The sequence below is a fragment of the Mixophyes fleayi genome, chromosome 4 (assembly GCF_038048845.1).
Source record: "Mixophyes fleayi isolate aMixFle1 chromosome 4, aMixFle1.hap1, whole genome shotgun sequence".
Classification (NCBI taxonomy): domain Eukaryota; kingdom Metazoa; phylum Chordata; class Amphibia; order Anura; family Limnodynastidae; genus Mixophyes; species Mixophyes fleayi.
Window position 1 is genome coordinate 79,171,663 of NC_134405.1, and position 72,089 is coordinate 79,243,751.

The following is a 72,089-nucleotide window of genomic DNA, read 5'->3' on the forward strand; positions in this document are numbered from 1 at the left end:
ACGGTGTGTGGCCCCCTGCTATCACCGACTGCTTTTATTATCTATGCCGTGGCCTTGGCTGTGAGATCCGGAGCTCACCAACAACTCCGGTAAACCTGCTTCGTGACCTATCTTGTTGCTCCAAACGTCCAGTCCTGGGCACGCTCCTATCGTTGACACTGCCCTCCAGTGCTTGGCCCCAATCGTGGAGTTCTGTTCGGAGGCCTACTGTCGGCCCTGTCGCCTCGGCTCCCAATATCTGCTATGCCACCGACGCCTAACTGTCGATGAGTGTGACTACATGATTGCATCGAGAGGCACTCATTCGGCCGACTCGGCGCCCACACATGAAGAGCCTGGGGACAATACCAGCTACCCACACAGGACTGCCTCAGCTTACCACAGGGATGTGGAACGAATCAGCAGCAGTCAGCGATGCATGCAGAGCAGGTAACGGCATAGATAATAACAGGAAGAGGCAGCTGAACCAGGCCAGGTGTAGACTTGAAGAACCAGCAATAAATAGATGAAAGGAGGAGCCTTATAAAAGAGGACTGACCAATGGCAGAGCTGACTAAAAACACAGGTGAAGTAATCACAGGTGCAAACCGTGGCTGACAGCCTGTACCAAGAAGAGCTTTAAAGTGAGAATCAGTGTATTGATGCTCCGGTGAAGGTACCCGGGGAGTGGAGCGTGACAGTACCCCCCCACCCCCCGCCTACCCCTTTACAGGTGGTCACCGAACAGCTAGAACCAGGTTTCCTGGGGAATTTGGTATGAAACTTCTTCAATAGAAGAGGTGCATTGACATCAGATGCTCGTACCCAAGATCTCTGCTTGGGACCAAAACCTTTCCAGTCAACAAAGAACTTCAATACCCCTCTAGAATATTTGGAATCAATAACTGTTTGATCTCAAAATCTTCGGTCTGCTGGATCTCAGAATGAATGAGAGAGGTAATGGGAGAAGAAAATGACTAAAGGCTAAAAAAAAGAGATGTGGAAGGTGTTGTTAATCCGAAGAGCTGAAGGAAGCTGAGAAATAACTCGAGAGATCCTATAGGGACCAATATAATGAGGAGCAAACTTCATACAGGGTACCATGAGACGAATATTCTTGGTCGACAGCCAGACTTTGTTACCAACCTTCAAAGGAGGCACAGCTCTACGTTTCCTATCTGCAAATAATTTATACCGAGAGGAGGATTTCTTCAAAGCCCTTCGAACTTGTGCCCAAGTAGAAAGAAAGTCCTGTCTCAAGGAATTAAATGCTGGAACCTGTGTAGATAGTAAAGCCGAAAACTCTGGAATTTGAGGATGTATGCCGTAGACAATAGAAAATGGAGTCACTGAAGTAGATTCACGAAAGGCATTGTTATGCACAAATTCAGCCCATGGTAACATATCGACCCAATCTTCCTGGTTGGTAGATGAGAAATTCCTAAGGAATTTTTCCAAGTCTTGATTAACCCTCTCCGTTTGCCCATTGGTTTGAGGGTGATATGAAGAGGAAAATTTTAGCCGGATGCCCAGAAGGTGACACAGAGATCTCCAAAACTTGGATACAAATTGGTCCCCTCTATCCGAGACAATTCTGAAGGGCAACTATGAAGACGAAAAATATCTTTCACAAAATGTTGGGCCAAGACAGCAGAAGAAGGCAGACCAACGAAAGGGACGAAGTGTGCCATTTTGGAAAAACGGTCAACGATAACCCAGATGGTATTATAATTCTTGCTAGCAGGTACATCAGTGATGAAGTCCATTGAAATATGTGTCCATGGTTTGGAAGGCACATGAAGAGGCTGAAGAAGACCCAACGGAGGTTGGCGAAAGGACTTGTGTATGGCACAAACTGCATAAGTAGCTACAAATTCCTTAACTTCAGATTGATATTTGGGCCACCAGTATTGTCGGGAAATTAATTCAAAGGTCTTTCGAGCTCCCAGATGTCCATTCCTCGATGCATGCAGAGCAGGTAACGGCATAGATAATAATGGGAAGAGGCAGCTGAACCAGGCCAGGTGTAGACTTGAAGAACCAGCAATGAATAGGTGAAAGGAGGGGCATTATAAAGGAGGACTGACCAATGGCAGAACTGATTAAAAACACAGGTGAAGTAATCACAGGTGCAAACCGTGGCTGACAGCCTGTACCAAGAAGAGGTTTAAAGTGAGTCAGTGTATTGATGCTCGGGTGGAGATACCCGAGGAGCGGAGTGTGACAACCTTAGTATGTCTTCACGTTAATGGAGTATGCCTGGCTTGTAATACTGGACTTGCCACCCATGTAACATCTCCTGTCATCTCTTTATCAACGTTCATCTTGCCTGAATGGAGCTCTGCTCCCTTTGCTTTGTAACGGGGCTCTGTAGGTCACCATGCCTCCTAAGAAGCAAAAACCTAACGCTCTTGCTCCACCGATCAGTTTCCCACCAAACATCACCTCAAAAGTGGGATCTCCCCCTTCTAACAAGGATTGGTCTAAACCTGCAGTGGTTTAAGAGGCTGCAGTCATTCCCACTCCATTCACTGCCAGTACTCCTCTGCATCATATGTTGACTGCTCTGAGATCAGATATGGGTATCGGTGGGTGGTCTGAAAATTGACATTGTGGAGCTGGGAGACCGCACCAATCACCTAGAGTCTAAGATGGAAGAACTGGTTGCCTCCCCCAATGATCTGCTTACCTCTCATAACCAACTCTGTGGTCTCAATTTTGAAGGACAAGGTCGGAGGCCCGCTCACGTCGGAACAGCATTAAAATAAGGGCCATTCCGTAATATGTCTCTGGCTCGGATCATCAAGACTATGCCATGTCGTTTCAGAAGATGCTGCATACCGCAGATGACAAAGGCCTCCTTATTGATCGTATTCACCGCCTGCCACGTCCATGCACAATGTCGGGTAATTATCCGAGGGACACTCTCCTTCAAGTCCACTTCTTTACTATCAAGGAGGATATCCTTCACGCTCTACGGGACGCTGACAATATGGACATACTTGGAGACCTTCAACTCTTCCAGGATCTCTCTGGCGACTATCAATAAGAGGCGCAATTTGCAACCGATCAAAGTGGTTTTATGGGCAAATGTGTCCCTTATTGTTGGGGCTTACTGGTTAAAGTGTTGGTCCACCGTGCTGGCTCCACCTATGTCATATCATCGCTAGAAGCAGAATGGCAAATGTCTTGTTCACTGTGCCCAGATCTACAGAAATATCCGCTTCACACTGAATGGTACCAAGTGCAGAAGCTTTAGACCTGTTTGTAAATATTTATGGTACTATATCTGCCCCCGCCTAGATGAGTATATCCACCTTTGTTGTGTTCTGTTTAGGTTGTAGGACAGTCTGCCATACTCCTGTTGACAGCACTGTGGCTTAGTGGTTAGCACTTCTGCCTCACAGCACTGGCGTCATGAGTTCCGATTCCCGACCATGGCCTTAGCTTTGTGCAGTTTGTATGTTCTCCCCATGTTTGCGTGGGTTTCCTCCAAAAACATACTGGTAGGTTATTGGCTGCTATCAAATTGACCTTCGTTTCTCTCTCTCTCTCTCTACCTGTCTGTGTGTGTGTATATTACGGAATTTATACTGTAAGCTTCAATGTGGCAGGCACTGATGTGCAGGCGCTGGGGTGCTAACACACGGATGTAATTTGCGGTGGGGGCTGGACTTATTGCATACTACAGTCTATTTCATTATTCAGTGTTTTGCGTGAATGTATGCCTTGTTCATTCACAGGTTCCGTTCTATTGCTCTATTATTACATAATGTTTTGTAACTGTATTTAGTATATTAAACTTAGTTCCTAAACCTCAACCCCATCCAACAACTTCTGCTTGGGGGGCATCTTTTTTTCCAACCACCATCCCCCCCACACACGTTACCTACTTTGCCACTACCCCTCCAGAGAGAAAGGCAGTGGCAAAATTCCTTGGGCTAGTTCTGTTTCATCCCTCTGGGTTTTTTTTGCACCCACCCCCTCCCCCATTGGTTGCTTGTGTGATGCATCCTTCTAACTGCTTGCCTCTGAAGACCTCCTCCCTTGACCACCTAGATATTGGTAAAAAAAACCTCTGTGAATGTTAGTGGTCTAAACTCTCCCAATAAGTGCAGATTAGTACTCACCACCTTTCATAAATGCAGAGCATATGTTGTAGCACTACAAGAGACTTGTTTCTCTTCCTGGTCCCATCCCATGTTTCATGACTCGAGACTCCTGGTTGCTTACTCTGCTAACAGTCCATGTTCAGCATGTGGGTCCATTTTACCCTACAAACTAAAGTGGAAGATAAGTCTGGTCGTTATCTAATCCTAGTTGGGCTCCTAGAAGAGAAAAGGGTGACCATAGTTTCTTTATATGACCCAAACACCAGATCCCCTAAGTATCTAAAGTATGGCATAGTAATTTGGTCATGCTGGGAGACTTTAACTTAACCTTCGACCCTAAACTAGATAAATCCCAAACACCTTGTTCATCTTCTACGAGCACTGTCGTGGGCCCTTCCCTTATGTTTCGCAAACTATTAGCGGACTATGATCTGAGACGGGTCAATTCTCCAGATTCTAGGGAATACACTTATCACTCAGCAATCGACAATTCAAGGATCGATCTGATTCTGACTGCTAAATGAACCTTGCAACATAATGGCTCTGTGAAAATCTTGCCTATTATTATGCCCCTGTTGAATGGCCCTGGAACCTCAAACACACTAGGGTCCCCCCTAGGCCCTGGAGAATGCTTTCCTGTCTCCTCTTTCGAACCTAGAACCACCCTCTTAAAAGCTCTAGTGCTCTACTCCCAAACCAATAATCCGTACGATATGTCTATGTCTACGCATTGGTGCACATTGAAGACTGTCATTCGGAACAAGGCTACTCAAAAAGGCACCTGTCTGAAAAAGCAATACCTGCATCACCAAAAAGACCTTGAATCCTAACTAGCGAAACTAGAACTTCAAAATCAAACATGTCCTTCTAAGTCTCTCCAAAAGGAACTGAATGGCATTAGGAAACAACTCAACATCTTGAAATCAGCCTCAACTAAGTTACGCCAAAAATTCCATGCTTTAGACAACAGATCTTGCATTATGTGGATTATCACACATCAACAATACCTTGGTGGCATGGGGCAACACAGTGGCCTAGTGGTTAAAACTCCTGCCTCACAGCACTGGAGTCATGAGTTCGATTCCAGACCATGGCCTTATCTGTGTGGCGTCTGTATGTTCTCCCCGTGTTTGCGTGGGTTTCTTCCGGGTGCCCCGGTTTCCTCCCACACTCCAAAAAACATACTAGTAGGTTAATTGGCTGCGATCAAAATTGACCCTAATCTCTCCCTCTCCCTCTCCCCCGCTCTCCCGCTCTCCTGCTCCTTAGACTGTAAGCTCCAATAGGGCAGGGACTGATGTGAATGAGTTCTCTGTACAGCACAGTGGCATCAGTGGCGCTATATAAATAAATGGTGATGATGATGGTGCTAGTTAAATTTGGCTTCCAATTTTACAGCCTTTATTCTATTGTAGCCCTATACCAGGGACCAACAGCCAGGATTTTTAGTAACGGCCTCCTCTCTCCCCCTTTCTAGATCTCTAATGGTACTAGGCACGGCTGCCCCCTATCCCCTCATGTTTGCCCTGGCTATAGAACATTTTGCTGAAATGATTAGGTCTGAACCTGACTTCCCAGGGATCACTCTTCATTCATCCTCTCATTAACTTTGTTTGTTTGCAGATCATGTGTTCCTATTTGTCACCAGACCAGAGACCTCATTGGCGGCCTTAGAGCTCATTTTGGATCAATATAGTCCAGCATGTTTCTATAAATTGAATGTTTTTAAAATCGGAGGCAGTGCCTATTAATATCCCCTCAGCCTCCACACCCCCCACACCCCCTTGCTCTTCTGCAGCAGAAGTTTCCATTTGTGTGGGTACAGAAGTCTATTCCTTGCTGGGCATCCATATTCTACTACTGCTGACTTATTTGAAGCCAATTTTACCCCATTGCTTTTGCATTTTAATCCCCTGGCCAAGAGCTGGATCAACTATGAGGTCTCCTGGCTGGGCTCTATAGCTACCTTTTTAATATGATGCTTCTTCTGAAACATGTATGTATCTCTTTTGCACCATACCATGGTCCCCAAGAAGTACATGGATCTTCTTTATAAGCTATTGGTAACCTATGTCTGGAAACAGAAACGCTCCCTTAAGGGCTTATCACCATATGACCCTTCCTAAGCGACAGGCCTGCATTCTGACCCAACTTAGGAATTAATATCTCCCTTCTATCGGTAAACCATGAGTGGACCTGAAACGGGCCTTCTGTCCGGTCTATCCTCTAGTGGACATGCTGTGGATCCCTAGGAACGCTTACCCATCACCCACCTACCAGCTCCTCTCCACCTCAGATTCCTTGCTGATTTGGGACAGACTCATGGGCTTCCTACCCGTAACATCTCTCTTCAAGCCCTCTCCAAATTCATTCCGGAGCTTAATCTCGCTACCTGGCACAATAAAGGACTGACCTCTCTTAAAGACCTATATGCTCAGGACCTTCTCCTCCCTTTTGTCCTCCTCCAGGAGCATTTTGAGTTACGTCCTAAGGATATGCTTAAGTATGCCCAAATTTGCCACTGGGTGGGGTTGGCCTCTAAGCTCCCCCACCTTCCTGTCTTTACCTCTGGCTCAGGTGCTGGATAGGGTGATGAAGGATTCCAATAGGGACAGGATAACTGGTACCAGCATCTTCAATCTTTAACTCCGCCGCTTAATGTCCCTTCTCAAGTATGCTGGGAGTCGGGCCTTAACCTCTCCCTCTCCCCCCCAGCAATGGGAGATTATATACACTGCCTCTTATTGTCTGGCTAAACATGTCAATCATACCGAGATACATGTTAAATTAATTAACTGGATTTACCTTACCCCGGCCAGGCTCCACGCCATCTAGCCCTCCCCCAAAAAAACTGTGTGCTCAAATAGATGAAATATATCATGGCTTTTGGGTATGCCCGTTCTTACAACCACTTTGGCAAGAGGAGTCTGATCTTCTATGTGTAATATTGGGGGGGCTCTTGGACCCCAGACCTGGTTGTGGTGCTGCTCCACCTCTATCCCACTTGTGTTTCTAAACATGATCGGTACCTTCTGGGTCATATCCTGACAATGACTAGGGCTGTGATGGCTTCAAAATTAGAAGGCCACTACTCCTCATACCCTACCCAGAATCATCTCCAAAATCTAGCACAGCTTCGAGATGGAGACGATCGATATGCCTTACTCCACCTCTACTTCAGCCCCCGTCATGAAGTTGTTCAAATAACAACTGGAGGTTCTACTAGAGGGACCACTTATTCCTCTCCTTCTCCCTTAGCTTTGCTTGAATCTCCATGGGATGACTAGTGTTCCTCCTATTGGTCTCCCCATGACGGTTTGCTTTATTGTAATCTGCACTGCAATGTTTTTGTTGTGTTGTTTCATCCTACTGATTTCCTAGCTCTCGGATGCTAAAAAAAAAAAAAAAAAGTGAGACTCCGATTGTCAGTATTCCATTGTTCTGGGCCTTGTACTTCTACTGCCGCTGTCAATGGTAAATAAACATGGCGAAGCCTTCATCAGACAGCACCGGTGAAAATTATCACCAGCAATACCTGACTTTGTTAAATAGGGAGAAGTCCTAACTAAGTCCAGCCACAATGGGAGCTTTTTCCCTTTGTTAAATAGGCCCCCTAACTTTCTCAAATTGTAATCCCTTCATAATGATTCAATGACACTACTGGTGAATGTATAAAAAAATAAACAAAAACCCCATTAAACACATAGATCACATTATTTACTAATCAATATAAACACTCTATAAAAATGGTGTACACTTACTTGTTTCCCATGCCAGTCGTTACTTAAGCCTCCTAATGTGTTATGTTAAATGTTTGATTACCCTGGCATCTGTACTCTGCAAGTTTTGGACAGTGCACTAGACCACTGGGTCTTTCTTTTGTAATGTATTTCTGATACGGTTTGCAAATAGTGAAAAAGAAAAAAAAAAAAGGTGTACACATATTCAAACATTAAGAAACATGAACTCACTCAGTAAAGAAAAAAGCAGTCACAATATATAGCTAATGCATTGCAATTCTTATGCACGTAAGTCTGCCATTTAATATATAAATAAAAATTTTTTAGGGTTATCATCACCTTATACTTACTTCTTATAGGAAACATCGTAATATTTATTCTGTCCCTTAGGGAAAAAAAAGTACCTAATTTATCAATATAATAACACTCATGGGGGCATATGCAATTCTTTTTTTTCCGCGCTACGTTAAAACTACTACCGTTAATACGGTAATAGATAGCTGGATTTCAGCTCGCGGCTCAGGGAGCCAAGGGTCTTCGGGACCACCTCCAACGCAAGGGTCGGGAGGTGGTCCGGAGGTTTGCTGAAGCTTCCCCCATAATGAGGGAGCCTCAAACAACAAGGGGAGAGAGTAGCCCATAAGGGTCTATACCCAAACCCTAACATGTAAACAAAAACCAAAAAATCTGGAAATCGGGCAAAAAAAGTTCAAGTGTTAAGTACTTGTGTTTAATAAATAAAAAGGCGTCTGTAGGTCCCAGCCTAATGGCCGGTTGGTTTTAAAATTGTTATGGTCCAGCCAAAAGGCCAGGACCATGAAATAAAAATGTGATTTAGGGTTGCACTGTGTTAGTGAATTACTCTGTGCTAGGTGAGGATTCCTGTCCCCCCTCCCCCCCATGCATTTTCAGATCACTTCCAGGCAGTGTCCCCTGAAAAAACTGGCACCTCGGACTCCAAGCACCACTGGTCTTTTGGCATCAGACTAAGGAGACCCAGCTTTTCAGGGTGTCTGCTCTCCACCCCTACTAGGACGCATCCTACACTTAATCTTAACCAAAGCGATTCAGTTCAGTCTTAGCCAAATTAAACTGCTCGTGATTACCACCCCATCCTACAAACAGATCATCACTATGGTGAAAAAGACCTTACAACCACTTTTAAACCTGGGGTGAGTTTTGTCGCTATCCAATAACGATTGTCGAATCTCGATTTGTGTTTCCAAAGCACAAATATTTATTCTCAAAAAGTAGCAGAAAATTCAAGCGAAATAATAATAAGTACAGCCGTTACTTATCGCAGGCGCTCTGGATCCAGTGAACAGTCATTCAGGTCTGAAGTCTGTGGTCAAGATGACTGAACACTAGATGAAAAGCTTCTGCTTATATGCCAACAGAAATACAGTAAAACAATGCAGATGGTGTGGCTTGCTTTTATTGGTCCAGGCTTCAGGAAGGTCCAGGGTGTTGCAGATCATAGGTTAGTTCAAACTAAAGAATCCAAAGGTGGGGATCATCTCTCCAGGGGATGTGCTCTTTTCTTCCCGCCAAGACTCCAGTTACAACTAGTACATTAGCATTTTATAGTCAGCATATTAAAGGTTTATTTCCTAACATCAATAACTAGAGTATGCACTATGCGATCTCTTCGCCGAATGCACCGGACAGCTGCTGATGTAAAGGGGATTAATATGATATCAAACCTGAACCATAGGTTTTACTAATATGCATATAACTTATAATATTACACATAAACAATACTATATTTCGACATAAATAACTATGTGTTGCAACTACAATTAATGTGTACTATTTACAAGTGTGTGTGTTTGTGTGAATGTACATAAAAGTGTAAAAACTGTTATTGCCACGTGTTGCGGCTGGGTACGCCCTTCCACGCCGTAGTGTGCTCTACGCATATTTTCAGACAAAGACAACCAAGTTTGCTCGATATTAATTGAAATGACTTTATCCAATTTGCTGACTTCGACAGTGAGCACAAAATAGGAGCATCTCATTTTCAAATGAATGTTTGCATAGGCAGGTGCCATGTGCACTCCATGTATTTGCTGAAAAAAAGGTAATTAAGGGGAGGTAAAAATGAATGAGCAAAGATCATTCATTACCTACACATCACACAGCCACATAAAGCACTAGGCTGCTAAAGAACCTCGCATCTAATTGAATAGCCTCCTAAATCTGAAGTAGTTAGTTAAGTGTAATAACACACTCCATCAGCAACAATTCAATTAAGCTCTGAATTGTGTAATTAAGCCCTGCCCCCACCTACTTTACCAGGAAAAGTGGGCGGGATGCGGGAGTTTGCACTGTCCTCCTGTGAGTCCGGCAGAACTCCTGGAAAGTTTATTTTTAAAGGGATCTGACTTTCAAATGCAAAAAAAAGGTGCAAATCCCCCAAAATTTTCCCAAGGTTGCCGCAAACTTCAAGCCCTCCTCAAAATATACATTTTTTTCTGCCTAGCCAAATGCCAGGGCAAAAGGAGGCAATGCAGACTAAAGAAAATTAGAAAAATGTGCTAAAGTGCCATATAAATCACGTGACGGTGCATCAACAGTGACTCTCGGGCATCCCTGGGTCGCCATTCTGGGGCACATTATCCCATGCTTTCTCAGCACCCTAAGCCTTCTGGCCAGATGACCAAGTACAGCACGGCACTACTGCACTTGATCCCGACCAAAAGGCAGAAAAGCTTCAGGGATATAAAAATCATCATTCTACTCAGACCCAGAAGGTCGCTTTCTACTAGTCATGGTTACACTCCGCTCCTCTCCGGTCACGTTGGCCTCAATATATGCTCCAAATCAAGGTCAGGGTCCGTTCTTCTCTACACTGTTCCCACACATTGAGCAAAGGGCACAGGGTCATATTATACTAGGGGGTGATTTCAACGTGATACTAGACCTGCAACTTGATAAATCCTCCTCCCCTCTCGAAAACTGACAATACCACTATCAAGGGACCGATTTGTTAAAACAACACTCCCTACACGACATTTGGCACCTCAAAAAATGACATTACACTGGTTTACACCCACTATTCGGCTCTTCACCAAGTATACTCCGGCATCTACATGCTCCATGTTTCCCATTCGTTATTACCCATGACCACAAGCGCAGGCATCACCCCAATTTTATGGACTGACCATACGGGAGTACACGTTTTCTCGATTTACTACAATCAGTATCTACGCCCCTTCATGTGGCGTATGGATGATTCCCTACTACTAAACACTTCCACCTTTTCTGAGATCAAGACAGCCATCTCTGATTATTTTCAAAAAAATGCGTTGCAGGAGATTGCTTCAGGTATCAACTGGGAAGCCCACAAAGCCACCATTCGTGGCTGGCTTGTCAGTGCCGCCTCACAAGCTAAATGCCAGGCAGCCACAGAGGTCTCTTCCTTGGAGCGCACATTCCCCCCTTTCTAGCCCAAACACAAGCAACCCCCTGACCCAGCCCTATTATCAAATTAATTTCTTGAAGGGACAGCTTAAAACCGTTTTGTCCTGCAGAACAGCTTCCCTCCTGCAGAAACTTCAGCAACGCTTTTACGACAAGGTAGATGAGGCAGACTCATTATTAGCCCGAAAACTCCGCCAAAAGCGTGCCGGAGGCCTCATTGACAAACTCTATATAAAATCCATTGACTCCGTGACATACGACCCCTTAGACATTATCAATGAATTCAGAAACTTTTATGTCTCTTTATACAACCATTCTGACCCCCCTCCCCTGGAGGACCTACTCTCGGATACTTTGGAGTCCTATTTAGCCAATACCCCCCTTCCACACATGTCCCAATCCCAGCTCTCGCGCTAAAATATAGATATCTCTCACAACAAGGTATCTATGGCAATAAAATCTCTCAAACTCTCTTCGGCCCTCGGCCCAGATGGATTCACAGCGCAGTACTATAAGAAGTTTGCAGCGGACCTTGTCCTGCACCTAATATCCTTTTTTAATCAAATTCTCGAGGGGGCATCCCTTGACTCTACCACAACTCTCGCTAACATTGCCGTCATTCCTAAACCTGGTAAAGAGCCTTTACACTGTGCGAGCTACAGACCAATCTCTCTTCTCAACGTAGATCTCAAACTCCTGGCCACCAGGCTCAACCTTGGCTTTATCCCGGGAAGACAGGCACCGCACAATACCAGGAGGGCCATTGACCTGATACACGCCATTCATGCAACATGCTGGTCTCTCTGATAAAGGCGCTGAAAGCCGAGAAACCATTCGACCACATCTCTTGGCCGTTTATGCTCAGTGTGCTTGGCTCGATGGGCTTCTCTGGTAAATTTCTAATTGGCATTTCAGCTCTTTACCAGACTCCTTCTGCCACGGTCTCGGCCAATGGTTTTACCTCCAAACCCTTCAAAATCTCTAACAACACTCGTCAGGGATGCCCCTTCTCTCCTCTAATATTTGCCCTTATTATTGAGCCACTTGCGGTCAGAACACGCACTAACTAATCCATCTCGGGCATTCGGGTTGGCTCAACCGAAAATAAGATTGCTTTATAGGCAGACGATGTCCTCATTAGCATATCCCACCCAGTCTCCTCACTCTCTCCAAGCTAGACACGTACAGACACTTCTCAGGTTACAAGATCAACCCAGCTAAATTGGAAAGCTTAGAATTCTACATCCCCCATTCTGACAAATTGCTCTTAGATCACACATTTCCATTCAACTCCAAAAAATAAAATATTTAGGGGTCTTCCTAACCAAAAACCTCTCCCATCTTTTTCAGGCCAACTTTCCTCATATCCTCTCTAGAATAAAATTAAATTTGTCCAACTGGTCACACCAATTTATCTCCTGGATTGCCGCATTAATGCAGTCAAAATGAATATACTCCCTAGACTATAATACCTCTTCCAAACCCTCCCTATCCGAATACCCCCCATGATTTTAAATTTCTCCAATATGAAACTTCCAAATTTATTTGGGTGGGCAAACGTTCACGCATACGATTTGTGGTCCTTCAGAGGTCTTCTCAAGGCGGGGGCTTGGGTATCCCTAATTTTAAGAGACATTATCAGTCAGTCCAAATCGCTCAATGTGTACTTTAGAATGGTCCCACATCAGCTAGGGTCTAGGTTACTCTCGAGGCTGAAAGTCTGGGTCTGCTTCCCTCCTCTGGCTCCTAAGAGCACGTCGCCCTGAACAACACCACGGTCTCCCCCAGTTTGCCGACATACAAGCGAAAACTGGCTTAACCACACAATGCTTCTATCAATGCCTACAAATTCGCAATCTCTACTCTAATGTTAAATCCCACCTCCACCATTGAGTCACTGTGCCTGCTCTGAGCATCTGTGCTGGGTCTTATTTCCACTATTTACTCCTAACTGACCTCTCCTATTGGCCTTCCCTTGACCCTCATGAAGTAGCATGGGAACGAGACCTGGGAGAACCTCTCGATGATGAGGACTGGTCTAAAATCTGAGACAATGCTGCTTCTAGCTCAATCTGTGTACATATAAAAGAAAATGTCTAGAAGCTCCTGTTTCGCTGGTACTACGATTCCCTTCAGCAACTCGACATCAAAACAAACTGGTTCGCCACATTCTTTCTGCCGCCACATGCCAAATTGTCTTCGACTAGAAGCAAGTCTCTTCCTCCCCTATCTCCACTGTGGTCGCCAGGATTTGGCAGGTTCACCGAATGGAATTTATGACCAGTATTATGCGCAACACCTCCAAAACCTTCAACAAGGTTTGGGAACCCTGGATGTCCTATTTTCAATACCAATCCCCCTTAACCTAGGCTGTGCTCCTCCCTAATGCTCTAATGGTGGTTTCTGCCACCCCACCCCACAACCATTTGCTTTCTTCCTTCATCACCTTCTTTACTTTTTTTTCTTCTCTTTCTCACTCTATCGTTTATTTTATCTCTATTCTCTTGTTTCACAACTTTCACTTACTCCTTTTTCTTTCCCCTTTCTTTGCTTTCGGAGACTTTCTTAAATTAAACAAAAACCTACCGGTCACTCTATTTTTTTCATATGGACTCAGAGTATTATTCCTTCCATTGACTGAAGCAACCCTTTAATTGTGTATGTTATGTCATTTTCAAACACCTCTGCTTTCTGTTATTTTATACTCTTGACCGTTAATAAAAGCATGTTAAAACAAAAAAAAAGAAGAAGTTATAAGCCGGGCAGACAGAATATGCCAACAACTTCTAACCTATCCTTTTGGCTTTCAATTAAAAGGGAGAGCAAATCAGAGAACTCGGCAATGACTAATACCAAGGTCAGACCTCAATAATACCAGTAGGGGGCACAACAGCATATTATGCAGATGTGCAGACCCACTCCATCACAGATCAGTGGGTGTTGATTATTGTAAAAAAATGCCTGTGTGGTAGAGTTTCATCAGCATTCCAAAAGAAAACCTTTTTATCCAGTCAAGAGTTTCATCTGCCAAGACAGAGTTAGAGGCTTTATGAAACGGTCTGCAAATTTTGATCAAGGCTCATGCAATCTCTCTTGTACCACTAGGATTCAGAATCCAGTTGTTAGAGGCCACGGGCACCGCCGCTACTCACTTCCTCCAGTCTCTGGCGTCCCAGCCATCTCCATGTCGACCGGGACGTCACTTCCAGTTCTCGGCCCGACTGTTGTTAAGGCAACGGCCGTACGCCGATCTCTCAGATGAGCACTGTAACAAGCACACCCCGGCAACACAGGGCAGCTGGGCACGTGCGCAGGGACACCTACAGCCTGTGGGCTAATTAAACATCCTACTAATTAATTAAACAGTACTTGGGGATGATTTCAGGGCAAAGCCCCGATTGGCTATATTCTGTATTTAAGACAGGGAGGGCTTAGTCTCCCTGCCGGTTATAGCGTTCTGTTCTCAGTTGACATGCTCCTGTGCTGTATTGGTGAAATCCTTTTGGATTGACTTCTGTGTATGCCCTCTGCTTGTCCCCTTGATACCTGCTTGTTGCCCTGACCTTCTGCTTGTTACCTGGAATAGTATCATCGCTTGTGGCCCTGACCCTGCTTATATCTGACCTTCCCACCTGTTCTCAGTTCAGGCCAGTCAGACATTATCTCTCAGCTCCGGACCGCAGATCTCTAGCCTGTCTGGAATGGATGCTTAATATATTCAGACCTCTATTCCGGCAGCCGGAATGGATGGGTAATGTACTGACAGACCAATTCTGGCAGTCGGAATGAATGGGTAAGGTACTCAGAACCCCATTCCGGGACCCAGAATAAATAGCTATGGTACTCACAGACCCATTTCGGCACCAAGACTGGATAGCTATGGTACTGGCAGACCCATTCTGGCACTTGGAATGGATGGCTAAGTTCCTTGTAGCTCCATTCCTGCAGCCGGAGTGGATGATTAAGGTCCTCGTAGCTCGATTCCTGGCAGACCCATTCTGGCACCTGAAATGGATGGGTAAGGTGCTCATAACCCCATTCCGGCACCCAGAATGGATGATTAATGTACTCAGAGCCCCATTCAGGCAGCCGGAGTGGATGGGTAAATTACTGGCAGACCCATTTTGGCACCCGGTATGATGGGTAAGGTACTCGCAGATCCATTCTGGTACTTGGTATGGATGGTTAAGTTCCTCGTAGCTCCATACCAGCTGCCAGAATGGATGGTTAAGGTACTGGCAGACCCATTCTGGCAGCCAGAATGGATGGCTAATGTCCTTGGAGCTCCATTCTGGCACCCAGAAGAGAATGGATGATTAATGTACTCAGAGCCCCATTCCGACAACCGGAATGAATGCTTAATGTACTTAGACCTCCATTCTGGCAACCTCCATTCTGGCTAAAATACTGGCAGACCCATTCTAGCAACCGGAATGAATGGGTAATGCACTCAGCACCCCATTCCGACATATATTCAGGCAGCTAGAACAGAAAACTAGACTGTGTGTGTGTATATATATATATATATATATATATATATACACATACATACACACACATATTATACTGCTTATATAGTGAATAGCTATATATATATATATATATATATATATATATATAGCTATTCACTATATAAGCAGTATAATATGTGTGTGTATATATATATATATATATATATATATATATATATATATATATATATATATATATATATATATATATATATATATATATATACACACACACACACTATTCAATATATAAGCAATATAATATGTGTAATAGTTGTTGCACCAGGCAGCAGAGGGCGCTGCAGGGAGCCAAATCATTCCGCCAAATCCAGTTTTCAACCAAACCCGACTAAAAAGCATCACCAGGAATATGAAGGTAACGAATCATAAGCCTGCAGTCACTGAGCCACTGTGTACCAAGCTCCTGTGCTCCACCTGCGTGACGCTACATTCCCACCGAAAGGTGTGTCCCAAATCTAGGAAAAAGTTTTCAGAGGAAGTCCCGCCCTCAAACTTTTCCACGCTGGTGATTGGCCGAACGGCAGTCCGTCTGGTCCATGGTTGAAAATCTAATTGGACGAAAGAAGAGGAACAGTTGAGAGCCAGAGGGGAGCATATAGAGATAGTGAGGGGAAGACAGGATAAGGAGAGCGGGTGACATGAACTGTACAGTGACATCTAACCACCACTGACATGTGCCTGCTGCTGTGAGACACCTGCCTGTGTCAGAGGGCAGCTCACAACCATGAAGAGTCTAAAATCCAGGTTGAAGAAGCATGAAGTCACCATCACAGTGAGTGCAATCTGGGTGGGAGAGGCGTGTACAGGGAGTGGGCTCAGGGGGAGAGTAAAGTGGCAAACAATATTGTGTAATGCAGGATTGCTAGGTATGATTTCCATTTATGCAACAACCAGTCAAATGCAACTTCAAATCTTGCCTGAGTTAAAATATCAATACGTACCTTTTAGCATGCAAAGTAACTACATGCTTAGACTACAATACTATATTTATCTGCAAGTATACTGTCAATTATAAATAAATCAGAATAATACATGCTGCATTTCTGGCCATTCGCTACTTTGATGACTCAGGCAGTAAACTGCCTGAAGGCAATTTTTTTTTCCAGCAGTCCAATTTGTCTTTCAACCTTTCAAAGCAGTGGGTGGAGTTGGGTTATCAATTTCCTTTTAAAGAATACTTTGACCATTTTGTTTGTAATGTTGTTTAACTAGCCTGGCCAGGCTTATTTCCACAATATATAATGGTTACTATGTGATTATCGCATTACATGACCTACAGTGAGCAATGTTTTACCTGCTTTACTGCTGTTCATTGTTCCATGCTGAGATTTGGGTGTATTGCATTTCATGTTCTATGTGGAGTATATGCAAATCTCTAATTTTAGGTGTGTAAACAAAGGTGACACCAGCTTGTTGTAATGGTTTTCAGGTCAAATATGTCAAGGTGTCTCCATTTGAACTGCATGTGTACAGAATGTGCCTTTTTGTACATTGAGCAGAAATTCATTCGATATAATGGTATGCTTGGAGTGTAAGTCAATTTTATTATGTGCTTTTCTTATGTTCAGCATGGGCTTTGCTGAACATTTTAGAACATTGAGTTGAATGTCACCTGTAGTGTGTGTGTGTATGTATGTATGTATATATATATATATATGTATAATGTATGTATGTGTGAAATGGTTCAAACACGTTGGGTGTATGAACAATAACTGACACACCCTGTGTTATGAAATTTTCTCATTCCATAAAAGCCGCCAATTTATTTTGCTTCCTAATAAAGTGAAAAATGTATGATCTATTTCCACAATTACATTTCTGTATTTTTATTGTTTGTGTTGGGACTTCAGCCTTTTATTTTATATTATAAATGTTTACTATGTATCTTTTCTAATATTTTTTTCTCTATCTCTTCTGTACTAATATAGTGAGATACTAAGTTAAAGTGTACTCATTACATGCAGTGAATGGACCTTTTTTGTGGGCTGAACCAATATCCAGCCTATTGTTTAACTTTGAGTAATGCCTTAGTGATGTCACTGGTTTCTAGTGACTTGGTATGGTGCACTCTTGTGAATATTTGTTCAAACCACCAAATGACTGGCTTCACAGTGTGTAGTTGACCAGCCCACTTTAGATGTAACATGCTGAAGTACCCCTGGGGGTAGATATACAACAGGATGTGAAACCCTGGTAAATGCATCTGAGGTGACAAGTTGCTGAGATGCAAAGTAGAAAGTTACAAATAAAGTAAGGAATCCTAGTTCTACCTTTTGTGGAGATGACTTCTAGCAAATAAAGTAGTAAAATGTAGACTTGTTCAAAAGAATTGTAGCTCTATAAACTAGACTGCTATATCAATACATTTTCATTCATTGGTTTGTACTTGCAAATTAAATTTTATTGTGTCTCATAAACCAGTTCTTTCTGCCTGTGATAATTGTGCCAATATGCTTCAAGCACTTGAGATAATATATGACTTAGGAGTCCTTTGTACTTCCAACCTGTTCCATTAAACATAGGAACGTGCTTGTCGTTTTCCTAAATAATGATTATGTATCTTGTAAACCATACACAGGAGAAGATATTACCTGACATTTGGACAGATCTTCTCAAAATAATCCCAAATACCTTCTGTTTATGCCCATTCCATGAATTATACACATTTTTTATGGTTACTAAATACCTTTTATTCATAGTGTAATAATAAGCGAGTGCTATTCGACAACTAGAATTGTATGTCTGTAGCCAGTGTGTACAAGTTAGTTATGCTTAAAACATCCCATTCTTTTGCAGTTTAAGTGACCTATGTATAAGCAGAAGATTGAAGATCCTGGTTCTAAATGAGTAAAGCAAGTCATACATAGCAATCATAATCATTTATATAGCGCCAGCAGGTTCCGTAGCGCTTTACAATTTGGAACAAACATTAATAAGACAATACTGGGTAATACATACAGACAGAGAGGTACGAGAACCCTGCTCGCAAGCTTACAATCTATAGGACAATGGGAGTTTGAAACACAAAGGTATTTGCTACATCATATTGTGCACTGGATCAGCTAGAATGCAAAGGTAAAAGTATTGAGTGGGCTGTGTGTAGCAGTGTTGGTCAGAGGGTTGTTGTCTTGTTTTAGCTGTTTAGAGGGTGTTAATAGGGTAACCTAGGGAGATTAAGAGGGAATATTATAAGCTTGTCTGAAGAGATGGGTTTTCAGAGAACGCTTGAAGGTTTGAATACTAGAGGAAAGTCTTACTGTGCAAGGGAGGGGATTCCACAAAGTTGGTGCAGCCCGAAAATAGTCCTGTAACCGAAAATGGGAGAATGTGATGAGTGTGGAAGAGAGACGCAGATCTTGTGCAGAACGGAGGGAAATCCAAAGGCGCTTATTAGTTTTCCAAGAGAAGTGGTGTAGATAGAGAACAGCAGAGGACCTATGACTGAACCTTGTGGTACTCCAACTAATAAAGGAAGCGGAGCAGAGGTGGATCCAGAGAAATTAACACTGAAAGAGCGATTAGATAGGCAGGATGAGAACCAGGATAGGACAGTGCCTTCAAGACCTAGAGATTGTAGCGTTTGTATGAGGAGAGAGTGGTCAACAGTGTCAAATGCAGCCGAGAGATCCAGGAGAATTAGAAGAGAGTAATGTTTTTTTCTTTTTGCTGTGATCAAATCATTGACAACCTTGGTCATTGCAGTCTCTGGAGTGTTGAGAGCGAAAGCCTGACTGAAGAGGATCCAATAGGTTGTTTGCTGTAAGAAAGTGTGTGAGGCGAGTGTAGGCAATTCTCTCGAGAAGCTTGGAGAGGCACGGGAGCTGAGAGATGGGGCGGTAATTTGCCAAGAGAGTTTGGGTCAGAATTTAGTTTTTTTAAAATGGGAGTAATCACTGCATGCTTGAATAGTGATGGAAAAATACCAGTAGAAAGAGAGAGTTTACAGATTTTAGTTAGAGGGGGAATGAGCACAGGAGACAGGGACATACCAATTTGTGAGGGAATGGGATCAAGAGGACAGGAGGTAGAGTAGGAAGATGAGAACAGAGTAGAAACTTCCTCTTCATTTGTGGGATCAAATGAAGAGAGAGTGTCAGAGGGTGCTACAAAGGAATTGAGCCGATTGCTTGTTGAGGGAGATGATATCATTTCAAGTCTGCAATCCAAGATTAGTGGCCAGATAATTTCCAGATTTAATTTGGACCGGCAAATATCGATGGACGATAGCCATCGTCATCCATCTAGATGTTTAGGACCTCATTTGGATTATTATTGGTCCTCCGTCTCATTTCAGGACCACATGCTGTGAGATAGAGCCTAATATTGTTGCTGATATTGCAGTGTGGTTGGTTACTTCCCCATTGATTCTTAAATGTAGCCATACAGACATCCGATACTTTATTATTGTACTTCTGTAAAATGATTAATTGCTTCAAGTAAGAGCTGGTGATACTCGTGGTTATCCTGAGATTCCATTTTTAGTTGATTAAACAATAAAACTATAATCTATTTGAAAGTTATTTGCCTAGGTGATGATCCAGCAGTACTGGGAAACGTTTACACAGCCAGATAAGCTCAGTAGTGCTGATTCAGTGTTGGAATTGCTCTCTGTTTTATCTGAGGACATCCCTTGCTGGTTGGCACAGGCAAAAAGCCACTGGTATCCCTGGTATTGTGACATATCACCCTGTGCAAGTGTTTGTTACTTCTCCCTTTGCAAGTTGTGTTTTTCTTATTGTTTGTACAGGTTTGATGTGTGCCTGGATTTTTAAAGTTTCTGCCACCAAGGGGCTGCCCATCACTCTGATGATTGTCCCCATTGTCATGATAAGTGTCTCGCCTGCATTACTCTTATGATTTATAGGAATTTATCAACTTGCTATCTATTTTCTTGGTAGACAACCAGTTATTAACTACTCACAAATTGTTTGTCGCTCCCCAACATGGATAATCACCACTGCGGAGTCTACTGGTGAATGTGCTGAAGCTCAGTTTGTCATTGAGCAAATTAAGTGTATCACTGTAAGCACATTTTCTGCATATTGTATGTCGCTGCCTCCACCTCAACTGTGTTCTGGTTAATTATGTTTGTGAGTGACACTGCAAAGACCTGTCTTCTGGTGAATGTTGTGTCATTGTCACTGCATAAAATGTGTTGAGTGTGCAAAATAGAGAAATGACAGCTATGTTTGAAAACGTGAGTGTATAGTCGTAACTAAGTTATTTATCTGACTGCTTTAAACCAAGATAGGTCTCTGTTGCTGTATTAGCTAGCTCATTATGTAGCTTTTAAGGGTTTACTTGGAGCTTAAGCAGCTTAAGCTAATTTTTCATTGATTTATATATATGTTACATGTTTAATGTTTGAAAATCAATCTTCTTATAAGGACAGGTCGGTGTTTCCACATTAATTAGATTATACATTTTAGTGTTTTAGGATATGCAGATTTTCTTTGTTAATAAAGTTGACATGTGGAAGCTTGTTACTCGGTGGTTCCACTCCAAGTTCGACAATTCCTTTAAGTGCTGAACCAAGTCAGGCACCAAACGTAGGCAATAAATACATTGCACATGAGCTAGACCTGGATTTGGAGCTCTAGGTACTATGTCTAGTCAAAGTGTGATATCGTAGATGCAGTGAAGTATGGTCAAGTTGTTAGAATGCTTGCAAAAACATTAAAATATCACTCTGCTTTGTACTAGGGTGTAAGAAGCAAAAAGCTAAAGGTGATTATTTACCATTTTATATTCAGTTGTAAACAGAATGCAATAGATTGATAAAGTAGTTTGTGTAACCATGCAGAACTTTACTGGCATACGTTCTCCGTGGCACAATGTTTAGCATTGCTGCCTCACAGCGCTGGGGTCATGAGTTCAATTCCAGACCAGGCCCCTATCTGTGTGGAATTTATTTGTTTTCCCTGTGTTTCTGTGGGTTTCCTTTGGGTTCTCTGGTGTCCTCCCACACTCCAAAGACAGACATGATAGGTTAATTGGCTGCTAACTTAAATGTACCCTAGTATGTGTGTGCCTGTCTGTTAGGGAATTTAGACTAATTTCCAATGAGGCAGGGACTGATGTGAATGACAAATATTCAGCGCTGCATAATATAGTGCTCTTATATAAATAGACATAATATTATCATCTGTGAAAGCACTCTCTGGCTGAGTAAGTTCTTGCATCACTCTGCCTTGTTGTCAATTGAAAAATAAAACCTACCCTGGCAGATTGTAGATCATCCTGGACACTCTGTATTGCCATCTGATTTGATGGACCGTGCCAGAGCTATAACCTGTGCAAATGTTGTGCCTGGGGCAGGATTAACCAATTTGTGGTTGTTTTTTTTGCTGCCAGCACCTGGTATGGTGGTTCTATAGAGGATATCTGATAAAGTCTGGCACTTGGTTACATCAGTGTGCATACAGAAATGATTCTGTAAACCTATCGCTTTCATTTAACAACTGTTAAGTAAAGGCGGATATGTCTTAAGGTCAAAAGGCTATATACCCTATTTTATAGTTGCCAGCTTCCCCTGGCCTAAATGCTGGAATTCCCAGGGTCTCCATAAGGAATAACTGTACTTGTTATAGCAGAGTTTCTAAAATTGCCCCAGGTCTGCTTTAAAGGAAACATAACCTCCAAATGTTTTCTTTGCGAGGAAATGAATATGCTGTGTAACAGTAAAGTTGTGTCCTCTCTGTGTGCAGGCAATGAGTGGAGTCAAGGGGTTGTCTGCTACCTCTTTCACTGCTATACAGTTTTATTCCATTTTCATTCTTTCCAGACTTGGCCATGCCCGTCCGCTAGTGATGACACACACATGACTTATCATTCATCATCTCATCAGTTATTTATATAGCGCCACTAATTCCGCAGCGCTGTACAGAGAACTCATTCATATCATTCCCTGCCCCATTGGAGCTTACAGTCTAAATTCCCTAACATACACACACACAGAGAGGGAGAGACTAGGGTCAATTTTGATAGCAGCCAATTAACCTACCAGTATGTTTTTGGAGTGTGGGAGGAAACCGGAGCACCTGGAGGAAACCGGAGCAAACACGGGGAGAACATACAAACTCCACACAGATAAGGCCATGGTCTGGAATCAAACTCATGACCCCAGTGCTGTGAGGCAGGAGTGTTAACCACTAGGCCACTGTGTTGCCCCATGCCACCAAGGTATTGCACACATCAACAAGATTTCCACAGCTCTAAGCGCAGTTTAGAAATTGCTACCACATGGTGATCTCCACAAGTAGACTTACTAGCATTGTCACTGCAACTATATAAAGATCTATAACAAAAATATATTGAAAGCAGAGCGTGTTGTAGACCAAGACCACATGACTGAAGACCAAAGATACCAGGAGATATAACAATATCAATTTCAATATAACATCATTGAATGTTGAAATGTTGTTTTTTTTTATAGGATAGCCAAGCTGACCAGGTATTGCTAAACTTATTATTGAACCAAACCGAACCCAGAATGGGTTGTGAAAGTAGAGCGTATGACAGGCACGAAGGCAAGCAAAACTGTTATAACCGAATGAATTAGATTGTGTACTTCACACCAGAATCTAGTTATTTACGGGGCAGCGCCACCAGATATGGGACTTGGCATTTTACTCTTTCCAGCATGGGTCAGTGGAAGTAGGGTAGATTGAATGGCACCTGGTGGAGACAAAGTATTGTCTATATAGGCATTTATAAGTGTTCTCTTTAATTTAACACATGGAGCGTTTGGTCACTGCTCCTCTAATATCAATCAAGGACCTCCCCCCATGACCTCTTCCCAGCTCAGGGTCTTTGTGTTTGGCTATGGGCTATCAGTAATCGGTAGAAAGTTGAGATCAGAGCTCTTGAGTTTGATCTGAGGATATAGCGACAAACAATTCTCTAAATCTTTCCTCAATTGTTTGTATGGATTGCCCGTAGGCCAGTGAGTTGTATCTTTTAATGCTGGAATTCTATTGTTCGTGTGCTTAGCTTAGCGTTTCCGAGCAAGGGTCATATCTGATTTTTCTTGCTCTCTCATAGATGAAGATCTTATTGTGATAGGTGCCAAAGCATGGAGAAGAATTGTGACCCCTTCTGAGGTTTCATATTGGTCTACGGGGCTATAGTGTGGAGCAAGGTAGCAGCGATGGGAAGGCTGTTAGAAAAAGGTGAGTTGGGACGGTCCAAGAGCAGGTCTGGCAAACAGACCCCATCCTCGGATACAATTGTGCAGTACATCCCGTGTACCTGGGGTGAAATTGGCAGAGGGCTGTGCTCGGTCCACGGTTGAGCAGGTGGTGGGAACCTATGGGAGGCAATAATTGGAAATTGGGAGTATGCAAAAATCAAATCATTGTAAAGTTTAATCTTGCTTAACGCATTGTAGGTTAGACCTCCGCTGGGGAGAGGTCATAGGAGAAGGTAATTACGCTTGCATCATCAACTTTATGAGCGTACAGTGTATTTGATTTACACTTGGCAGAAATGAACTGCAGCTTAAATCTAGTCTTGCAAGTCGACATTGAACATATGTAGAATCAGAACACGTTTACCACATTACAACCTATTTTAGGAAGCACACGAGAGAGTGGCAGTTTTCAGGAAGTCCTATTACTTTGCACCACACCGCAGAAGAAGTCTTGCAAGGAAGGATGTGAAACTGGAATACCCAAGGTTCTGTGCAGTGAGAGACCTTAGTATTTGGGCAGTGTTTCATATTCATCCATTTCTCAAATATTCTTGAGGCACGTTATTTTGCCTAAACTGATTTTCTAGATCTTCAGTCTGAACTGCGAGTATCTCTGATTCCTCTTGAAACTTGCACACCTCATCCATCTTATGTTCCAGTGTATCTGTTTTGTAGCCAATTCAGATCTGATGTCCTCTATGATGGCTCTTCTCTTCTCGTTATGTATTGTTGTTATTAACTAGTTAAAACATGGGAAGCAGCGCCCAGAGACTCTGAGCTAGATGTTTTCCACTAAGACTGGTTCCGAAGTGTCCGAGTGAAGAAGTTGGTTGGATTTCTCCTTTTTCTAAAGAGTGAGTCGACAGGATGAGTCAGTCCAGTGTTTAATTACTTAAGCAGTTGGTCAGGTGGTTGTTCTTTAGGGGTTACTGCAGGAACTTTTCAGAACAAATATGCTTAGATGCGTGTGCTTACCAGAGATGAAAGAGGTGAAGAATAAGATTGACTATGAAGTGTGAAGAGGGTCCAGGCAGTGGAATTGGTTACTATGTAGGTTACTTATCTTTATGGTCCTCTCTGGTTCTTGCCAAAATGATGGGTGGAGATCTCCAGGGGAGCTGGGAGCTCGATGGGCTACACAGCCTTAAAGTAGGGCACTAGGCTCCGCCTTCGCCTGCTGGTAGGCCGGTCTGACTTGTATAGGTTCTAGTGTTGTGCTGTTATCTGTATGTCTGGTACTCGGACATACAGTAGGGTTGCTGGTACCCTATTGGAACGGTAGTAGGCTGAGGTTGCTGCAGGATATATTTAAGTATGCTGTCGCTGGTTGGGTCTTTGTTTTGTGTGGGGTAGCACCGGGGAAAAGAGGTGGTAAAATTTGTGGGTGGGGAGAATAAGGTGTGGCCAATATTTAGTGGGTGACCAGGTGGCAAGGTCTAGAGTTTCACAAAGTGTGATCACCAGTAGAGTCCACAAAGTTGAGTCCATCGAAAGGAGGGCTCTTGCCGTGATGTCATGACATAGGTTGTACCTTATGAGTACTGGGAATATTTACAGGATATGATAATCATTTGGTGGAAGGTAGGAAGAGCTAGATGATAGGTCAATTTCCTTTTCAGTTCAGTGTTCCCTCTCCTGACTACATTACAATTTTATGTGTGAGAGAAAAGTATAGGACACCATTACTCTATATTTACAATATACTCAATAGCCAATATGTCTTGATACATAAAGACTACCAAACGAGGAAGAAAAGAATATTTCAAGTTATCTTTGTTTGTGCACAGAATTATTGTTATCTTTTTTTCATCTTTTGTTAGTTTAACCTTTACTATTACTTCTACCTTGCCAATATACAACTTTATCTGTTGGTGGTAGCTTAGATAACACTTTCAGACCTAAATCTCCTTCACAAAGGGTTTCTGTTTTATGGGCTTTGTTAAATATTTGTGGTTTTTAAATAGGTTTACTAAACATTTGATGTAGTTTGTCCCAATGTATTTAAAACAATGGTATAGGGTTTCATTACATTGCTACAAGCCAAGAATTTGCTTAAAACAACTCGCATACAGTACATGCAGATTTTGTCTGATTTGATTTTGACCAAGCTGCCAGGTTGTGATGACATGTCTGATCCAGAAAGCTGTCACTAGCCATCCAAATCTGATGAGAACTGAGCCATCGGGTTGTTAAATCTTGTCTGCACATGACCGCATCCACTTGTGTATAATTTCATCAGCCAACATGTAACATTTGCCTAATTTGGCCATAGTGTGTGGTTAAATTCAGTAAATGTCCAATTGTTCAGCAATGGGGCAGGCTCCAGGTATGTACAATAGTTATTTTATGGCACTTAGGTCTTCATTGCCATCAAGGACAGTGTATGTAGAGTGCACATTCTATTCCACAACTGTTAAGCACTTCACAGAAGCTGTTACTGTACACTTCCCTGTGCACCCGTACACTTCACCCGTACACTTCCCTGTGCACCCGTACACTTCCCTGTGCACCCGTACACTTCCCTGTGCACCCGTACACTTCCCTGTGCACCCGTACACTTCCCTGTGCACCCGTACACTTCCCTGTGCACCCGTACTCATAAATGTACCTCCGTGTGTTTTGCCATTTACACCTTCAAATAAAAGTTGGCTATGTGAAATAGGACCTTAGAGCCTGGAATTGTGAATGGCAATGCTGAAAGGTCAGCACTTGATGGGCACACAGGGATTTGCATAAGTAATATTAACCTGCCTCTGCACGCTATCCGTCTCCTCCATATCTATTCTTAGATGCTGTGTAACTTTACACATGAATGTTGGGTTCCTTAAATTCTATGTTTCTATGTATATAGCTCACTCTCCAATATATTTCCGTATTATATATCTGTGATTTCTTTATGTGTTTGTGTGCATATAATATAAATATAAATATATGTATATATATATATATGTGTGTATATATATATATATATATATATATATATATATATATATATATATATAATTTATTAAACCTTGGCGCATTTTGGAGTTCATGCAGATTTTTTTTTTTTTTTTTTTGGGTGTGTGAATCAATATATAGGGATGAATGTATATAAGTATACTTAAAATAGGACTTTACCTAGTTTCTATAATGGTACTTTGCTTGCAGTATTCATCATTCAGTCAGCAGGCTGCTTTCATTGCTTATTTTATCCTCCCAGACTACTGTCAATCTAATATAATCACTAGATATACTGTTATATAAAAGCTGGGTACACGCTATATAACTATAGAAAATTAATGGAGTTATCGAGCAGATCACTCGATAAACGACTGTTTGGTCAGATATTGCATTACTTTGTGCGTTCCCACGATCATATTTTATCGTACCAAAGCACATCGCATCTGTTGATTTGGTTTTATAAACGTCCTGAAAATCAATGGTGGAATGATGTCTGGCAGATGTGGAAGTGTGCATGCACTCACGACTAGGAGATCTCTACAGAGTCTTTTCAGCAGATCGTTATGAGAGATCTGATGGTAAATCTTGTAGGTGAGTATACATGAATCTGCATGATCATCGGGTTGTTGGTAAAATCATTACCAACAACCCGACTGCAAGACATGTGTGCTAGGCATATTTAAGCAATGACAAAAAATTGAGATGAGTATATATTTAAGTATTTCCTAGCAGGGTGAGACGGGGTTAGAAATGAAAATTGGAGAGGCAGGCGAGGAACTGTGTCAAAGGTTAATTTTTTTGTATTTTTTGGAATGAAGATGGAATATCTTTTCAGGAGCAGCAGACACATGTGAAAGAGGCCAGCAGGGGAGATGTAACATGAGGGAGAAATGATTAGGTTTCAAGATTTAGTTGTGGGAGGTAGGGTGGATTCGGTATACTTGTTAACTGCATAAATATGTAATGGGTAATGCAGAGATGTAAAGATCCCTTTCTTTTTACCAATGCAAATCATTTCTGAGGCCACCTCTTCTTCTTTTTTTTTTTTTTTGTAGTTTCCAAGTTTTGTACTTTAACATGAAACTATTTATATTTTTCCTTCACCCAGAGGGTCCACCCATAATACTGTTCTCCCTTTGGAAAATCGATCTATTAGGGAAATTGCTATGGCTGCTTCTGTTTATTCCAAGGAGAGTGTAACCTAATCTAGCATTGAGCCAGTCTGTCACCATACTCCTTTTGTGGTGATGTTGTTATGCACGTCTAGTTGCTCTCCAATAACGATTGTCGATTGCCGAAATGTGGTTCCAAAGCACAATGTGATTTAATAGCCAAAAGTAGCAGAATAACAATCAGAATAAAACAAGTACAGCCGTTACTTATCGCAGGCGCCCTGGATCCAGTGTACAGTCATTCAGGTCTGAAGGCTGTGGTCAAGTAGACTGACTACTAGGTCCAGAGCCCCTGCTTATATACATTCAGTGAATACAGTAAAACAATGCAGATGATGTGGCTTGCTTCTATAGGTAAAGGCTTCTGCCAGTGTAATGCAGGTGATAGGCCAGTTCAAACGAAAATATCCAAAGGTGGGGGTCAGCTCTCCAGGGGATGCACTCCGATTTTCCCGCCAAGAATCCAGTTTGAACTAATCTATTTACACTACACAGACAATATAATTTTAAACATTTATTCCCCATCATCGCTAACTAGAGTATGCAATGTGCGATCTCTTCTGCAAATGAACCAGACAACTGCGGATCTCCCCTCTCTCCACCAGCCCCGCCTTTCTCTCCCTTACTTTAATGGCTCCCTCCTGTGCCTGTTTGTCCACCCTCCCTTAGGATGTGAGCTCGTATGAGCAGGGCCCCTCTCCCCTCCTGTCTCCATACCTGTTCTTCTACTCCATCTTCGCTCATATGTCTGCCCGGAGTTCTGAAGTATTGGTACTTTGTGTTTATTGCTCTGTACTAGGTCACCCTGTATGGTCTCCTGTTTGTATTATGTAAGGCGCTGCGGAAACCTTGTGGCGCCTAACAAATAAATGATAATAATAATAATAAATAGGGCATTAAAATGATACAAAATATGACATGTTTCCTGTAATCTGAACCTTTGATTTCACTAACATATATATAACTTCTAATATTATTCGTAAATATTGCTACATTTCGACATAAATAACTGTGTTGCAACTACTATTAATGTTTGCTAATTACAAATGAGTATGTTCGTGTGAATGTGTGTAAAACCTGTTATTGCCACGTGTTGCGGCTGGATACGCTTCTCCACGCCGTAGTGTGCTATGCGCGTAATTTTCAGACAAAGACGATCAAGTTGTTAGATATTAATTAAAATTACTTTATCCAATTAGCTGACTTCGACAATGTGATGCTAGGGAAAGGGAGGGGGTGTTATGCTGTGAGCTTCCAAAGCCTCTCTGCTCACTACATCGTACGACAACTGAAACATTCAGGTACATTTTCACTTCTGGATTCACTGCTGCCTGATGGTGTGTTCTGAAGATAACCAGACAATAGTGGCCAGATTCCAAACATATACCTCATCATTTTTTGGCTGTGATCTTCCAGAGTATGTGCCCAGATTAAAAATGTTATGAATTGTTTATAAAAAAAAAATCCCCTGTATTGTGGAATGCACAACAAAGCGAAGTCATTAACCATCGAGTTTGTATTATAACCACTAATTAGCTAGCATTTACAGACTTTTGCTACTTTACCACAGTTGGGTAGTTATTGCTTAGCTATCACACATGTGGCAGTCCTACTGCTCATTCTGACAGCTGAACACAAGGATTACTATCCAGTTTGCCCATAGACCTGTGTGGTTAGATTGAATGAGAAACAGGTGTCCGTTGATTCAGCTTAATTCTAAGGAGAGGGAATCCTTATGCAGACAAGAAAGCTTTGTATTAAGACCTCTCCAAGACTATATAGTAAATGACTACATTTTAATAAGTTTAAAGAAAAAAGGGATGCAAGTATTTTTCGAGCGCCTTTGTGTTATCAATAGTATTTATATGCCATAATGTTGCTTAATAGCCACCTTATAGGAAAGAAAGAGCTTATAAGAGGGGAAATGTGAAAGTCTGCATCTACATGAACTGTTTGTTTTTGATTGAGCTGTGACAACTAGATGTCTGCAAAACAATTGCCTCTATATAAATTCTATTTACATCTTCATGTACCCTATCCTCATATATAGAGTAAATTGCCCGTTGTATGTGGCCAGTGTTCGTTGAGCTGCTAGCCTGCCCTGATAAATAGTCAGTGTTCTGCTACTGAAGCGGATAGAACTTCATCCCAGTGGTTGTAACATAATGGCAGGAGCAGCCAGCCATATAGTACATGTCCACTAGATGGCGATGCAGGACATTGGAATTAGGCTAATTTGATATAATTGACGTTGGTAAAACACACAATTGCAATGAAACATGCTATCCACCATAGAAATAACATGAATTAATGCAGATGCAATCATGATGGTATAGTACTTAATTTAAAGGAAGGTATAGGATAGGGAAATGTGTGAAAGGGAAGCCATAACAGTCTGTCTTGAATGTGATATACTCGAGAGTAATTTGGAAAGAGCAAGTTACGGTCACATGGTAAGTGGTGATGGCTATATTTCATTAGATTACACATGTATCTTGTTAATATAGCCCATGTCATGTCTTTTTAGCCAGTCTGTGTGTGTGCTGGGGAAAAAGAAGGTAGAACATGCGCAGATGCGATATAACGACATTCTGCCACATTCACAAATATTTACTCTTTGTTGATTTTAGCATGTAGCTAAGCAAAAGTTATTATTTTCTGTTATCAGCCACTTAGACTCACAGAGACATGCCCTTCAATAGATATGCAGAAGGAAGTGTGGTATGACTCCAGGAATACTTGCCCACAACCAGCTCCTTTCTAAAATAATAAGTTCTAAAAACAAGAGATTTATTTAGACTTATGTTATGGATTAAATAAAAAATGGATTATGTTAATCAGACATGTAGCTATGGCTTTGGGTTTAGTAGAGAAGAGAGTGATGGATGTATTCTGCTCATTGCAGAGATATTATCAAGGAAGAAAAATACACTTGAATCTAATTATTTATTTTAAGTAGTTAGTAATCCATCTTTTCTCCCAGTGTGTGGGAGATGTTTAAAATCAACAATCAAGTTTTCAACTTCACATTTCCTCTTTGAAGCATAATAAATATTGAGGGCCAAAAGTAATGAGGCAGCAGTTTTGGCACAACAGTGTGTCCTGAGGTTTCAAGAGGGGATTTCAGGCTGAAGCCCTTTGTCAAGTATCAGGAAATTGAAACATAACATACTCCAACTAAACAGACTTAAATGTCTTAATGTCCCCCCACCCCAGGAGTGTTATTAGACATTAATCTAGTATTTAATGTATCTAAATGAAGACTGAGATATTGAATTTCTAGATTTATGTTAATAAGTTAATGACAGTATTACAATGTACAGTATCTGTATTCAATAATAGTTCATTCTTATTACTTTTTAACAATAAGTCCAGATTTGCTTTTTTTTTTTTAGTGGTGGTGCAATTTTGGCTGGGATTTATCTAGTGCTATAAATAAATGTGTCAAATACTTGTGGTTTGTATTATGTTAAGACCAGTTTTAGGTAAAGGATGCCTAACCTAAATTTTGCTACTGCCATGAGAGGGACAGGTTACTTCGGGTAGCATTCTCTAGGGTCCAGCAATGCAGGCACTGCTAGATATTCACGTAACGGACCCCAAAACTAAAAAGTAAAAAATGTTTCTTAATTTTTTTCATGTTTTTGGCCAGGTTGTGTTCATTTAACCCTGACTGTAACCCAATGTTGGAATATTGTCTCAGTAGGTACTTGGGCAAGGGAAGGTTCTGACCGCTACCTGCCAATCTGTGTCTCTCTCCTTTACTCTTGGAGATAGGACTGGATTTGCTGAGAGGAGAAGCCCATACATAACGAGTGGCAGGTTTGCAGGGATGGGAGACCGACCATTGTTTCATCAACATTGCTGTACTTTTATTTATCTATGCCAACCAGTATTACAAAAAAAAAATCAATATTTTTTAATGATAAAATACAAATATTTTAGACCTATTTAACATGTTTGCGGTTTGGGCCTGGGTAACTTTGAGGGGTGTTCAACAAAGACTGCTGAAGGTAAAAAGAGGAAAAAAATGTAAAAATTACAGTAGTGAACAACAGTAGTGAATAAAACAAAACTGAGTCTTAACAGACAGACAAAGATGTAAGAGGGCACAAGCTTAGAATTACTACTTCCTCCCCCCAGCCTCCTCAAAGTATTATATACTGCTGTAAGGCTGGTGGTCCTTTTTGTTTTTGTGTCTCTCAATCCCTAGCAAACTGTAATACTTTCATCAGTTATTTTATATTGCGCTACTAATTTCGCAGCACTGTACAGAGAACTCACTCACATCAGTCCCTGCCCCATTGGGGCTTACAGTCTAAATTCCCTAACATACACACAGACAGAGAGAAGGATCAATTTGATAGCAGCCAATTAACCTACCACTATGTTTTTGGAGTGTGGAAGGAAACCAGAGCACCCGGAGGAAACCCACTCGAACACTTTAACAGTATTTGATTCGCAAACACATGGTTAAAATATCTTTGACCCTCCTCTCCATATATAAATACTTACAGGTGATGGGAAGAAATGGGAAAACATGCTTACTGTTAAGGAACATAGAGAGTCTGGCCGGTCTTATAAAGGGTGAATAGATGAATCCTTGGACCACAAACACAAAAGGAGCTCTTCTCGTTAATCATTTTATCTGTACATTGTAAGGGGCATCACCAGTGCCGATAGCAAAATTTGGGTAGCGTCTGGTCATGACGGACCGTCCTCTTGAGGTCCGCCTCTGCTTTAATAAGGCTGGGGGTCAGCATTGCTATGCCCCCTCATGTCCAGGGCCTGTATTGGCTGCAACCCCTGCAGTCCACCATTGGGTATGTCTAAAAAATACTATGGGTGTTTTGTTTTTTTGTTGTTTTGTTTTGTTTTTTCGCTTTTCTTTAAAAAATAAATAAATTGGCTTATCTTGTGTACAGCAATCCTCTAAGGCTGGGTGCACACTACAGTGTTTTCAGCCAATTATCAGGCCTGTTATCCGATAAACGACCGTTCAGCCCAATATCACATTTAGTGTGTACACTTACACGATGAACGACAGTCGTTCCAAAGCACGATCATATTTTGATTGTTCAGCAGAGCTATAACTCTCATCCAGCTATGCAATAACGTCCTTCCAATTCTGCAGTGTGTATGTACTCACAATCCTGATCTTCATAGAGTTTACAGAGTCACGATTTTTTTCAGTCGACGATTATGACAGATCTGAGGGTAAATATTTGAAAACATGTATAGTGTGTACAATGAATCCGCATGCTGATCAGGACCTTTTTTTTTTTTTTTTTTTCAAAATCGTTGTAGATAACACATTGGCTGGAAAATTTTGTAGAGTGTGACACTGATACCCTTAACTTTTGGTTGGTTGGCAGAGACCTTAAGGCTCATTCACAAATGCACTGGCAACTCACATTAATTCATAAGAGATGCATTGTGCAGGCTGCTCTCTAAATGTACATATTAGAATGCAGCGGTGGAATCTGCAAGATACCATTTATCCTATATTTGATCCACTTTTCAGACTGTCTGAAAAACCTATTCACAGCAGGTAGGTGTGAACAAGCCCTTAATGTGCTATTTAGTCCCACAAACCTCCACCCTGAAGTACAATTGGTTTAAATAGTATAATTGTGGTTGGATACAGAAAAGGTCAGGAGACCAGAAGAAGCTGTAGTTAGGTCAGATTCCTGTGACATTCTCGGTGTATGTCACTTGGTAATGCTCTCTAATATGTCATCTCGTGGAACCTTTAAATACAATATTTCTTTTTATACCTCTCCATTCTTTTAAGGTTTCTTAGGAGCCCGGGACGTCCAGACAAAATATATGTTTGGAAATCTTTGCTCAGACAGAAGTTTCTCAGTGTCTCTGGACAGGAATTCTGTGCAGTTATAGATGGCTTATTATAAATCACAAACGGACTGGATGCCAGTCAAACATTTTTTTATTTTTTATAATGTTCTTTTTCCTATTTTAGATTGGATTATTTTATACATAACATGATCTTTGAATTTTTGGGCAAAATCAATTTTATAGCAATATACAATTTAAAATAGATAGAATTTGCTAGCATGCAGTTCTCCATAAATTAATCTGTAAATTTGCACTGATAGCTCCACCTATTGCTTTATAAAGCTCTCCATTAGCACTATATCTTATGGGAGTGTAGCAATGATATTTTACCTTCTATTTAGAGCAAGTCATTTAGTTGCTTCCACTCATTATTATATACAGATATGCAAGTGACTTAAGTTTTCTGCACAAGATAATGTGTATATACGTGTGTGTGTGTATATACGTGTGTGTGTGTATTTATTTATATAGATGGTTTTGGAGCACCACTTAACAGGAAAAATATATAGTCTGTACTTTCTATTTATGACCAAGCAAATAATATAAATTATATATAATTTTTTTGCCTGGTCATAAATAGAAAACACAGACTATATATTTTCCCTGTTAAGTGGTGCTCCAAAACCATTTTGCTGTATGAATAAAGAACTTAATTGAATACCAAATATATTTGTATAGCTCCCACCACCATTACCTTTATCCATTTATAAATGGGATTAACTGGGGGATATTAAATTAACTGATATTCTGTCAAACATCGCAACTGCGCAAATTTTCAGGTACTACGGTACCTCAACATCGAGGATTTCTTCTTACACCTCTATGGGACGTGAGGAGAAATTTGCGATGTTATATCGCAGTGGTGTGCCTTTGCGACCACTCCAGAAGCACTCCATGGCTATTTGAATACCCCCCATAATGTGTGGCTTGTGGTGTGGTATGGTATGCTGATTTGTGTCCTAAAGTCTGTCACATTCTGTTCAAACAAAAGTGCTGTTGCCTCTGGTTCACTTTTTGAAATGCATCGTAACTTTGGTGCCAGACAGGCACTCTGCTAGCTTCCAAATAGCTCATGCCTGTAGGGTTTGTTTGTTTGTTTGTTCAACCTGTCTTTATTGCGAAAGGAGTTATACGACATGTGTACAAGACTTACAACAAAATATGGTAGAACATTCCTCACATTTTTTCACATAAAACAAAACTGAAGGGGAGGGGAGGTGAATCCTATGGGCATGTACTATCTTAGAAACATTGCTGCCAAGGGAAATTGAGACTTAAGTTCTGTCTGCGTTACTAGTAGTCAGTACAGTAGCATCGTTCAGTGGCATACGGTCAGCCGCCGGGACAGAGGAGTGAGGCAGGTTCACAAATACTTAGAGAACTTCAGTTTGCCATTAGGGAGCTATTTGAAGAAGATTCCTTAAATCTCAACTCAAAACTAGATCGCTGTAAATTCGGCATAGGGATGCTGGCTTGACATGGAGGTATCATCCATAGACATGTAGAAATCAATTTTGGTCAGCTGCTCCCTCAAAGTAGGAAGAGACTTGGATCTCCAGTGTACAGGGATGATGGTTATCGCAGCATTGATTAAGTGATGAAATAGAGACTTTTTATACTGGGATATCGGGAGGTCTGATAGTTTGAAAAGCCATAGATCAGGGCCATCTGGTAGAGGTCCACCTAATATCTCCATTGTGAGCTCTCTGACCTTAAGACAGAAGGGGGATAATCTGGGCAGCTCCACCATATGTGTAATGGGGATCCAATGACAAAGGCACATCTCCAGCAAGAACTGGAAACACCTAGGTGCATCTTGCACAGTTGGGAGGGACACCTGTACCACCTGGAAAGAATCTTGAACCATCTTTCAATCAGGGAGAGGCTTGCGGAGCAGGCCATGCTGAATTGGAAAACTTTGGGCCAAATTTATTCCATATCTTATTCTAGTCTCTCTAATCCACTGTCTCATGATTTGGTATAACTTGATAATGAGCTATATAAGTTTGCAATCAATAATTAATAAATAGGGGAGATCGTGTGTTTGGGTTTCCTGAGAATTATGATCCTCAAAGGCATCCAGCTTCCGTCCCACCCCGTAAGAATGATCTTATCCCGGATATAGTGCCTGTAAATAGAGCCAGAGTTCCAAAGAGGGATCGTTTGGTTTCTTCTGGAGTTCAGAGAAGGCACAAATCTTTCTATTCTCAACCAGCTGGGGTTACACCTGGCCATCCAGCTACAATTGATAGGCTGTAGCCCTGGTGGGAAGTCTGGCTTGTGCGCCAGTGGGATGAGAGGAGACAACGGGGAAGAAATGTTTACATACATCCTCAACCTAGACCAGCATTGGAGGGTAGGACCAATCGTGGGGTGAGATATGCAGAGTAATTTGGGGAGCCACGGAAAGAGGCCGGGAGGAACCTTGAGAGCATGACCCTCAATCCTCAATCGTGATCCATTGTTTGGAATCTATGACACAGGTCCAGTCCATAATTCTAGTAGGCAGTACTACCTGGTGATAAATAGAAAATAGCGGGAGTTGAAGTCCCCCTTGGAGTTTCCTCTTGTAGAGAACATCTTGAGGAATCGTAGGAGTTTTACCTGCCCAAAAGTAATCATGAACCAATGATTGTAGGTCAGTGGCCTACATGGTTTTTGTAGCATCACAGTATTGCACACACACAGTGTTATAAGCACTGTATTTCAATTGAGGGGCCTTTTTTTATTGAACACTTTGGACACTTGTCCACAATGCTGCTGTCAACATCTTAAACAGCCTTTTACTGATTAAGATGTTAGGGTGACATCCTCTTTGTTTGACTTGATGATTATCAATATACAGCACTGTATATTTACAGCAGTCTCATATTGGGTCCCTGGGAAATGCTTTGCTTGTTTTTTCTTCCATTTTTTTCTCTTTAATCAGACCATGTAATGAGCTATTGTTTCACTGCAGAGTTTTCAGGGAATGATTGGCAGAAGTGCCCTCCCGTCCTTCCCAATTCACTTGTTTTCCACTACGGCATCACAATGTCCATTCACTATTCGCTGCCTGATCTCCCAGCCAGGCACCAACTTCCAGCGTTCATTTTTCTCACGCTTTGTAAATGCAGATCATATTCTAGTGGCAAACGTGAAGTTATTGTTAGATTATCTTGTGATGGAGGAAGAAAAACATGCATATTTATATGCATTCACAGCTTATCTTTCTCTTCGTTCCTGTGACCAGATCCTTTTTGTTTCATGCGCTCCCTCTGGGGGAGTCTCTTCTGTCTTTGCTTCAAAGCCAGAACCAGGCTAGTGGAATGTTCTACATTACTTCTCGTGGCGCCTCCTTTATGCTGGGAATATATACTGTATTATGGTGTGTGACCACGCACAGATATACAGTATACATAGAGGTTTGGTTTAACCTGCTGCCCAGGTTGGGAAGTGTCCTCTTCTACTGATTTAAAGTATTCACACATAATGAAATCTGTAGCAAATGCCTGATATCTCCATGAGGTTTTCCACTGCTGCCTTTTACAAACCTTTTATTTTAGTCTTTGTATATGCAATCTCCCAATGATTCTGTGTGGGTGTCTGGACACTGAATAGCCATAATAATAATAATAACAACTATATATAATAACTTTATATAAAAACTGCCCTTCCCATGTAATTGACTGTCTGATAGTAATATATGCTGGCAGACGGGTAAAAAGAAAAGGTAAAGTGCATCAAGAACAGTAAGGCTCCCAGTCCTCATGAACAACACTGCCTTGGGTGTATAGATATTAACAAAGTAATATCCAGCCAATGGTGTCCCTGTACTCAAAAACAGTCCATGATGGAGAGGGCTGGCATAGACTATGTGGCTGTGCCGGCTGGTGTGCCCACTGGTGTGGCTGTGCCGGCTGGTGTGCCAACTGTTGTGGCTGTGCCAGGTGGTGTGCCAACTGTTGTGGCTGTGCCGGCTGGTGTGCCCACTGTCGTGGCTGTGCCGGCTGGTGGGCCCACTGTCGTGGCTGTGCCGGCTGGTGTGCCGGATAAGTAAAATATAAATATAACAATACCCTGCACTCAGTTGCACAGAAATAAAAGTGAAATTTCAAATATCTCAAGTTCTGTCAATGCATAGTAATAGTGAGATATATATTTGACATATGAATGTTACACACATGATTCTCTTATATAAAAGAGCTAATAAAATGTTAGTGGTCAGGCACGCACATTAATTCTCAAGTAACCCAAAGTAAGCCTAATCCCAAAACCATTTGGGAAAGATAAAATCTGACCATTTCTATTTAAATATTGCAGTCAGAGGACCCAATGCAGCCAGCGCTCATTTCCTAAAAATATGCTTATCCTACTAAGGGGGTAGAGGAAGTAACAAAGTGTTTCAGTCAGACGTGTGGTGTCAGTGCTGTAATTGTTATTATAATGCTCTTGTCCATGAGTTATGAGGCAGTCCGGATGGTTCAGTGCATGGGAATGCGGGGCATGTGTGTACAGATCCTTCCCACTACCTCAGCTGTTAACCTCCTCTTGGGCAAAAAATAGAGCAGCCCCCTCCTGGGACAGAGGCCAGAGACTCTGTGTTTACAAGGGGTGTGATTTGGGAGAAGCCACTATTTGTGTGAGGAGCAAAGCCTCTGAAAGAGGGGGGGGGGGGGGGCAGTGCTCTGTTCAGGAGGAGGGGACATAACCTCACAAAGAATGAGCTAAGTGTCACACATAGGAGGAAGCAGGCAGAGAGATGATTTGGATATGACTGCCTCTGCTCCCCTGTCCTAGGGCAGGAAAGGGGCACCCATCTTTGGGGCAGATGGCTGTTGGCATTTTGTTTTCAGTGCCCAAACATGTGCTGACTCTGCCGTATTCCAGTGCGGGCTCCTAGGAATCACCAGGAAGCCTGGGGGGAGGCAGGATGACACCCTGGTTTAGCTGTTCTTCCAAGCACAAGGTGAGTTCTAGCTATGTATGTACTGATGTGTTAGTGTGTTGTGTGAAACTTCTCACAATAACACAGATTGTTTGTCTTCCATTCTGGGACACTTAGCAACTCAATATTTTGTTTGTTTGTGTATTTTAAAAATAAATCTAAACTAGGTTTTGTGTATTAAATTACTATAGTTTATGTATCATTTTACTGTGCTGCATCTAGCTTAAATGGATAAGGGAAAAGCTGACCTATCTGAGTATAATTTCCTAAATCCATCAGGCTTTCTTTCATACTTTATTTAAATGGTTGTATTCACCCCGACCTATTTAATGTTATTGTTTACTATTTTTTTTTATTTTTTTTTGTAAATGTTAATTAATATTTAATTCCACCACCCTGCACATGCTATCCTCACCTTGTCCTACCACAACAAGGGTCCTGTGTATACCTGTTGTGTGCATTTTACAGTCATGCACCTGCTATGTCCATTTCACCGTCATAGACCTGATGATGAGGTACACGTCTGCTGTGTATGAATCTTTTGCTATAGTGCCTTTGTGTAGATTTCATCATTTTACACCTGTCTACTGTATTACTATAACTGAATCCTATCTGAAAGATTTCACACGTGCACTTTTTTTTTGTAGACTGTGTAAACAGCAGTGTTTATTATTATTATTATTATTATTAACCTTTTATATAGTGCCTGTGCTTTGCCAAGAATGTTTTTGATCATCAGTCTCTGCCTCTTAGTCTTATTTCTTTAATACACACAATATCCCCCGGCCCTGTCCACAGCATCACACAGCCCCAGTTTTCGGCCAGACTATTTAGGCACAAAAAGTTGAGCTTTGGGGCTGCCCGAATGTGGGGTGTGGGGAAGTTTATTAGCTCCAGGTGGTCATGGAAATTTACACAAAGCTGTAAGTACACAAACATCTAAAACTGGGAATTTTGATAAAACTTACAAAACTGTCTACAGGAACTCCTCAGACCTGAGACTTTCAGTCACTATCACAATAAATGATTACTGTGGACATTTTTGTTTTCCTTACTGTATATATAAATTACAAAATGTACAACTATTCTAAAAACTGGTCTGCGCTAATATCAGTATTTGTGGTTTGATATTATGCAAATATGTTATAGGTTTTTAGTAAGATACAGCTATATCCAAATCCCAATTCCTGCACTTTTAGCCAGGAGGACACAAAATGCCATTGCTCTAGCTCCTCCTGCTTCATTTTCATATACATAAGGTTTTGTTAAGTGTCAGTCATTTGTAAAAAGTTGTGAAATCTCACAGAATCCTAAAATAGGTGTATCTCTATTTTATCTGGACTTACACAACCTCACATGATTATATTCCTGTCATGGGATTTAGAAGATGATTGTCGTTAATGATTCATTAGATTGGTAACGTCGAATAGCTGGTGTAGTGCTGTTTAGTCATCCATTTTCCACAGCGCCGTATTACAGACTTATTATGTTGTCTCTAAGGCCGTTGTAATGTTGTGTGAGGTGATGTGTTTGGATTTAAGGTAGTGGAAAGTGGGTCAGTCTGTGTACTTTATGGGTACACTTTTAATGCAAACTTCCAGCAAGTATATTTCTTGGGCGCATTGTCTACCTTGCTTCTGGGATTTGTCCAGCCTGGTCATCGATGAGGCATGATATAGTGTGTTCCTAATAGAAAGGAGCGTTAGCATGAATTTTGGCTTGGCTCACAAAATAGCTGCCTCCACTGGGCCTCATTTCTGAAGTGCACTCAATTTCAAAACTCCTTGGTTTTCAACTGTGGTGTCTGGTTGTTCCGCCAATTGCACCATTAGAGAGAGAAGCCTGCGCAAGCTAGAAGGTGCGCTGAGAGGCGCAGAGAGCTCCAGAGTCGCACAGTGCAAAAATGTAAACATCGCCTCAGAATCCACCCTCATACCACCTTAGGGCCATCCCTTCCGATAAAGAAAACTATTCTGTTCTTTCTCATTTTATGGCTTGAATTATTAATAAGGGAAAATTGTTTTTATTACGTGTGACAGTCTTGTATGTGCAAAGGTTTTTTGTTGGATTTTGAGGAGAACACCTAGAAATAGTACTGAGACCTGAGCTGGTTTAAAAAAAAAAAAAAATGCAATTGCCTTTTGCAGAGAATGATCACTGAGATGAGGGGACAGAGAGGGTGAATTGTTAGAGTTCTATCCTGCTGTGCGGAGTGGTGCATGGTAGCAACCAATCTGTAAAAGGACATTATTTGTACTGCTCGCAAAACTAGACACACTGGAGCACCTCCTCTCTGTAGTCTGCAGGGATCCTCCTCACTCTGCCCAGCTCGTTCTCACGATCTGTGCAAACTTGCAGCTATAAACTTCTGAGAAAATCTAGGCACACTTGTACAAATCGAAGTGCACAAAGGGGCAAAAGCGGATTTTGTATGTGTTTTTTTTTTTTTTTGCAAATTTCATGAATGAAATTCACTGTATGTACAGCAACAATTTACATTGCAGAAAAGTGCAAGTTTCTGAGTGTACTTGTCAAGGGGGGGAAAGAACTTTGTTCGAGAGGACAAACCACTTATTTTCTGACATAGTCTTGTTGTTAATAATCATTTTTCCTTATTGCCAAACAGTAGTCCATGGAGTCTTGAATTCCTTTCTTGGCGTCAGTTGTTAGTTGCCAGATTATCGCACATATCGGTTACCCTGTTGGTAACGGCTGTATTATTGCCCTTCCTTTTGCCATCACTAAAATTGTTTTCTTTCCTTTTCCAGCAAACTGCGGACTGGAGCAAATACGATGAACGTTTGATGAGAGGGGCAGAGAGGGGAGATGTAGAGAAGATTTCAGCCACTCTCCACAAGAAGGGTGTGAATCCCAGCAGACTGGACTTGGAGGGACGCTCAGCGTGAGTTCCACCATGTAGTGACCCCAGGGTTGCAGTGAGGGCAGGATATGAATAGAAATGTCACCACAGGATGGTTTCGTAATGAACAGAGACATGAGACAAGCATTATAACTTTATACAACGATGAGCTATGAGTTACAGCTAAAGCGATCACAAGTCTCTGATTAGATGAACATACAGTGAAATCACACTACGTAGCAGTCATACTTTCCTGCCAGACATAGACAGAAGGATGTTATGTGCACAGTCGCTCTTATTGAAGATAACCACCAAACACACAACCTCTCTACAGCTCACTTATGTAGCATTACCATTCGGTGCTCTGGGAGTTATGGAATCTGGAATCACATGAAGACATGGGTGAATATTACTTGTTTTATAGACCAAATCCTATGATCATTCAGATTCCATCTTCCTGCATCGAATTGTAAAACTCTACAGCAAATATTTTGTGTTCTCTGAGCACGTCAGTGTTTTGTTTTTCCCCTCTCTGAACATCTTCGCCATTTATGGAGAAATGAATATCTGGCAGTGGCAGCAGGAGGTGAAGGGACCATAAATCTCCAATTATCTAACCCGTTAGCAAAAACTATAAATATTGTCCCACACCAGGATTATTCTTCTTTATACATCCAGACTGTGTGATGTGGTGCTGCCCTGCCCCCCTGGTTATGGGCAGGTGTGGTGGATACAAGCCAGGTTCCCATATGTCGAGTTTCTGTTTATTTGTATGAATGATTTAGAAGGCAGAGGAGGGGTTTTTCTAAACCATATTTCATACGGACACCCACAATATATTAGTCATTTATATGTCATCAACACATGGGATGGTCCAGCCCATAAACCTTTTGTTTATTTTGAAGGAAGCCTAGTAAAGCACAACAAAGCTGAAGTCAACTCTCTAATTATGGGTTGTCTTGTTTACTAGCTTCCTGGAGTGAAGTCACTGATTATTTTTTTTTGTTTTATATATATATATATATATATTTTATTTTTTTATATTCAGATTCCATGTTGTTGCTTCTAAGGGTCACCTGGATTGTCTGAATGCCATCCTATTACATGGGGTGGATCTCACAGCCCCCGATGCTGCTGGTATGTTGACGGGTTGGGTGAACGGATTATGGGGAATGGAACGGTATATGGGGCTGATATTGAGTTGGTCGCAAAAAATGGTTTGTAAATTACTCTTAGAGAGAAACGCACACAAAAATAGCGTATTTCCTCCCAAATGCAGAGCTGTTCACAGCGATCTCAATACACGTCCGGCTCCACGTAGGCAGTATATATGTGCCTGGTTTACGTCATCATTATCAGACTGCATTTGTACTTATCCTCTATCAGATGCAAAAGATACATCTCCTAATAGGCATATATACATATTTCTCCATGATCCACATATGCCTGAACATGCTCTTGCTGTACTCCGCCTGTGTTTGCGCTCCCCTTTCCTCCACAGTTACATCTCGCTAGTTGTAAGGAGTCGCTAAATACATGCAAGTCTACCTTGTCACGTATGCTTCCGTTATCCTTGTGGGCAAGTGTAGTGCAAGTTTCAGCAATTTATGCTACGCAAGCTGGCGTACGTTCAACTCTGCATCGGGCCCTATGTACTTATTTCCCCTCACACATTTACTCCCACCCAGTTTCTGCACAAACTATCACCCACTGCAATCATATGGTTACATATCATTTTATTTGACCACTTACTCTTTCAGCGAGTTGGTTGCTGGTGCCAGTGGTGCTTAGCACAGTGTCAGCCAGAATGCACATCCATTTCTTGTGAAATTACATTGGAATCTAATGTCTTAGATCAGGCCTGGCCAACCTGTGGCTCGCCAGATGTTGTGAAACTACAAGCCCCAGCATGCTTTGCTAGTAGATAGCCAGCCGATAGCTGTCAGGGCATGCTGAAACTTGTAGTTTCACAGCACATGGAGAGCCACGGGTTGGCCAGATCTGTCTTAGATCATATAACTGCTTCACTTAAATGGTCCCGATTTGCACAGATATTTTTAAGACAAGAGTAAATCCAAATAAATATCAAGCAACGAACATTGTCAAATTGTCAATGTCCCTGCATGTGTTTAAAGATGTCAACATCAAGATGGGTTTGACTTTACAAAATGTAAATGTGTGTTTTCTTGTGTCAGGGAGAAACGCGTTGCATCTGTCAGCGAAATATGGTCACTCCCTGTGTCTGCAGAAGCTTCTGCAGGTAGGTAGCGCCATCAAGGTGTGTGTATCTTGGATCTGAAAATCAAATTTTAAGCAATAAAATAACAGGATGTGTTTTTGGTTCATTTTGACTTAAAAAAGAGAATTTGGTTATTTAGAATGCTTATAATGCTTATATTTTATATGCTAGCTTTCTTTAACAATGTGATATTTGTAGGTATATTGTTATAAAGTCATTAGGGATCACCTACTATCATTTCATTTAGGTGCAAAATTTGCCCTAAACCATAGCACAGTTAATAAAAGAATGCTATTGTAGGGAAAACAATAAGGGCACTTATGAAATTGCAGCTGTCTTTTGCCTGTGTTTCAGTACTTCTGTACTTGACCAGAATTTTAACAACATCATGAGCTATACCAAATGTTACAACACAAGAAAACAGTCAACTATTCTTTAAACTTAAACATAGTCAACTATGTTGTCTATAGGTCTCCTTTAAAACAAGGCTACTCCCATTGCTGTGAGTTTAATTATGTAACAGTAAATGGTGTGAAAGTACAACCGTCATCATTTATTTATATAGCGCGTTGTCAACAGTGTCAAATGCAGCATGAAAATCCAGGAGAATTAGAAGAGAGAATGTCCTTTAGTTTTAGCTGTGATGTAATCATTGACAATCTTGGTCAGCGCAGTCTCTGTGGAGTGTTGAGAGCGAAAGCCTGACTGAAGAGAATCCAATAGGTTGTTTGCTGTAAGAAAATGTGTGTAGGCAATTCTCTCGAGGAGTTTGGAGAGGCATGGTAGCTAAATGATGGGGCGGTAATTTGAGAGAGTGTTTGGGTCAGAATTTTGTTTTTTCACAATAGGAGTAATCAATGCATGCTTGAATAGTAATGGAAAGATACCAGTAGAGAGATTACAGATTTTAGTTAGAGGTGGAATGAACACAGGAGACAATGACCTACCAATTTGAGAGGGTTTGGGATCAAGGACAGGAGGTAGAGTAGGAAAATAAGAAGAGATTAAATCCTTCATTTGTCGTATCAAATGAAGAGAGGGTGTCGGAGGATGCTGGGACGGAATTGAGCTGATTGCTTGTTGAGGGAGATGATACAATTTCAAGTCTGTTCTTATTAATCTAGTCCTTGAAATAGGAAGCAAGATCCTGGGCACTGATGGTAGTCCGGGGGGGGGGGGTTTAGATGAGATTCAAATGTGTTAAAAAGTCGTTTGGGGTTAGAAGCCTAAGCATAGATAAGAGATTGGAAGTATGTTTGTTTGTTTTGCAGCGTCCAGTGCATTTCGATAAGAGCGGTAGATAACAGTATATGCGCTGAAATCATTAGAGGTACAAGATTTACGCCAGTGACGTTCAGCTTTACAAGAGTTTTTGTAGATTTCGTGTTACTTTAGTGTGCTACGGTTGACAACGAAGTCTACGCTGAATATGAAGAGTCGCTGGAGCCACTTGATCAAGGACAGTAGCTATGGTTTGGTGAAAGTAAGGAACTGCCCTATCAGGGGAGGAGAATGTAGAAATTCGGGGAGAGAAGGTGTTGAAGAGAGGTGAAAAACGTTGAAAATCAATAAAGATAATATTCCTGCTGGTACGAGGAGACTTGGGAGAGTTTGACATCAGAGAGGTTAAAGAACTGGGAGTGAGAGAGTAGCTAATAAGGTGACGATCCGAAACTGAGCATAGTCTAGAGAAAACAAGATCATGACACTGGCCATCCCGATGAGTAGTGGATTCAATCCACTGGGAGAGGTCAAGTGAGGAGGTTAGAGAGATTAGTTTTGAAGCAGCATTGAAATGTGGATTAGCAATAGGGATGTTGAAAACACTCATGATGATGGTGAGGATGTCAGAGGATAAGAAGTGAGGGAGCCATGCAGAGAAGTGTTAAAGAAATGGTTGGGTCGATAGAACACAGCAACGCGCATATAGAATGGGTTAAAAATCTGAATAGCTTGTACTTCAAAAGATGTGAACGTGAGTGATGGGAGATTTGGACTGTGCACCATGCACTGTGGGGAGAGAAATAGCCCAACCCCCCCTCCTTGTATGCCTCCCGGTCTGGGACTGTGGGTGACATGGAGACCACCAGTGTCTGATTGCGTGAGACATGTTTCTGTTAGTGTCATAAGGTTGAGGTTGTTTGAGAGGAAGAGATCATGGATGGAGGTAAGTTTGTTACAAACAGAGCGTGCTTTCCAAAGGGCACATTTAAATTCCTTTGGAAGAGAGGGGAGACAGGTGATGCGTTTGAGGTTTGCTGGATTTCTGTAGTGTTCAGATGTGTGTGGGAGAAGTGAGGGGGACCTGGATTAGATGATATATCACCAGCTAATAGAAGCAGGGAGGAAGAAAGATAGGAAAGATGATTGTAAGATGTGCGTCCTTTTAGTTTCTGCTGACAGGGTGAGGCTGTTATAACTATTGAATTTAAATAGGACAATAGTTACGGAGTGTTAACTAGAGGTGAGTGAAGTAATGAAGGGGCAATGTGGACAGAGGTGTGTGTTGCAGGAAGGGTAAAGGATGTTATAGTCCTAAAGATAATGCCTTGACAGGAAAGTAAGAAAAATAATTTGGCAAATATTGGGATTTAAGAGTAAAATAGCAACAAATGAGGGAATTAAAAGAATTACCTAGTTGCAATGTCCTGTGTAATCAGAGAAGTAGCAGAGTGAGGCTGCAGCACATTTAGATTATTTCTAGATGTCTTCAATTGTTATTCAGTGTTTGTTCAACTGTCTTGTTTAACTGTATTTTTTAAACACTTTGTGAGGGAAAAACACTTAGTGCAGAAAACACACATCTGACCCCCTACAGCTAGGAGTTGTTTGTTTTTTGTTTTTTTACCCAGAATGCTTGTGACTTAGCGTTTTTGAGGTTCTGTGTGATCCCAGTCTTTCCCACACACCTTCCTCATAAACTCGTGTAGCAGTGCTCCTCACAGTGACCATAGTGGGAAGCACTTGGTGATCATGTCTGTGTATATGACGTTACAAAACAGACAATTATTTCCTTTACTTTTTTTTTTGGGAGCTCCCTGCGTCTCCGGAATAAATGTTTGCTGTTTCTGCATTAACTATTAATATTTTATGGAGATCTTCCTCGGATCAAAACATTCTAATACTTGTCATAAAAGACTTGTCAATGAACATCTCATGTTTTTATTTTCAGTTTAACTGCCCGACAGAGAATGTGGATCTACAGGGCAGGACGGCACTACATGATGCAGGTGAGAAAGCCGCTTTCCTAGCATGTAACAAATAAAGTACTGATCCAGAGACGTCTAGTACTTTGTTGTTTTCTGTTTGATTTTAACTTGCTGTCTGCTTAGTCTCCCACTCTTGAACTTATGTCCAACTCTCTTTCTCTTGCACAGCCATGTCTGACTGCTGCTCCAGTGTGCAGCTTCTGTGTGATCACGGGGCGTCCGTAAATGCCAGAGACTTGGTGAGAATTCCAGAGAATCACATTTCCTTCACCCACGCCCTGTTCGCTTCCTAAGCATTCTCTACCCATTGCCACCACCAGGCTGATCTATATCAGGTCTGAAATCCGCTTGTGCTGAAGAGCGACTTACCCTCCTCTCTCTCCTCTACTTTCTCCTAAGGATGGAAGGACCCCACTCTCCCTGGCCACACAGATGTGTCGCCCAGCTATATGTCAGCTTCTGATAGACAAAGGTGCAGATATCAATGCCCGAGACAAGCAAAATAAGTAAGTGCTGGGCAAAAGTATTCACTGTGGACTTTATACTAGTATGGGACTTTCTATATTATTTGATACTATGACTGTGAACTGTTATCCGCATATGCAGTAAATGCTATTTATGTTACACAGGACGGCTCTGATGCTGGGCTGCGAGTACGGATGCAAGGAGACTGTGGAAGTCCTGCTTAGAGCCGGTGCTGACGTTGGAATGGTTGACACATTGGGACATGACTGTGCCTATTATAGCAGAATCGGAGATAACCTTGACATCCTGTCCCTGGTCAGGACAGCCGCTGAGAGCTCGCCGCGAGGTGACCCGCTTTATCTGTATAGTGACTGTGATAGTTGCACAGTGGATACATCCTGATAATAATGGTGCTAACCTGTCTTGTATCTTCCTACAGGGACGGAGCCTGTAAGGAGCATGGTGTCTCTACGCTCAGTGAGTTTGGGTCTGACATTTGTCATTTAGAAATGCGCTCACCTTTTCAGTAATATGTATTTATAGCTACCAGGTTCCTGGAAATGTGCTGTGGACAATGGCAGAAGAGAGGCTAATGTTGAGCTTAGATTATGTGGATAACCTTATTTAGTCAGAACATCTAGTATAAGCACTACAGGCTGATTGGGTACAAGGATAAGATCAGGGGTGGGGTGGCGGTCAGAGTTAGCCACTAGTTAGTCATTTTACATACATTTCGACTTGAACAGGACTAAATAAAGTTGTCCAAAATTGTCTTTCAGCCATAAATAGTCCCTGGGATAACTGTATCGGGATATTAGAGATAAATAGCCATCATAGAAGTGAGTCCATATGGACATTTTTGGGGTTTTGGCTTTCCCATGACAAGCATCTATTTCTACGTAGCACCACATAACATGATGCTATGTATATAGCTTTCCCTGCCCAGCCTGCGGTTTATTGTCCGTCACCCAGCCCTTGCCTGACCGTTGTAGTTACACCCTGCATACCAGTCTCACCACAATTAGTTTGTATTGTTAAAATTCCATTCCTTTGTTTGCTAATGTCAACTTATATATATAACCTACCTACTCCTCCCCCCCAACCTGCATGGTGACTTCATTAACCCATTTTTTTCCCTTAGTGAGGATGTGACAGCAGGTTAGTTAGATGCTAGTTATGGGAGCTCCTTAGCTTATACTACTTATACTGCATATAGTAATCTTCATTGTATGCAGGTAACACTACCTCATACTCGGCTATATGTTTTACTTCCATACAGAAATGGGCAAAGCATAGTTCAAAGGAGGAGACGTACGCGAAGTCTAAGGACCAGACGCAGGTGTGTGTTTACATACAGGAGGGATCGTGGTTGTGTCACACCTGTGCTCACACTCGGAATTCTCTTGTCCACGTTACCTTTAGGACTTGGAAGCGGAAAATGAAGATCTACGGGAGAGACTGCGGAAAGTACAGCACGAGCAACGCAGCCTGCTGGACAAAGTGGGGGGCTTACAGCTGCAACTCAACCAGGTGGATGCAGTGTGTAGACGTATAGTTAGAGATATGAATAAAGCCCTTCAATATGCAATTATAGTTCATATGCTGGCATGTCAGACATTCAATATTTATAGCTCAACAAATTGTCTGTTTCTACATTGATTTGGATGTATTTAGGATGAAAGGGAGATCGCCAACCCATCATTTGTTCTACGTGTTTTCACGATGTTTGATAACTTTATTTTAATTATTAGTAAACATTGATTTTGTGCTACGCAAAATGAGGAACTAAGAACTTGTCCTCCTTTCGGTAAAAATAACAAACGGGAAAAAAATCCCTGACTGTGTACAGAATACAGGAAATAACCTATTTCTGCAGCCTTACAAAATCGGGGTGTGGTAGGCTATGTCTTTGTATGGGGGGAACTAGGTGGGGTTTCCAGAATGGCCTCTGTGTTAGCTGCTGTGAGTAGTACAGAGTGGGATGATTCTGGTGTATCAGATGGAGACTTACACTGAGTTCATATTGCAGGAACAGATGATGACAGATGACCTGGAGAATGAGGTAAAATATAATCTCTGGTGTGTAGTGTACATCTGTGTTTTTATGTGGGACTCCCGCAAACATTTACATTTTCTTTTTTCTATTTTTCCTTTTTTTTTTTTTCACTTCCCTCTATTGTTCAATCACAGAAGGAGGAGCTGAAATCGTTGCTGGAAGCAAAAGAAAAAGAATTGGAAGAGAGTCTGAGGACTATGGAGAACCTGCGAGGAAAAGTGAGGTATTATGAGGTAAGAATGAGATATGGGGGCGAAAGGATGCAGAAATGTAGAGATTCGGGGGCGGGGAGTGGAATGGTGTAAGAAATGGAGAAGAAAGGGACTTATCTTGGTTTAGAAGTAGAGTAAAGGGCAAAATCACTTTAAAAATGAGCAATATTTTTCAGTGAGGTCTGAAAAGCTGTCACAATTGGATAATCTGTGGAAGTATTTTAATATAATTATGTTTTGTTTTATTTTATCTTCAAACTTTTTGACCTGAAGTGAGTTTAGTTTCCTGCTTATTGTATGTAAATGGTCTCACTCTGCTGATCACAGAATACAAGAATCATCTGGGGCAATCTGTATCCCATTCTGATCTGGGACCTCCTGTGTCTTGGAGCAGAATTGGTCGTGTACGGAACGTTTTTAGTAGCAGCAGTGAGCATGCGCAAGATTCTGATGTAAGGATTGCGTGGTTAATAGTGAGCTTGCGTCAATAAGATGGCATTGAACGCAAGGGACTGTTGGGTGGTTGCAAGTCTTAAAATCATGTGGTTAGTTTATTCATATCACATTGCTTTAAAAGTATATTGAGTATTCTGCCTTATCCAAATAGTCTCCTTCTGTGGAGCTTCTTGGTGGGAATTGGCTTTCTTTTCTGTCTGCTCCATTTACCCCATAGCTAGTATCTAGTAATAATTGAAGACTAGGATTTTGATCTTGTTCGTAAGGTTTAATTATATTTAGTTTATTTTTTTTAAACACTCAATGTTTAACTAACTAGGGAACTTAATCCCATGTTTGTCATACTTGGCAAGATAAGATGATCTAAGGTTGGAATCTAAAACTTGTTCTCTATTTACTGGATTTTGTGAGAATTGATTTTGCTAAACTCTCCTAAAATTAATATTACATGACGATTTGTTGGATTGCCCTTTATTTATATTTCTGTATATTTATACATTTTTTTTTATTTAATTTTTTTTCAATAAAAAGTTATTGCAAAAAAAAAAAAAAGTATATTGAGGCACTTTTTTACCAGGGTCTGAGCATCCTTCTCATCCAGGGTGTCTCCATGTTTTGATGTGGGTGGGGCTAGAACACTCTCTAACCAATAGGAGCATTGCAATGTTCACAGCAGTAGTAAATGTGTGAGCTCATCTGGTGGGGGGTAGCGACTGCATGTGACAGGGCAATGGAGAGTGGGCAGGTCAATGGCGTCACAGAAGGTACAGACTGGGAGTTGGATAGTGGATGGCGCAGGGTTCCCCGACAGCACAGAGTAGTAATATAAGACTCTTGTCAAACTAGTGCAGGAACGTGTCGTGTAAAACACCTCAAATCATGAATCTGACCAGTTCGTCTTTTTAAATACAGAGCTGCATATATGACCAGCAAAAAACAGAATCTGGTTACAGACAAACACAGTGTGTAGTATATACAAAAGGCAATTTCTTGCTGATTCAGGCTTACAATATCTTATCAGAACCATTAACTGCAAACGATAGCATAACTTTATCCACTGCACACCAGGGTAAATCTGTGTCACACTTTGTTTTCAAACAGAAGAATCACTCCGCTCCAAGCAGCCCATTTAGTACTGGTGAGTATGAGTCTATGTATGCCACAATACTGACATTACAGCAGTTGTTAGGAGAATTCTGAGTCTATATTTTGCTTCTAGGTAAAGAAGACATTGTAATGAAGCAAAATCTTGTTCTTAGTGTCGATCCACAGGTACGGGGTGTGGGAGGAAAGGAATGTGCCATAGCTGCAAGTGTTTTTGTTGTGTCTGTTCTGCTGTATGTGGCGCCCTCAAGTGGTAATTTTGGACGTAAAACTCGGTTTTGCAATCGAGTTTCCAAATTGTTGTAGGGAAAGCTTCATTTGAAACTTTTATACTTGAGTATTTTCGTCTTTCATTTCAGATGCCATTTCTATTTATCTTTCAAGTTGAATCTGTTTTGATTTACAGTTGTTTTAGACCTGTAGTTACCTTTTGTACTTTTGAGTATGATGATTGTGTAGTTTTATTCTTTCTACCTCTCCCTACAGCTTGCAGCTAACCTGCCGGCCAGGTCTCAGCTGCGTCCTTTGGAGCTTCCTGGGGAGAACGCTGATCAGCGGCAAGAGATGGAAGCAGTTCGCAGGTACTATGAGGTGGCCAGGGAAGAAGCTCTGAGGCTTCAGCAGGAGCTGTCCAGGAGATCTTCTGAGTGTTTGGCACTGGTCTCTGAGAGAGATCGGAGCAAACTGGAGTCAGACCAGCAGATCAGACAGCTGGAAGAAGCTCTGCGCGATGTGCAGAAACGCATGCTAGACTCGGAGGGTAAAGTGAAGCAGATGCAGTCACATTTCCTGGCACTCAAAGATCACCTGACACAGGAAGCGTTGAGCGGCAGCTCCCGTGCAGAGGATCTGCAGGAGCAACTGAGGGAGATAAAGGGGAAATATGAAGGAGCATCTGCCGAAGTTGGAAAGCTGCGTAACCAGCTGCGTCATAATGAGCTGCTGGTACAGGAACTGCGCAGAGAGGATGTACGTTTGCGCAAGGAGAGCCGTCGCATGCAGGATGAGCTAGCAGTGTGCGAGGAGGAGAAGGAGCGAGCAGAACGAAGGGCCCAGGAGACTGGAGAGCATCTGGCTCTCGCTGTCACAACAGAAAAGTTTGAGAACATGAGATGTCTTTTGACCAATCAGGTGAATGAGAAGTCGCGGAGTCTGGAAGAGGCAGAGCAGGCGTTGAGACGACTTAAGGATGAACTGGAAACTGCAGACAGAGAGAAGAAAAGGTCAGATGCAAAGTGGGACACACTTAAAAAGGAATTTGATGAAATTAAAGTAAAAAGCAGTATTCTTACTCGGGAAAAGGAGAAGCTGCAGGCGGAGAAAGTCCTGCTGCAGCGTCAGATTGAGGAGTTAAAGGGGCAGATGAGAAGTAGTCATGTCCCAGCACAGCTGCATGCAGAAACCAAGAGAGCCTGCGAGGAGACCATTGCTCAACTAAGCCAAAAATTAGCAGAGTCGGAGCAGAATCACAGGAAGGCTGAGCTGGAGCAGGGCAAGTTACTGGTGGAGAAGAAGACACTAAAGGAGGGTATGATGCTTCTCCAAGCATCCTCCACTCCTCGACAGGAGCATGAAAAAGATATTAAAGATATGCAGTTAAGGATCGTACAACTGGAGAAGCAGTTGGCAGATGTGTCGCAGAAATGTGAAGAGGAGGCAAACACAGCAAACTCTCTCCTATCAGAAAATGCCAGTCTGCGGGAAAACCACATACCGCTGACGACACATCTGCAAGCCTCTGCCGCACTGACCACAGAGTTGGAGAAAGCTAAAGCTGAGCTAGCCCTGATCAGGAAGCAACTGGAGAGTGAGACAAAAGACCTGACTGAGATACGGACAGAGCTGCAGAGAGAGGTTACTAAGCGAGCAGCCCTGCAAGCTCAGCTGGACAGGGAGATGGCGCTAAAATCAGAGTTGCAGACGCTGCTGAAGAGTGGGGTGGCAAAAGAGGCAGGCTTGCAAGAGAGGCTGAAGAGCGAGGCTGCAATAAATGCAGAGTTGCAACATCAAATAACTAAAGAAGCTACCACACATGTAGAATTGCAATCACAGTTGCAGAAATTGAGACAACAGATGTGTTCTGACTATGTGACGCAGAAGGAACATGAGGAGAAAGTGTCAGAGCTGCAGAAATGTGAAGAACAGATGAAACAAGAGTACATAAAGGCACATGCCAATTATCAGAGTGAAAAAGAGGAGGTGCAGAGACTACAGGCAGCTGTCAAAGAACAGAGAGCAGAACTAGACACACTACAACGCTGTATCACTGAAAAATATGCTCCGCTTGCCAGCATGGAAGAGAAGGAAAACAACTTCCAGGCAATACGGAAAGAAATGGAATCTGAGTTACAGAAACAGTGTCGTATAACTCAAGAGACACAAGACAGTCTTTTAAAGGAGCAGCAGGAAACTCTAAACCTTAAGGAAAAACTGGAGATTGCAGAGCATAGCCTTCTTGAAGAACACTCATCTCGAAAGCGGGAAGAGGGTTCAATGCTTAAAGAATTGGAGGAACTGCGCGGCTGCATGCAGAGGTTGCAGGTAGAGGCCAATGATAAACACCATGTGTTGCAGGAAGAGAATCTCCAGACCACTCAGAATTTGAAGGAACTGCAGGAATGTCTCAACAGTCAATACATCCCCATAGAAAATCACAATGAGTTGAAGACCACACTGAAGAACACTAAAGCTTCTTTAGAGGCTGAGCTGAAGGTCCAGGTTAATATGAGTGAGAAGATGCAGGAGAGTGTTCAGAACTTGCAACAGGAGCTGGAGAAGCAGAAAGGTTGTGCGGTCCTTAGCACACAGCATGCAGAGGAAAAGGATGCTTGGGAAAGAAGAGAGGCTGCTACACTAAAGATATTGAGGGAAAAAGAGGAGGCTTTGCATGTAGCGGAAAAGGAAATTCATAGACTCCGAGAGGAACTGAATAGGGCACAGGAAAATCTAGAGGAACTGCAGAGTATTGGAGAAAAGAAAAAATTAGACTTCAGTGCAGTACGGACGGCTCTAGAAGAGCGAGTGGCTCAGCTGGAGGAGACCAGCAATAGGTATTTAGAGGACAGCAAACAAGTGACACAAGACATGCAAGAGGCTCTGAAGCAAAGTGAGAAACTGAGGCAGAAGAGCAACAGTCAAGAACAAGAGATCACGCAACTCATGGGGAGGCATAAACAGTCGCTGTCTACCATAGAGGAACTGCAGGAAACTGTTCAGCGATCATCCAGAGACTTGGAAAGCAAAGAAAAGCAGGTGAGCTGAAAAATACAACTTTATATGCAGTAATAATAATAATAATCTTATGTCTTGTGCCGGTCTGAGCTAATATTTACCAGTTTGTGTTCTGCTATCGCTCCCGTTTTATTCACTAGGGCCTGGACACGCTTTTGTTATCAATCTTCACCTGTCAGTTGTCCCTTATGTCCCTGAGTGGGGCTATAATAGACTTGGCCAATTATATCATTGTGCACAGCAGCACGTAGTATTTCAGGATACCTGTGCTGATCTTGTAGACGTAAGTGACCTGTAAGTGAGGACAGGGACTCGTGTCAGGTAGTGTCATGATTCAAATAGTCATGTTAGGCTCTTCTTAAACTGATATCCGGAAGTGTGTAATGTCGAAGCAATCGGTTCATGCTTCTAACTTGTTCTTCTTTCATTTGAAATCTTTTAACCTATGCACTTTATAATGCTGGGTTGTTGGGGGGTTTTTTTCCATTTTTTTTTGGGGGGGGGGGGGGGTCTTCACCTACAACATGGGTCTCATTTATTTCCTTTCTCCTCTGGCAAGATCCGTGTTCTTCTTAATGATGTAGACAGGCTGAAGCGGACTTTGTCCCAGCTTCCCGGGAAGAGCCAATCGACAGAGGTCCTACAGAATAGGATCAAATCACTACAGTGCCAATTGGATGTAAGTACTGAAATATGACTCCTTTATAACTTCACCATGGGCAAGAAATGTACTTGGAGACCTCTTTTAGGCTGACCACATACAGGCCAGTCCTGCCTCTTGACATGAGCTCTGATTTAGAACCTCCATAATTCTTTTAGAACCTCCATAAGACACTTCTGCATCTTGCTTTCTGTGTACAGTTACATTGATTGCTTTGTTATGTAAACAAATGGACTCCACTTCTACAGCTCCACATGGTGACATCAGGTCAGCGTTGTGTACAGCATAATCCTCAATCCTCGCTTTTTGCTTTTTCACAGGAGACGCATCGCAGACACCAGGAGATCATCTCCATTTATCGCTCACACCTGCTGAGTGCTGTGCAGGTAAGAAGACAATCTTTGTATGTTTCTCACAATATCTTTGACAAATAGTAGGGCATGCAGTGCTGAGTATCCTCTTCTGTACTACAGGGGAAAAAGCACTTTTGATCAGGTCCGAAACAAATCAGATATGAATAGAAATGTGTACATACACAATAAGCTATAGTTGTATATTTTGATGCCAAGGGAAATGTAATTAAACTAAGATTTGTACTTGGGACTACACACATGACTCTTACAGTCTGGGTAATTACGCTCTGTACAGTGAAGAAAGCGGAGTCATTGAGGTTTCTGACAAATATAAGCTTATCTAATGTAATGTGTGTCTCTTCACAGGGCCACATGGATGCAGATGTACAAGATGCATTGTTACAGATTATCCACATGCGGCAAGAACTTGTCTGCTGAATTTCAGTGCAGCAGAATATGTAAACCGGTGGGGTAATGGGCGATTCAACTATTACAGCACTATGCCAGCAATGGCATAGACCATTACATACTATGTAAACTCTACAATACATACACCCAAACCTAAGACACACTTTGTGAAGAAGTGTGAAATGTGATAGACACTGGCGAGGACGAAGTCAATAAGAATGGAAAAAGAAAGGGTGACCTATGAAGAGAGCCTAAAGGGAATTGTGATATTAAATGGGGGAACGTGATCGTTGGGTTTTGTGAGAGTACTAAGAAAGTTACCTTTGAGGTAGGTGGTTAAGCAAAGTGAATCGAAAAGAGGAGATGTAACATGGATGTGGAGAAAGAAAAGCAAGTGATGAAGCAGTAATCATGAGATATGGGGGAGATGTGATGGAGGTGTAAAGGAGTGGTATTGAGGAGGAGAAGGGAAGACTGGACGTGGGCGGATGGTGTAGAAAGTACAAGAATGTGGAAAGGGGAATGTTTGGTGGATTTGTTATGTGTTTGGCTGGTCTTCATAGAAAATACAAGGCTATGGGTATGTTGTTATACACTGATGGGATGAAGGTGACCTGTATTAGAACAGAAACTGAACAGAAAAAGGGACCTATGAAATAAAAAAATGGAGGTTTCTGTTGAAAGGCTTTCAGGAAACCAGCATACTTGGTTTTTATTGACTTTAATTATTTAAGTCAGTGGGGCGTCTTGTCTAGTTGGTTAGTAGGGAGTCAAGTGTCTTGGCCGGATTCTCATTTATTGTCTGAATGGTTGAGCTACTTTGTTTTTTCATGGTCGATCATGGTCTCTGCTGGCTGTTTATTGGTTGAAAAGTGATGTTCACTTTATCATCCGTGATGTGCCAGTTAGGTCCATGTCTTGGTGTTACAAGGTTTTGGTGGTTATTTTGTTCATAGGCTAGCTGATGGATTTGGGGGCCCAGGGCCCTACCACATTGCTTCTGGGCCCAACAGAGCTCTTGCCTGTGACAATTGATATGGAATATCTTGTGGTTAGATAGGAGTGTTTCAACCAATTCAGGTTTTGAGGGAGTAGGCTGACTGTGTTGAATTAGTGAATCCATCAATCTTATGATTGTCATCTGTCTGTGCCAATACTGTAGAGAAAGAAACATCTTGAGTGGGAAGCAATGAACCATAGGGTAATTGGTATAATCATGGAGTCCTGAGAAAAGGGGATTATAAAGCAAAAAAGACTAACATAAAATGCAGCGTCCTCATCCAATTAACCTTATGTCACCAAAGTCGCGGACTCGGTTGGCAATGTTCAGAAACCACTTTTTATTTTATTTTTTAGGAGACTTTAGATTGTCTTTTATATCCGTTTACACTTTCCAATACAAGTTTACACTCCCAGTACATAGATAGAGATCTATATTTATAAATATATATATATTTTGTATGGATATTTTGATTCACTTACCTATTCTGTGGAATTGATCAGCTGGTCTGAAACCTGTTCCATGTGAGCTAATTACGTAGAATATAGTCCTACAGGTGGCAGAACTCTATATAATATTCCTGTAGTCCTATATGTTTGGTATCTGTACCGATTTGCTTTCTTGTCCTAGGTAATAACATTGTCATTTGTTGCATACATCTTTACACAATGACATTAGCATTTGGAGTGTCTTTTGTATCATTTGGGCAAATTCATAGCTGTGAGTGTTTGCACTCCTTTGCGTTATATCATACTACAGGGTAAGGGGCTGTGTGTCCACAGATTCTGAACTGGATTAATATAAATTACAATAAATATATATTGTGAGCAAAATTGTGTTACTTTCTTTTCTCTTTGTGCATTTATTGCAGAATGTGTTCACAGACTGGTTTTGTTAGTATATCATATACACGTAAAGAAATAAATTCCTCTGAATTTAGCGTAAGCCTTACTTGTATAGAAAGCACAGTATTTACTTTCATGTAGAATTTAAATGGCCACTAAAATTACATTTTTTAATCAAATATGACAATGTGTTATTTAACATTCACAATCCTATACGAAAATATTCCCATAACATAGATGTTAGACATTTTGTATTTGGCATTTACCCATTTGCTTATAAGGACCTTCAAAGGGCTTTCAGGCGGGAAGTTTGCTATCTATAGGAAATACATCTTCCGCCAAGCTTAGTTTTGTCTCCTATCTTCACTGATAAGCCCTTAGAAGTATCCTATATATGTTTGTGAATATTTCTGGTATCTGCTGAAGTACATCGATTTATTTATCTGTGTAACAGTCTTGGCCCAAGCTGTCCTGCATTCTACTAAAATAAACATATGGTTAATAAGACCCTCAAATATATTGGTGTAGCCGTTAGTATTTCTTTATTCTTCATTAGAATTTTGAATGATCAGCGATCTTTTATTTTAATGAGAGCATTAATTGATTATGGCGCAATCTGACATTCTCCTAATCTTTCAGAAATCACCATAAACAGTATCCAGCAGTTTATAGCTTATTTATTATTAAGTTATTTATATAACACCTACATATTACCAAGCTTTACGGTGACTATTTTAATCATTCACATCCAGTGGTTGAAATGGACAACTGTAAGGGGAATGGAATGTGTTAGTGTTACAATGAAGGAGAAGTGACGGTATGCAATACCACAGTATACACCCCCACGTCCTCCACTGTTCACATCAATCACTGCCCCAGTGGAGCTTGCAATCTATATTCCATACCATATAGACACATACACTGGAGTTCATTTGGTCAGAGGCCATTTAACCTACCAGTATATCTTTTGGAGTGTGAGAGGAAACTGGAGAAAACCCAAAACAAACTCCAGACAGATAGGGTCTTGGTTGGAATCAAACCCATGATAGCAGTACTAACTAATATACCACCATGCTGCCCTATTTAGATGCAAAAAAAACAACACAAAATCACGTTTGTTTTATGTAACTTTAAGCATACCGTCCCACTACGTAACACAATATAATCCTTGTGACCATCTAAGGGGCACCATCTTGTCCACATACTGTTGTGCATTAAAGTCTGTGATCCTGACCATATTCTAGAGTCGTACAATAAACAGACGTCCACATGGAAAAACTTTTCTGCTTTGTTTTCTGACAAAGTGTTTTCCGCAGATGTGAGATTTCCATTGTGTCATCCCTGAGAAGCACATCAAGCCAAGTAACGTTACAAGCATTTCCCTCTACAGGAAGAACCCTCTCAGATCTGTTTGTCCAGGCTGCAAGTCTGATAATATGTGTAATACAATGAGATCATTCCAACACCCGGCAGAGGAATGTTTCCTCCCCAACATTATACTTATTTTACAGATTATTGCAGCAAATGCATACACGTTAGAAAGCCAGTTCCCTATTCAAAACAAATGTCAATTATTTATACTACATGGCTATTATTCCATGGCTAACATTCCACTATCATGTTGCTGATGTAAGTGGTTGGAACACTGACTGCTCCATTTCTTCCCCCCTTTCATTTCTTCACCCTTAAAGCGACTCTTTGATGAGAACACTCCAGTTTGTGGACTCATAACTGCTGGCACATTACACACTTGGCACTGAGTGGTATATTACACTATCACATAAACTAGATGAGATACCACCACTGTATGCATCAGAGAGCAATTTCTTGGAGCTTATGTGTTTATGTTATAATGGTTTTCTTTTAATGATCCTGGGCTGGTTCAAATGTGTCATTGCTTCTTGTCTTGTACTCTAATGTAGTCACTACAGTTTGTTTTATTAAAAAAAAAAAAAATGCTCCAATCCATATGTAGAACTATATTATACATTGGTCGGTGCTTCACATTTTCACTTTCTTTTATTGTTGTTGGGATCAGCAGAAATTGCTGCTCCCATACAGGGGAGAGTGCTGATCCCTATGGATCGGTGCACACTGATCATTTATGAATGGCAGCACGGGGGAGTTAAGGGAACATAGGATGTGATATTCTATTTCCTGTCAATGTTAGTGGTGAGCTCTGCTTCTAAATCTCTCCATAGAGATCAATACTGTACTGTGTTCATCGGTCTCCTCTACACATGTAGACCGGATAACACTCATGCTCATGTGTACAACGGCCTAAGCTTTAAAGATTTCCTTTGCTATTAGTAATTGCTATTTATATCATATTTCCACTTTTAACTACACCAGATGACTTGTAATTACGTGTAATAAAATGAATCAATGGTATAGTTCATTTGTTTGTCTTGTTGCTCCAATAGAGATGATATATTGTGGGATGTACAAAACCAGACACTAATAAGATGAGTACAGATTTGTGATAACTGAAGTTGAATTGGAGTCCCACAAAGGTAATAGTCTGAAAATAAAACTTTCCAGAGTTTCTGATATGGAAGAGGTGATCTTATAGAACCAGGGTATGAAATGTTAAGAATCTATTGTAACTTACAAGGATGATTAGAAGTTTCTATTGCTTACCTTACCCCAGGGAGTTCCGCAGGTATCGCTCTTTCCCATGGTGCACTTGTGTTCTGAACAGGTGGTTTGGATAAAACTGTGCGAGCAGGTACAGCAATATGACTTCTGAAGTCTACAATTCTCTAATTGTTCTCATTATGTGAATTAAAAACTTGTCAACAGATGGTTGGGAGCACTATAACTTTATCTGCCTTATGGGGGAAAAGGACAACACTGATAGGGCTGTACCATGAGAAGGAGGACGCTAGATACAACTTTTCTTGTTTCTCACTTAACCCATTTTACGGCCGAGCATGGTCTATTTTATTTCTAGCGTTTTGGCCCATTTCTCAATGTTATTTGTAATAATTATTTATAGTTTTTGTTTTTTGTTTTTTTTTCCAACTTGTACTTTTTTCCAGTTATTAGTTCCTAATTCGAATTTCTGTTTGATAGCCAGTCGCTATTATCTGTTTATTTATAAAGCGCTGACATGTTATGCAGCGCCGTCTATTGGTGGGATCATGACATAATGCAAACAAATTACATACAAATGACCTGAAACACCAGATAAAGACAACCCACCCAAATGAGCTTACAATCGAAAAGGTGTGGGAAACACCTGATGCAGAAGGTAGCGGAATAACTTAATTAGTGGGGGTCGCTATTGTTAAGCAGCAGCAATATCGGCCTCCAATAATAAAGCAGTCATTGATGATGACATATCTGGAATGTGGTACACTTGGAACATGGAGAGACAGCAAAAGGCAGACACACGAAACATGAACCAGTCAATGTAAAGATCTAACTGAGCGTCCTTCCTCTGCTAGTTCAAGAGGAAGCTTTGGATTCCATGCTCCACAGGCAGTCTTGTGGTTATCTCTACAGCAATTTATAATATCAGAAGTATAACAAGAATCATAGACAGGTCGTGCACCTTCAGCTTTCGGACAAATGGCAGAACTCGGATCACGCCTACATAGCAGCAATTTGGTAACCGTGGGTCTGGGAGAAACTTCTTTCTAGACCCCCCCCCCCCCCCCATTAACTCTGGAAGGTTTGGATCAAAAAGGAATAAGGTGGTTGTTCTGGTTCTGGACTGACTGTAGCGATATTGGTACACAGTGCTGATTGCCTCCCTTCCGGCTCAGCTGTGAACATGTTTTCTCTATCCATAACTATTGTTTCAGGAACGTTTTTTAATCTGTGCACTGACATTCTGGCTTTAAAGCATTGTAATAAAAGTAATAATCCTTTGCCATAAGGGGACGTTAACTTTTGATGGTAAGCTATAGGATAACAGACAGTATACTAAAATGTACCATGTCTGCAAGATTTACCATATGTTGTCATGATTCCGGGACACCTACAGACTACCAACCTTGACCAACCACCACAGTTCACAGGCAACAACTTCTGCACCAAATCAACACTTACTGGGACTTTTCAGTCTGTCACCAGTATACAATAACATCTATGTGGGACAATATTTTTACACCCAGGCAAATATCAGATTAAAGTATGTACAAGTTGTACAAGTATGTACAATGTTAATAATCACACTACAAGCATGTCATCTAATTAATAGAGGGAAGCATAATCAGAGATATTCATACAAATAGAACCAACCCTGGGGCATGATCCAATAGGTACCTGGTTTGGTCTCTTGTACCTGCCAGTAAGGCAATTGTCCAGCCTAGTGTCACCACGCTTTAGTCGGGCACACGCCTATGCACACATTCACAGGATACAGCTGGCTTGAAGAAGCCACATCAAAATCCTTCATGATGTTATCTCTGGTATCCTGCACCATAACAAACCAGCATGTACTGTGATCCCCACCCAGTACTTTCATTCATGTCTTCTGAGGGATATTGGGTTCTCCTTGTTTTACCCCATTTGGTTCTCAGTGTCTGAAGCAGATTATCTTTGAGTAGACCTGGCAATCCTGGGGCTCTCCAGATGTTCTGAAACTACAAGCCCCAGCATGCTTTACCAGGAGAAAGGCAGCTGATACCTGCTAGGACATATTATTATTATCGTTGATTTGTTAGGCGCCACAAGGCTTCTGCAGCGCCGTACATAGTACAAACAGTAGACTATACAGGGTATAACAGTACAGAACAATAAACAAAAAGTACCAATACTTCAGAAACTCCAGGCAGGCTGATGCAATAAACACGGAGCAGAAGAACGGGTAAGGAGACGGGAGGGAAGAGGGCCCTGCTCATGCGAGCTTACATCCTAAGGGAGGGTTAAACAGACCAGACACAAGAGGAGCCAGTTGAGGCAATAGGAGAGAGGGGAGAATGAACGGAGGAGATGGGGGTTAAGTGGATGGTTGGTAGGCTTTGAGAAAGAGGTGAGTTTTTTTGAGTGCTCGTTTGAAGGAGCACAGAGTAGGAGAGAGGCGGATGGAGCGAGGGAGGTCATTTCAGTGAAGGGGGGCTGCACGGGAAAAGTCCTGGATTCTGGAATGGGAAGAGGTGATGAGAGTGGAGGAGAGGCGTCGGTCGTTGGCCGAGCGCAGGGAGCGGGCAGGAGTGTGAATGGATTGGAGGTTAGAGATGTAGGGGGCAGTAGAGGGGGAGAGAGACTTGTAAGTGGTTGTAAAGAGTTTGAAAATAATTCTGTAGGGGAAGGGGAACCAGTGTAGGGCGAGGCAGAGGAGGAGCGGGGCGAGAGGTAGATGAGTCTTGCGGCCGCATTGAGTATAGAGCGGAGGGGGAAGAGACGGGAGTGGGGGAGGCCGGTGAGGAGGAGGTTACAATAATCGAGGCGTGAGATGATGAGTGCGTGGATGATGGTTTTGGTGGCCTCCTGAGAGAGAAAGGGACGGATGCGGGCGATATTGCGTAGTTGGAAGCGACAGGCTTGGGCAAGGGAATGAATGTGGGGGGCAAAAGAGAGAGAGGAGTCAAGGGTGACACCCAAGCAGTGGAGTTGGGTGATAGGAGATGGTGGTCTTGTTAACGACAATGGAGAGGTCATGGTGGGATGGGAGGCTGGGAGGAAGAAAGAAAATGAGTTCAGTTTTGGAAATGTTGATTTTGAGAAAGCGCTCCGCATCCAGGAGGAGATGGCAGAGAGGCAGTCAGATACCTGAGAGAGGAGGGTGGAGGAAAGATCAGGTGAAGAGATGTAGAGTTGAATGTCGTCAGCATAAAGTTGATACTGAAGGCCAAAGAAGGAGATGAGAGCACCAAGGGAGGAAGTATAGAGCGAAAAGAGTAGAGGGCCGAGAACGGAGCCGTGTGGGACTCCTACAGCGAGAGGGTAGGGGGAGGAGGAAGAACCAGACGTGGATACAGAGAAGGAGCGGTTAGCAAGGTATGAGGTGAACCAGGCGTGGACAGAACCAGAGAGGCCGAGAGAGAGAAGAGTTTGCAGCAGGAGGGGGTGGTCGACGGTGTCAAAGGCTGCGGAGAGGTCAAGCAGGATGAGTAGGGAGAAGTGACCCTTGGATTTGGCCAATAGGAGATCATTAGTAACCTTGGCCAGGGCAGTTTTGGTAGAGTGGAGGGGGCGGTAGCCGGATTGGAGAGGGTTAAGGAGGGAACTGTCCGAGCGGTGCCTGGTTAGGCAGCTGCAGACAATCCGCTCAAGTAATTTTGAGGCATAGGGGAGAAGAGAGATAGGGCGGTAATTGGCAAGAGATGTGGGGTCGAGACTGGGTTTCTTGAGGATAGGAGAGATGAGAGCGTGTTTAAATGAGGAGGGTACTACACCAGAGGAGAGTGATAGGTTGAAAAGGTGTGCGAGGTAAGAGCAGGCAGTGGGAGAAAGAGAGCGAAGGAGGTGAAAGGGGATGGGATCGGGAGGGCAGGTAGAGGGTGGAGAGGAAAGAATGAGAGAGCGAACTTCTTCACCTGTTGTAGGGCAGAAGGAGCACCAGAGATGGGTGTTGGTGGGAGGTGAAGCGAAGAGGAAGGCGGGAGAAGGGGAGGAGGAGATGTTCAGTCTGATGGCCTCAATTTTGGAAGAGAAAAAGGTGGCAAAGTCGGAAGCGGAGAGGGAAGAAGGGACAGAAGGGAGTGGGGGGGAGAGTAGGGAGCTGAAGGTGGCAAAGAGGTGGCGGGGATTGGAGGACTTAAAGAAGGATTGTTTGGCGATGGAGAGGGCGGAGCAGAAAGAAGAGAGGATGAATTTAAAGTGAAGGAAGTCGGCCAGGGAACGAGATTTCCTCCAGAGGCGTTCAGCAGTGCGAGAGCACTTTTGGAGGAAGAGGGTGAGTTTTGAGTAACCGGGCTGGGGAATAATGCGGTGTCTTCTGACAGTAGAGGCTGGGGCGACCGTGTCCAGGGCAGTAGTGAGGGAGAGATTGTAGAGAGAGGACGCCTGGTCAGGACAGACCAGGGAGGGAAGGGGTGATAGGAGAGTTTCAAGAGAGGAGGAGAAAGAGGTAGGGTCAATAGCGTCAAGATTGCGCCTAGTGAGGTTGGCTTTGGGCGAGGCAGGAGCAGGGGAGGAGGACAGTGAAGGAGAGGAGATGGTGGTCAGAGAGTGGGAAGGGAGAGTTGGAGAAGTCAGAGAGATCACAGAGATGAGAGAAGACAAGGTCAAGGCAGTGACCAAGACAGTGGGTGGGGGAAGAGGTCCACTGAGTGAGGCCAAGGGAGGAGGAGAGGGCGAGAGGTTTGATGGTGGTGGGGTCAGAACAGTTGTCAATAGGAATATTAAAGTCACCAAGTATAATGGAGGGAAGGTCAGAGGAAAGGTAGTGGGGGAGCCATGCAGTGACTTGTAGTTTCAGAACACCTGGAGAGCCACAGGTCGGTCAGGCCTGGTCTAATGGCTAGTCACTACCTGGCTACTGGGGATGCCCTGTTGGTTTGGACTCTGGAATGTCTAAAGATAATTGGTCCCAACAATTGTCTTTCAATCACCCTGAACAGAGGAGCATAATCCTGGTCATATGCAGATTATCATTTGTATCCTCTGAGTTAACCATTTGTTGCCAGTTTGCTCCTTTCCAGCTGCCCAGCACTTTTGGTAAATTCTGATCAGCTATCTTAGTCCTGGTACTTCGTGCACTTTGACCATTGAGTGCACTCGGAGCAGTGTTGGGAGGGAAGGTATACTCTTTTAGAGACGAGACAAAACATGCACCATGTCAAATATCAGAGATACAGTACACTCATGGCAACATTAAGAAATATGGCATTCTCCCTGACTAGATGAGGTCCCAGGTAGTACTGCCTGGTATCAACACTCTTGTTACAATTAGTGTCCCTCCTGTATCCCTGTCCTCTGACAGATCTTTCAGTACCATGCCACTTGTCAGTGGAAATTTATCTCTTCGAGTCTGTCTTTGGCCTATACTGGCTTTGATTAAACAGTTTAAAGTGAAATCCTGGACACAACCATACTAATTGACATGACTATATGCAGTGGTCGAAGTAGAAATGTAGTAGTGACCGTATGGAAACTAAGTGAAGGGCATATGATGGTTCTACAATGAAGGCAGTAGGAGAGTTGGCGGTATGACATACCACCGTATACCAGCCTACTTTGGCCACTGACTATGTCATGTTATACCATCCACACCCTTTTCTTGCAACTTGTTATGAAGTGATGCTTAAACAATAATAACTGTGGTGGTCTTTGCTTTAAAGCAACTGTGCAGGTTCTGCCTTCACCTTACTGCTAATTAGGGGAAAGACACCTTTTTGCTTTAAATTAGAAAAACACACTTTTTTATTTTGTTCTTTTAGGTCAGTGGTTCCCAAACTTTTTCAGTTCGCGGCACCCTTAGAGTCTCCATCATTTTTTCAAGGCACCCCTCCAAAATAATTACTGAGCAGTCCCGTTTTACAAGTAGTTGGGTCAAAATAACATAATAAGTATTTTGGTCAGGACAAAAATACTTAGTAAGTTGTTTCCAAAAATATTACACATAAATACAAGGGAAAAGAATATTTTTATATATTTTTTTTCAATTATATTTCTGTCAAAGAATAATTTACAGCTAATACTAAGAAGAATAAAATCAAACAAAATAAAACATGTACAAAAATCATGACACTGCCCTCCTTCACACTCTGTGCCCTCCTTCATCCTCACACTCTGTGCCCTCCTTCACACTCTGTCCTCCTTCATCCTCACACTCTGTGCCCTCCTTCACACTCTGTCCTCCTTCATCCTCACACTCTGTGCCCTCCTTCACACTCTGTCCTCCTTCATCCTCACACTCTGTGCCCTCCTTCACACTCTGTCCTCCTTCATCCTCACACTCTGTGCCCTCCTTCACACTCTGTCCTCCTTCATCCTCACACTCTGTGCCCTCCTTCATCCTCACACTGTACCCTCCTTCATCCTCACACTCTGTGCCCTCCTTCACACTCTGTCCTCCTTCATCCTCACACTCTGTGCCCTCCTTCACACTCTGTCCTCCTTCATCCTCACACTCTGTCCTCCTTCATCCTCACACTCTGTCCTCCTTCATCCTCACACTCTGTGCCCTCCTTCACACTCTGTCCTCCTTCATCCTCACACTGTACCCTCCTTCACACTCTGTCCTCCTTCATCCTCACACTCTGTGCCCTCCTTCACACTCTGTCCTCCTTCATCCTCACACTCTGTGCCCTCCTTCACACTCTGTCCTCCTTCATCCTCACACTCTGTGCCCTCCTTCACACTCTGTCCTCCTTCATCCTCACACTGTACCCTCCTTCACACTCTGTCCTCCTTCATCCTCACACTCTGTGCCCTCCTTCACACTCTGTCCTCCTTCATCCTCACACTCTGTGCCCTCCTTCACACTCTGTCCTCCTTCATCCTCACACTCTGTGCCCTCCTTCACACTCTGTCCTCCTTCATCCTCACACTCTGTGCCCTCCTTCACACTCTGTCCTCCTTCATCCTCACACTCTGTGCCCTCCTTCACACTCTGTCCTCCTTCATCCTCACACTCTGTGCCCTCCTTCACACTCTGTCCTCCTTCATCCTCACACTCTGTGCCCTCCTTCACACTCTGTCCTCCTTCATCCTCACAATCTGTGCCCTCCTTCATCCTCACACTGTACCCTCCTTCATCGACACAATCTGTGCCCTCCTTCATCCACACAATCTGTGCCCTCCTTCATCCTCACACTCTGTGCCCTCCTTCACACTCTGCCCTCCTTAATCCTCACACTCTGTGCCCTCCTTCATCCTCACACTCTGTGCCCTCCTTCACACTCTGCCCTCCTTCATCCTCACACTCTGTGCTCTCCATCCTCACACTCTGTGCCCTCCTTCACACTCTGTCCTCCTTCATCGACACAATCTGTGCCCTCCTTCATCCACACAATCTGTGCCCTCCTTCATCCTCACACTCTGTGCCCTCCTTCACACTCTGCCCTCCTTAATCCTCACACTCTGTGCCCTCCTTCATCCTCACACTCTGTGCCCTCCTTCACACTCTGCCCTCCTTCATCCTCACACTCTGTGCTCTCCTTAATCCTCACACTCTGCCCTACTTCATCCTCACACTCTGCCCTCCTTCATCCTCACAATCTGTGCCCTCCTTCATCCACACACTCTGTGCCCTCCTTCATCCTCACACTCTGTGCCCTCCTTCATACTCTGCCCTCCTTCATCCTCACACTCTGTGCTCTCCTTAATCCTCACACTCTGCCCTCCTTCATCCTCACACTCTGCCCTCCTTCATCCTCACAATCTGTGCCCTCCTTCATCCATACACTCTGTGCCCTCCTTCATCCTCACACTCTGTGCCGTCCTTCATCCTCACACTCTGTGCCGTCCTTCATCCTCACACTCTGTGCCCTCCTTCATCCTCACACTCTGTGCCCTCCTTCACACTCTGCCCTCCTTCATCCTCACACTCTGTGCCCTCCTTCACACTCTGCCCTCCTTCATCCTCACACAATCTGTGCCCTCCTTTATCCACACAATCTGTGCCCTCCTTCATCCTCACACTCTGTGCCCTCCTTCACACTCTGCCCTCCTTCATCCTCACACTCTGTGCCCTCCTTCATCCTCACACTCTGTGCCCTCCATCCACACAATCTGTGCCCTCCTTCATCCACACAATCTGTGCCCTTTTCATCCTCACTCTGCCCCCTCCTTCATTCTTTTGCCCCTCCATTGCTGTTTCCTATCACCATTTCCCCTCCCCTTTCTTTACTTGCCATATTTGGCCTTCTTACTTCTATTTCTTCTGTCTTCTTACCAATCCGACGGCAACCGGGACCCAGCATCCTCCTCTCTACCGCCGCTTCTCACTGAATATGTTGTCACGTACGATATTCAGTGAGGAGGGAGGAGGATGCTGGGTCCCAGGTGCTCCCCGGATTGGTTAGTTGTTGTTTTTTTCTTTTCTTCCTGGCCACGGCACCCCTGTGACAGCTCCGCGGCATACACTTTGGGAACCGCTATTTTAGGTGTTCTCTTTAGCTTTCTTCTTCTTAGAGTTTTTAGCTGTTTGTTTAGAGGTCAGTGAACTGGAGATTATCACTATTAACTCCACTGAAAAGTACCAGTTGTATCTTCACAGGAGCAGTGTCTTGTCTCTGGGGTCTCAAATTTTGTCGATTAAGGCTGGGTACACCCTACAGAACACCCCTCTTGATTTTACCAACGGCTGAAAGGCCTGATCAGCATGCTAAGAGGCACATACCAACCACAGAGCTTTATAGAACTAAAATCTCCCACGTGAGACACTAAACCAGCACCAGACATTTTATGCTTATAAGCACTTAGAACCTGTTTTTGTTTTTTTCATATTGTGGGGGAGTTGATATTTATAGTCCTATTGTATATATGTTCCCCAAGAGCAGATACATGTGTGATGTACAATTAGATAAAGCTCATATGTGTTGGTAATAAAAAAAAACACAAAAAACAACAACATAAAACTCCTAATGGCACACCATGTGTCTTATCATGTGAAAGAACACACACATTTGATGTGATAGGCAATACAACCACCTCTGCTGTATAAGGAATATGTGACCTCTTCTTTTTCCCTTTTATTCGTATGCGTTGGTGTCTGTTTTTCACTTGGAACTTTCCTATACATCTCCCAGTGACTTGTGGTCTTGAACTGGTACAAGCACTATTGTTACACAGTGTGCTTGCAATCACAATCACTAAGAAGTCTGCCATTGCTCTTACACTCTACTGTTAAAAAGTCTGGTGCTGGTTTAGTGTCTCACGTGGGAGATTTTAGTTCTGTAAAGATCTGTGGTTGGTATGTGCCTCTAAGCTACAGGGGGACATTTTTAAGGGAGGAATTGTCAAACAACAGATTAGCGTCTGTATGTTGCAGTCTACATGCTCTGGTGAGCTTAGAGATCTTGTTTTAAAGGAGGCCTTTATACACTATAATCAACATGCAACTGAAGTATCCGAGTCCTACAACGGGCTTTCAACTCAATTTCTAAAGCCTTTTATGATTATAAGACAACGGATGAGACTGTCACAAATGCATCTATAAACAGATTCACTATATATATATATATATATATATAATTGTATAGTGTATGTATGTGTGGGTGTTAACAATGTGTTTTCTGTAATATAAGATAGGGCAGTTCCATGAGATGTATGTCTAAAATGATGGTTACCTAGTTCTGGTATATGAAAGAACTGAATTCTATTTAATATGTCTATACTTTTAAAACTTTAAAAACAAACATTCATAAATGTCTCTCTTAAAAGCATATAATTAATGTATTTATGGGGCTTTCAAATGTAAGGAGTCATCATAGAACATGAGTGGTGTGAATACTTGTATAAACAACTATATATTATATTAAAGTTTGCATTTGTCACCTTATAACACATTGTGTATATTTGCAGCTTCTCTGCTTCATTCTTTAGTTGGTACAATCCCTATCTACACTGTGGGAGGTGTAATAACTAGATTATGTTTTTTTTTTTCTCAAAACCACATGCTGTTAGTGCCACAGTCCTCTAAAACAGTGCTGCTCTTTTTTTTTCCTGGGGGGGTAATTTAATAAAATATAGAAAATGTAAAATGTTAACTTTCTTTGTCACTACTTAACTATGGCCTCCCCCTCTCTCATCTGGCCCCCTTCTGCTCTGTGCTCAATGCGGCTGCTAGACTCCTCTTTCTCTCACACCGCTCCTCCTCTGCCTCGCCTTACACTGAAGAGGATTCTGTAGGGGATGGGGAGCCAAACTCCTTACCACCACTTACAAAGCTCTCTCCCAATCTACTGCCCCCTATATCTCTAACCTCCTCACCATTCACACTCCTGCCCGATCCCTGCGCTCTGCTAATGACCGTCGCCTCTCCTCCACTCTAATTACCACTTCCCACTCCAGAATCCAAGACTTTTCCCGAGCTGCCCCCCTACACTGGAATGACCTCCCTCGCTCCATCCGTCTCACTCCCAATCTGTGCTCCTTCAAACGAGCACTTAAAACTCACCTGTTCCTCAAAGCTTATCAACCATCCACTTAACCCCTCATCTACTCTGCTCGCTATTCCCTCTCTCCCCTGGCATCACCAGCTCCCTCTCGTGTCTGATTTGTCCACCCTCCCTTAGGATGTAAGCCCGTATGAGCAGGGCACTTCTTCCCTTGTGTCTCCATACCTGTTCTTCTGCTCCATCCTTACTGCATGTCTGTCCCGGAGTTTCTGAAGCATTGGTACTTTGTGTTTATTGTTCTGTACGGTTTAACCCTGTATGGTCTACTGTTTGTACTATGTACAGCGCTGCGGATACCTTGTGGCGCCCAACAAATAAATGATAATAATAATAATAATAATAATAATAATATTATAAGTCCTGTTAGTGTCCTGTGACCTCTAATAGTACTCATCTGGTCTTGTTCCATGTTATATAGTCACTGAAATTCTTGGTGACTCTTAATATCACTGTAAATCGCATGTTCACTTTTATTTTTGCTCTCTAGTGATTTACATTGTGACACACTTTGAATAATAACAGTACTTCAAGCTTACATTTCTATTATCATTATGAAAGAACCCTGGTTCATTGGGGGCCTATCGTCACTGCATCCGGCAGTCAGGATGTAACTAGACATTTGTGCGCTCTTGTATGGTGGGCTTGGGGTGTGACAGGGGCTGGTGAGGATGTGATAAATGTAATATTTTATTATAGTGTATGTATTATCTACTGTGTGATCAGTGTTATGCACAGTGTTCACTTATTGCTCCGTTTTCCATAGTTACATTTTTCAAAAGGTTCCAACATTCCAGGATCCATGCAAGAATCCAGTACCAGTTTGTGAAAGCTCTAAACAGGTAGGAGAGAGTGACACCATTTTAATACATAAAGAGGGAATATAATGAGCCGCAAAGTGTCTCTTTGCGGCAGACATTTGACAAAATCTCCCTCCATTTTTCACACCTCTATGGGGTACAAGGGAGAATAAGCGATATCTACCATAATTGCTGGCAATGTGCGCTGGTCGATGTCTGCATGCCACATCACTGGAAATTGAATCTCCACCTATATGTCATGTCTAATGATGCGCAAACCACGCGCCCTACTCACCTGT

At 42.3% G+C, this 72,089-nt stretch overlaps 1 protein-coding gene across 2 annotated transcripts; it reads left to right on the plus strand.

Annotated features, from left to right (window-relative positions):
• Nucleotides 1–16,344: 16,344 nt before the first annotated feature.
• UACA (uveal autoantigen with coiled-coil domains and ankyrin repeats) lies at nt 16,345–57,962 on the plus strand. 2 transcript variants are annotated; one of them, XM_075207532.1, is made up of 19 exons: nt 16,345–16,558; nt 41,644–41,777; nt 42,784–42,872; nt 43,931–43,995; nt 47,147–47,204; nt 47,352–47,422; nt 47,583–47,689; nt 47,813–47,994; nt 48,088–48,125; nt 48,928–48,987; nt 49,071–49,178; nt 49,678–49,710; nt 49,839–49,937; nt 51,474–51,510; nt 51,592–51,644; nt 51,963–54,728; nt 55,267–55,386; nt 55,689–55,754; nt 56,088–57,962. In XM_075207532.1, exons 1-19 carry the CDS (start codon nt 16,511–16,513, stop codon nt 56,157–56,159), a joined length of 4,206 nt encoding a protein of 1,401 aa, XP_075063633.1. In that variant the 5' UTR covers nt 16,345–16,510; the 3' UTR covers nt 56,160–57,962. The 2 variants fall into 2 exon arrangements, with proteins under 2 accessions (XP_075063633.1, XP_075063634.1); XM_075207533.1 differs by lacking the exon at nt 16,345–16,558 and adding an exon at nt 38,645–38,896.
• The last annotated feature ends 14,127 nt before the right edge of the window (nt 57,963–72,089 follow it).

Bases quoted from the DNA above. Each gene is read 5' to 3' on its own strand.
- UACA (XM_075207532.1), top strand. From the start codon at position 16,511: ATGAAGAGTCTAAAATCCAGGTTGAAGAAGCATGAAGTCACCATCACA. The intron at 47,205-47,351 runs GTGAGAAAGCCG...TCTCTTGCACAG, and splicing joins GACGGCACTACATGATGCAG to CCATGTCTGACTGCTGCTCC. The intron at 49,938-51,473 runs GTAAGAATGAGA...GTTTTCAAACAG, and splicing joins GAAAAGTGAGGTATTATGAG to AAGAATCACTCCGCTCCAAG.